The 72,089-nt window shown below is 42.3% G+C and overlaps 1 protein-coding gene across 2 annotated transcripts; it reads right to left on the bottom strand.

Moving 5' to 3' along the window:
* Positions 1–19,410: 19,410 nt before the first annotated feature.
* On the bottom strand, positions 19,411–51,748 carry LOC139688409 (interferon regulatory factor 2-binding protein 2-B-like). 2 transcript variants are annotated; one of them, XM_071585974.1, is made up of 4 exons: positions 50,107–51,748; positions 31,230–31,559; positions 24,825–25,234; positions 19,411–24,038 (listed from the first exon to the last, which is right to left on the bottom strand). In XM_071585974.1, the coding sequence occupies exons 1-4, from the start codon at positions 51,179–51,181 to the stop codon at positions 23,913–23,915; spliced, it is 1,941 nt and encodes a 646-aa protein (XP_071442075.1). In that variant the 5' UTR covers positions 51,182–51,748; the 3' UTR covers positions 19,411–23,912. The 2 variants fall into 2 exon arrangements, with proteins under 2 accessions (XP_071442075.1, XP_071442076.1); XM_071585975.1 differs by lacking the exon at positions 31,230–31,559.
* Positions 51,749–72,089: the final 20,341 nt, after the last annotated feature.

Consider the following 72,089-nt stretch of genomic DNA (forward strand, 5'->3'; position numbering starts at 1 on the left):
AGAAGAAAATCCCAAAGCGTTCACACAATTTGTGAGAGAGGTTCAAGATGCTTTCAGTACGATTACTAAACGGCAGTAAAGGACAGAAAAAACATCCAGCTTAGAAAAATCTAATTTAATGTACTCCCTCTTAAAATATGTATTTAATTCATGAAAGGAAAAAATTACCAAAATACTACCCAGTCAATACCAGCGCGCGATGAATGAAATAGATATATCGTGTTATGGAACACTGCGTCAGTTGGAAATGCTCAAACCCAACAAATCTCCTGGTCCTGATGAAATTTCTGTCTGTGTTTTCAAGACCTTGGCAGCCAAGGGCCACATGCGTTCCGCAGGTTGTCCACCGCTACCTTAGCTTGAATAAAAAATTACCGAGACTGGTAGTATGCGGAGTGTATTAAATATTTTCCTCTAAGCTGATCCAAAAATATACTTCATTTTATCTCTTTCCTCCCTTCAGCAGTATTGAGGAGATGTTACATATCTCCGTTCCTAATACACCCTTATTTTCGCCGTTCGATAGCTGCGACTTGAGGTGTCCCAAGCCCGAAGTAATTTATTCAGCCCTTATTCATCATGCGTTTTCAATTCGAAGCTTGTTTTGTAAGTCCTCCCCAGGTTTTAAAGCCCGTAAAAATAATACCTGCTTAATATATTCCCTCAACCATCACCCTCCCGCGTATAGAGGTCGTTGAGCAACTGATTTTGTGTTACAATCAAACAGTTACCACTTTAAATTTTGGCGTCCAAGCCAATGGCGATGATTCCAACCCTCGCATATTGGCGCCACGTATGTCTGCTCCCTTCGTCCATGCCGCCGACCACGCTCGACGCTGAAAGTACACACACGAGCATTGAGGATTCTGGTTACGACCTGTATCACTGCAGCCAGTACTACCGCGTTCTTCACGTAATTAACTAACCCACGTAGGCTCCGCTATCAAATCCCAGCGCAAGGCATACCGCATGTTCAGGACTGTTGAGCCGAACCGTAAGTTATTCTATTCCAACGGAATGCAAAAATCTACTCACGTATTTACGAGCACAAGTGATACCAGCGCCCGGATTGTAAACACAATTACCGCGAGTGTCACGAATCTTATAATTAGTATGGGAATCCAATCAAATGTGGTGTGTCGGAGTATTGCAAAAGACACATTCACAGTAAAGACTGTATAATTTTTCTCTACTTTCCAGGCTTAGACAAAGAGTTCACACTCAATAAAAATACCTCACAAACCTTTCGATCACTATCTAGATCAAATATAAATTATTATAAAAAGCAACAACTTTATGTATCATATCACTGGCCAATTTTTATTTTTCGCACATATCACTAATTCCACCTCGTTATCATTAATTCCACCACCAGATAAGTAGGCAACATTTACTGCATTGTCTGGACACGAAAAACGTATCACCGCTTTATCTACAGCAAAGGAGAGCCTAGATAACTGAATAATGATGTTTTTATCAGTTTGGATTTGCCCATCGCAGTAGAAATCAGTTATTTCAATCTTTGCAAAAAAAATTTCATTAGATTGATAGAACGAAATATGGAGACTTCCAGTAATGTAGCTATTAATTTATAGAATTAAAGCATCTCTTTTCACTTCGCTTTTAAGATAAATTAAATACTCAGCAAAAATAAAAAGGTGGTTACTTCTCACAATTTATTAATTTAACATCAGTTGGACAATTCTATAATTCGGTACAGTTTTCCTCATTTCAGTCATATTTCAAGTCGCGTAACACACCAATTTCTTGCGTTCTCGATCACTTTTATAATTTGAGTCATAATTATCCAGTAATTTTCTTTAATACTATTTCCTATGAGACAACGGTATCAATATGGTGAGATCATAATGATCCACCCCTCCAAGATTCCATTTAATTGTGCGCAGATGCTTCTTTATTTATTCATCAGTAGTTATCTAGAGGCTTCGTGTAGGTTTTTGATGGACCCTGCGACTACCATAATAATTAAGTCCTCATCAAGATAACAAAATACATTCTTAGAGCACATACTGCCCAATTCAGCATTTAGTTCATTAACTATTCTAGTTTATTATGATCAACACATTCTTCAGCTCTGCATACAAGTACTTTCTAACTCTCTCAATTACATTCAGAATACCTATTCTCTTCCTTACGCAACCTAACGTTCCCATCATTCGACTCTTTTTACTATCTTCAACATCCCACTAAATCTCTTTCCCTCCTACATCCTCTTGTCCCATCTCATTCAAATTGCTCAAAAACAATATTCTCCTTCCATCACTAGAACGTAATCCCACCAACTTTGCTTGTATATTGAAGAGGCGCATATCTGTAGATGTCATAAAATTTCCAAAGTTCTCATTACTTTCTTGATTTTTAAGAGACTCTAACAAAAGGTATTTATTTCAGAATACCGTATTCCCTTGATTTTCGATATTTCTGGAGAAAATCAAGCATTGAATTCCTTACAGTAAGTGTGATTAAGTTATATAACATCAATAAATATATTTGTATGATTGGCAAATAACGATGCTCGGCGGTCCCAGCCAAGTATTGGTCAAAAAAATTCGAGTAAAGAAATGTACCAGGTTAAATGCGAAGGACATACAATTACTAAACGAAAAATTGAATTGAAGGAAAGGTAAAATAAGAATATGAAGAGGTCATTACATGAAGAGTACCAAAATAGTTTAGATCACAGCAAATGAACTTCAACCCGTGGTCGATTTCCCGTGAATTAAACATCAAAGCTTACGGGAAAGATGAAAGATTTGGTGTTTTCCCGGCGTATCAGCTGCGTAAATTCCTCTCGGGTCCTCCACCGGGTTATTTCGTCCATATTGGCGGACGTTTCGATGTCCGACTCGGTCATCATCTTCGGGGCTTCTGAATGCCGTTTGCCTCTTTTTTCCCGTATATATATGGTTTTCCCCATATATATATATATATATATATATATATATATAAACCATAAACCATAAACACGGTAATCGACCCGAAGGTCGGTTTAGTAGGTGATGGTAGAGATCACCCAGTACTAAGCCCTATACGGCGTGTGAAAATTCACACATCAGGGTAGGGGGGCCAGTTCCTTTCCCTGTGCCGGTTATGGTTTCCCAGGAAGACCTGGTACCCGAAAAATCACTTTAGCTTGGGTGGAGCTGCAGGTGCCCAGAGTGCCTCCCGGGACCCTCCGATCAGCAGTCCAACGCTCTACCCACTGGACTACCGCGACCCATTATTATACGTATATAAAAGTTTTTCCTTGACTAATTTCTTGCCTAAGATTTCACTGCAGCGGTTAACTGTTTGATGGAAATAAGATACACCTGTGAAGAATGAATCTTGAATCACCCTAGTTGTACACCGTCAATGGGAGAATCAGTGGTTTTTCAGGCCTAAGTCTAAAAAGCTCATTACCTGAGATACATTGATACACTAAATAAGTTGTGGACAGATATGAAAAATGTGCTAACCCAGGAAATAAAAAAAAGATTAATTTAGATTAAACATAAATTCAAATTCTCTTGTGTGCAATACAGGAAATAAATATAACTTTTCAGCAGTGCTATTCACACAGCTTCAAATCATCATGTGATTCCAAATGTGATACATATCACTCCAAATACATGAAAATGGAAAAATAATTTGGCATCATAAAAATTAAAATTAACATACGGCATGTCATACTTATTACATACAATTTTGACATGGCAACTTTTACTTACTTATTCACTCACCAATTAAGTAATTTGAGCGGCGGGAAAGGATACATCGAATCCCGCCCTCCCCGCACGGAAATAGGATCTTTACGATCTCTGCGTCCTTGCTAATTCGAGTCTAGAAACCCGAAATTCATGGGGAATTAGAATTACAGATATATTCAGAAGGACTTTTGAATTCCGTCAGCAACAATCCCTTGAGCCAGGTTCTCAACCTCCAGAAATAGACAGTTGAAATGCTTGAAAAGTGTTAAATATTTGGCACATAACAACCGACACCGTAAATACGTTACCAGCATCTTAATATCCCAGTTGAAAGCCGATCTTGGCCACGAAGGCATAGTGGATAGTGGGTCAACAGCAGAAATATTTACGAAGCTTTTCTCACGTACACCAAACGGTTAGCGCTGAAAGTTGGGCGGGCCAATAGGAGGGAAGAGGTTGGGTTTGGCGAGAGATGAGGGAAGAAGGAGGGGAGTCCTGATGATGGCAAGGTGGAAAGTGCGAAAAAGGAGGGTGAAGGAAATGGAGGAGGGGGTGAGAAAGATTTGGAGAGAGAGAGAGGAAGAAGTGAGCTCAGGACTTAAGGTGGTGAGCGGCGCTAAAAATACTCGGCCATTTGCCTTGTTGTCCCGAGAACTGGACAGTCTCCTTTTTGACCGCGAGCTTAAAAAAGCACCGAAGTGGAGTGACCCGCAGGAGAGAAGGAAGGGCCAATAGAGAGGTGAGGAGGAGGGTGGAGGTTTAGCTCGAAGTAAGGAAGGGAGTTGGATGGCTAACGAAGTAAGGGCAGGGGATCTGGGGCATGAAGGGAAGTACGAGGTATGCCCTCGGAGGGCGGAAGATCACCATACACATTACACAGCCACTGCCCCTGCGCCCAAAAGGTAATTCTCATTCGTCTTTTTTGTGCTTACTACGGACCCCGTCGTCTTCGTCGAGCAGTGCTCGTGGACTATGGAAGACTCGAATATATAAAAAAATACGTCAGCACATTATTTTGTAAGCCAAGATCTTCGGCCTCATTTACGAAACTAGCATTTGAATGCAAAGTACGACAAAATTAAGGCTTAATTAACGAGAAGTATCTCACCGAATTTTTTGCACCCTCAGTGGGCATGAATGTGTCTGTTTACATGAAATATTAATCTATATGAAAATGTGTCTTTGTCAGCATTCTAGTACATTCCCTTTGCTGTTATAGAAATGACTAATGATTTAGAAAAAAATACAGTTATTTCAGCAAAGTTACACATTAGCGTACGTATCATGAGGTGCATATTTGCTTCCGTACAGCATTAAACTGGATTAAGCTTAATGGCGTAGAGTAGGTTCTGAAATCAAGAGTAAATATAAAATACGTGGTTTTTCAAAGAGTACCGGAGTAATACACGACATAAGAACACGTTGAGATACAGAAAAACTAACCATGCTTACTTTAGAAATAATAGTATTTTTAGGACAATTGTTTGATGATAATATTTGCAGCCGACTGGTTGGGAATTTATGTTGCTGATTTTCAGAAACAGAGCCAAAATATTCATTACTATTATTTATTTTACCCTGCTGGAGAGTTCTTAGTAATCTCTTGTAACTTTGATGCTTTCCGGGGCAATACAGAACCAGTGGCAATCCTACTTCACAGTGGCAATATATTGGCAAGTGGAGTATCCCATGTTTCTTACTAGTAAGAAATAGTAGTGATATCTGGTGACGATAGTAAGGTGACGGCTATTGAGAGATCTTTTGTACATCAGATGAGCGAAAATTAATAAAAAGAGGCATTGAGGCATATAAACCATAAACACAGTAATCAACCCAAAGGTCGGTTACTAGGTGATGGTAGAGATCAATCAGTACTAAGCCCTATACGGCGTGTGAAAATTCACACATCAGGGTAGGGGGGCCAGTTCCTTTCCCTGTGCCGGTTATGGTTTCCCAGGAAGACCTGGTACCCGAAAAATCATTTTAACTTGGGTGGAGCTGCAGGTGCCCAGAGTGCCTTGCCCGGGAATCGAACCTGGGATCTTCTGGTTAGCAGTCCAACGCTCTACCCACTGGACTACCGCGACCCACAATGATACATATAAATTAAGCTTCGAAATAAATGAAGACTTGAATTGGCCCAAATATTTTGGAGATGAGGCTAAAAAATTATGTCCATACAATGATGTAGGGGATTTTAATGAGGAGTAATCAAATCAGAGATTTAGTTTCGAGCTTAGAGAAGTAAATAAATCGATTTCTTCTTATTGGGCTTATTATAATGGGTGCCAAAGAATATTTCGATAGCTTAATGCGGTATTAAGTGAAAAACAAGGTGTGTCCCAAAAGTAGTAGGACTGAGTCATAATATTTATTGTCATAAATGATACATTCACTCAAAAGTCTTCCAAGTAGCACCCTTGCGCGTCCACAGCCCGCTGCCAGCGGGTTCCCCACGCCTCGTACGCCCTCTGGAAGGCAGGGCTCAGATTGCTTCTAAGCTCCATCGTCACAGCATATTGTAACGTTTCCACCTAGCCGTGGTGACTTCCTTTCAGCACGGGTTTGAGGTGGGGGAAGAGAAATGCCCTGGTGGAGTATTCTCTAAAAAATTTCGATCCTGACTCACGTGGTCAAGAAGCTCTTGGCAGATCCACGTGCGAGTTTCCTTCTGTTCGTCCGAGAGCACTTGCGGCACCGACTTCTCACACACCTTTCTCGTGCCCATGTTTTCGGCCACAAGTCGATGCGCATCACTTTTGGGGATGCCAAGTTCATCACACCCCATGAAAACACTCGATCAGAAATCCCTGCTCAACAAAGCCTTCACTCTTGCAAGATTTTCGTCACTTTTTAAGGTCGAAGGGCGCCCTGAACGTTCGGCATCTTCAACATCTTCTCTACTACCCCGACACAATTTGCGCCACCCTAAAACACCCGCCTACCCATGGCGTTATCACCATCGGCTGCCCAAATACTTACGGCATATTTCAAATGAGACCTAACTAGAGTGGAATAACAGCTCTCTTTTACTATCTCATTACATTTCCCCACCACCCGTTTAATGAAACCGAGTTTTCTTGAAGCAGATCCGTATATTGTCTTGACATTTGTTCCCCATGAAAGGCCGGTTCATGACGGAAAGTTACGAGAACACGTTAAAGAGGTTTCGCAAACAAACCAACCGTACTCCGCAAAGCCAACTGCCACCACCTGCCTCCGGCCTTTCCTGAGACTCCCCTCCATCGCACCCAGCCAAAGAAATCGCCGCCCGTCCGTCCACCTGGGAAAAAATAAGTCATACTACTTTTGGGATAGACTTTGTAGAACTCCAGTCCAAAGTTAATAATTTGACAACTGAAAGTTGAACAATTAGAGCTAGTGTTAGAGCTCACACATGGTATACTGTAGCGATTGAAAGTGTTCCGAGAAGTGACAACAAACAAGAACGCTGATCGAACTAGGATTCGAATGATTAAATAACTGAAATATGCTGTGGATATTACTGACACTGGATTAAGGCAAACAATGGCTACTTTCCTCTCACTGAATTCCGTGTTTAGAGGCAGTCTACTGCCTTCTTCCCCCAACCTCAACTGTAAACATTCAAGTTCGTAATACCTGTGATATCCTTCCGGTATATTTCCAGCATCGTCCACTGATATGGGGTCTCCCTGTTTTCTTATGTATTTAGCTCTCCTCTTTTCCGGAGATCTCGCACTAAGAGATGAAATTATTTGCTCAGGTTCATTTATTCTAATGTCTCGCATCAATTTTGTGCCTGTTATGATATGATAGCCATATCGCAAACAGCAACGATGGGTAGATCATATCATAATGACACAGCACACAGTGACGCGTCCACACCCACTCGGGGTAATCCTCCCCATGGATCACAAACTTCAAAAAGAGATAGGGGTTTCGAGGATCCTTTGAAAATTACTGAAGGGAGAAATGCTGAATGATTGATCCTGAGTAGGAACCAAAGCAACGTGATATAGGTACATGGCTAAAATCAAGACGGAAGGTTCAATTCCACGAGGCCATTGTCCTTCAGCGTAGAGGCTTAAATTGGTCCGAACCCACTGAGAAGCCCACTTTATACAGTTATAGCGTCACGTTGAAAATATTTCAAAAAATTTCTAATGAATTTTTTTTTTGGTTACTGCGTAGTAGTAGTCCCATGTGAAATGATTAGCTCAGGCTTATTTATTCTAATATATCTCATCAATTTTTGTATGTTATAATAAGCGTTTATGCTTAACAAACTTCATTGTCTTTAATGATATCATTATTAAATTTTAAGGTTAATTCTGGTGATGCGATATTATCTGAAATTTAAGGTAAATATTACCTTGATTTTCCCTTCTTTTTTGTATTATCTTCTATTTTTGATCCACTAAATACCACGCATAAATGGTGGCGGTTGAATGTATACTCCCATAATATTATGACGAAATAAGTACAGAATTCCCGGCAACTAAGAAGCTCAGCCCATTGGAATGGCTGTCCTGCCAGGCAGTAGGGGAGGCTAAAACTCTGGGCATCACGCGAATCCCTTCCGAGAGAGATTATTTTTTTCAATTCAGTGGCGGATCGTGCGGATAAAATAATGAAATTTTGCATGAGAAATGTATTATAATAGCTGATACCCGGATGAAAAAGATATTCAAGGAAGATGGATGCATGGAAAATTCCCGAAGATACAATGAGATACCAATTAGATAGAATTAAGGTGAGACAGTTTGCTATTGATCTTACAATTCGAAGTTTCCTGGACGTAATAGATATTGAATCATGTACCCATGAAATATCAATACGATGTAATTTCAATTATAACGGGTTTTTAAGGTAAAGTTGTGCCGAAAAAAATGTAGTATCTTTGCGTATGAGTAAAAGGAAAATTCGGCGAAAAACAAAGAAGGTGAAAGAGCAGTTATATCCTTGGATGAAAGGTTGTAACTGAAGGTTTGGGAGCCATTAATGAGCCATAATCAAAGTGAGGTATGTTTGATAGAGATAAACAGTAAAAAGGAAATTAGGTCTACTTTCCAAAACTCTAAATTGGGCATACCGAAAGAAATATCATAAAGAACTACACTATCATAAAATAATATTTTCAAAAGAGGAGTGAGAACTTGTTAGAGAAATATTGCCTCGACATTTACACCCTAAGCAATTCAAACCGAGAAATATTCACTTTGAAAATAAAGGAAGGTGGTTAGATTAGAATTGCCTGTATTTTCTCTGAAGTGCATTTGCTTCACCACAGTCTGTGAGAGGAATAACCACTAGCTTTAGGACCTATTTGAATACCAACCAATACACAATATGCTACGTAAACATTCATTGTAGTTGAAATTTCCTCATCATGCGTGTGTCCATTAATGTAGGGCTTTCTCGGCGAACAAAATAACCGTCAATCGAGGTGAATTCAGCAAAATGCTTCGTAACCGGAAAAATAAAAAAATTAATGATAGAATGGAAACAATATTATACACATGCTATAATGTTATATTTTAAACGTAAAGACATTAAACTTTTGTAATCTTCGATTGTATTTATGAATATTTGTTGCAATATTGCAATGTTTACGGTTGAAGCAAATTCAGGACAGTTAAGCAGACATTAAAAGTAGTACTAAAAAGCATATTGCGAAATAGCTGGAAATCTTAAGTAAACCATTTAGAAAGAATGTATTCATTCAGACAGTTAAAGTACTCGCTTTTCCTCGCAAGACTCGAAATCAAAACAAAATCAAACCAAAGAGCACGCAAAACGCCCTACCCCTGGACTACCACGATCGCAACATGTACAAGAGTTGTGTCTCGCAGGATCTACCTATTCGAAAACCGTGCTGATATTTCATCAATGACTTCTGATCATCGAGGTGTTTGCGTCCGAACTATCAACTATATGCTCCATAACCTTGCACAAAAAGGATGTGAGGGAAATAGGTCTGTAATTACTCGGTTCCTCCTTGACTCCGTTTTTAAATATTGGTGTCACATTACCCGTTTTCCAATCTCATGGAACCTTGTGATCTATTAGCGATTTTTTAAATAATATTTCTAGATACGGCGCAATTTCCGAAGTTGGATCCTTAAATATACTTACGAGCGGGTACATCGGGCCCGGAGGATTTATTAGAATTGATATTTTTCAGCAAACGTTCTATTCCATTATGTGAGATTTCAATTTTGGGTACTAGTTCATCGGCACGATTTGGTAAGCTATCGGAGATATTCTGTGAGATATTAATGAAGACACTTCGAAAGAAGGACTTTCATAAGTAAGCCTTTTCCAAACTGCTGGTTACCCTTGCGCCTTTATCATTTTCGAATGAATTAATAGTTGACTTATTTCGACGAACTTCTCTGACGTTTAACCAAAATGCTTTTGGATTCTCTTTCCAATTTTCCGCTAACCTTTTCCTTTTGAATTCGCTTTACACTTCCTGAAATTCATTCCTGGCATTCGCTTTGGATATCTTATATTCATAAGTGATCTCATTCTTTTTGTCGTTAGACTATTCATCCCTAATATTTTTTTTAGATTTAGTTGAATGTAAATTGCAACTATTTTATTACATTAAAATCAAAACTGCAGGCGGTTTTTCCCTATAATCTTGAAAAATAAACTAAATGGCGGAAAATGAGATTTTAAACTCGTTTGAAGACGTGTCCTTTTTTAAAATTCCCAACTAGTCATTATTCTCTCCATCTAATGTGAATCTGTAAAGCCGATTCTCGGGTTTAAAAATAGTTTCAGCAAGTATTTCTCGCTCAGAAGTCATGTTAGCTTTGTGTACGGCTCTCTCATTGAACAAAAATATTCAAGCGAGAACGTGCCAGCGATGGAAATATCATTCCTTGAAACTGAATGAACTAAGAAACAGTAATTTCCAGAAGGGATAAATGGTATCTGAAGCATACGAGCATGTATTTCTCCTTGAGAAATGTGTGGACTATTTGATGGCAGGCCAGTTTTTAGTAACTGGAGGAGGGGAAACACAGCATCTGCATTCCTTTGCTCTTTCGAAATAGATTAAGGGATTCACAGTGTAGCGTCCCCTTCGGAAAAGGAATTAAGCGCTCCTCAACTGCCATCCAAATTTAGCGTTCCGATTCCTACTTTGGTGCAAATTACGCCGACGAAAGGACTAATGTAAAAATATTCAAGGGTCGAAGTTACTATTTTCCCGTACTTCCTCATGAATTAACATTTCCCGACTGAGCAATGCCCGTGATCCACGTGATAAATGAAAATAACGGGGGAGCACCAGTTCGTCATAGCTCTCAACTTCTGACATGTGGACGAGAACCAAAAATTAAGTTGGACACTGCGACGAAATGAGGAACTCATACCAATCTTTTACTTTGTCGCTTTCGGCTGACGCCTGTCAATGTCGAACGAAACGTCCGCATGATAAGATGAGGAAGGATGAGGGTATCCGGGACAGACAATATCTTTATTCACACTTGCACACACCCTACAAGCCTCCGCGAGGGTACAGTAGCCGTTTGGACATCAACCATGAAAATGAAGAGGAAGAAATATTTTTAATATATTATTTAATACTAGCCTGCAATCCACTGTAAGGTGTGTAGTAGGAGGTGATCACACACTAGACTACTTTTGATTCATAAATGTTTTCTAACCAAGCGCGGTCGGACAACGTTCTTCTGATCCTGCGTAACTAGGTTGCATTGGGAAAGCATACCTGTAGGTGTTAGGGGAGAAAAATCGGTATCCCGTTCTTCCTTGAAAAGAAAATATAAACAATGCTATCTAAATAGGATATGATATTGTACTAGCTCGTCAGATGTGTATTTATTGTGATGCGGTTGATTGTCCTTAACGACGGGTTGCGATGAATTAAAAATTTAGCCTAAGATTTCTTCGATACGATGCGTGATGTTATTGTTTATTGCGCTATATTTAGTAGCAGGGAACGATATAATGTTTGATAAACAGTAAGCAACAATGCTCATCAAATTACGAGTGCTATCTTGTTAAGCTGGGTAAAACCCCTGGGCGATTTTGTCTCCTGATACGCAAATAATATTTAGGTAAGTGTAAACCACGTTGTGCGAAATGAAACAAGTCGATCATTTTAGGTGCGATTTATTTAGATTTCAGTGATCCCGCGAAATACAACGGATCAGAGCTGCGACGACTGCAATAAGAAGAAAGAGAATTTTCAAAATTCTAAAAAGCCTACTATGCTGTCATTATTTTAACTATCCGTTATTTTGTTTTTGTCACTAAAAGGTCGTCCCGTATATCGAGAGAGGCATTTTACACCCATTAATTGTAGTGCATAGGACTGTTTTTTTTAATTATTGCATTTTTATATAATTTTTATTACTGCTAAACAATTAAGCAACATATGGCTTTGATTCATGCTTGTTGTGGAATCACCCGTCCCCCCCCGCCACAAATCCTAGTGGTGGCTTACAGGGTATCATGTAAATGTAAAAATGTATCCTTCGCTAGTTAGACCCAATTTAAAATATGCTTCTAGTATATGGGATCTTCATGAAGTTGGATTGATTTCCAAATTAGATCGCGTGCAGCGTAGAATAGCTAGATTTGTAAAACGCCGTGATAAACTGAGAAGGGTGTCAAGATTATTAGAGGAACAAAGATGGGAATCACTCAAGGATAAAGATTATCCTACAGAATTATCTCTTGCATAAATAAGAAGGATGTCTCTTCAGCGATGATGCTGAAAATGTATTATTAACCATACCACATGCCTAAGTTGCCGTGGTCTTTTTTTGGATTCGTCGTTTCTGAACCTTCGGTCATCTCCGACGTATTTCATGCACCCGTGGTTTATGATATTAATGACGTTAATGTAAGTAAAAATGTAAGTCGAGTGGCCTTGGTAGGGAAGGGTTTTAAGCATGAGAGAATGTAGGAGGGAAGAAGTACAATTTGGAGCCTTATGCTCACTACGTTCGGCAATGCCATAGGTCTATATATTTTCAATACCATCGTACTAAGATAGGAGGAGATTATGTCAAAAATATTAGAGAGAAATTATGTGTAGCACAGATAGGTTTAAGATGCCATTTTTTCCCACGAATGATAAAGGAGAAGAAAAAATGCATCCGACCGCGCGAGTGTTTGTTTTTTCATTTTACGTGGCTAAGTACAAGTATGTTGTAATCATCCCATTTAGTTTTAGTGATTGTCCTTCTTGTTACCTTCAGTTCCTCTCGTATGAGTAGAGAAGGGTAGTTCACTGAGATACCGTAGCACACGTACATTTAGTTATCAGGATCTACCTTATCTGAATTATTTTACATAAATAGTAACTAAAAATAAGGGAAAACTTCATTTTTGATATTGCACGCATACCTAGAGTGTGCAGTCACCCCCTGCCACCATGCCCTCGCAGTGGCTTACAGCGTACCACGTGGACGAGCAGAACATTCATTGAGTTGGGAGCTTAACGTTGGGCTGATTAAATTTGAAATTTTACCACCCCCCGAGAATCGAACTCAGTTCACCGGTATGACTCAGACCTCATCGCAATCCATTTGACTGCCGTCCCGGCAATCCAATCATCACAAGGCCGAGAAATGGTGGATGTGAAGTGTAGCATGAGAATGGAGGTGGGGTTTGGGGTGTGGTGGAGGGGAGGGAGGATTTGGAGTAGGCTGTGGAGTCAGAAAGAGGGGCAAGAGGAAGAGGCACTGGAGGAGGAGGCGCTGGGGTAGTACAGACGATTTTTGGGGTCGTTTTAATCAGTCGAGGTGGGGTTGAGGTGGGTTAAGAGGGACTGTGAAATGAAGTGAGAGGAGTGGGGAGACTGGGATGGTTGCTTCGACGGGAAGGGGGCGAGGGAATGGGGAGGGGACAAGTAGGGCGGGAGGACGAGGGATATGCCGATGGGTCCCATCCCGTCGGATCGTGCGTGGACGCGCGGGGCGAAATTTAAAAAGGAAATGCCTTCCTTCGAAAGTTAAAAAGTCTCCGCCGAGATTTACACGCCGAAACAAGTTGGTTGGGTTCAGATGACCGCCAGAGTCAGAGGAGTGACACCGCTGACGTTTCAAAATAAATGTGGGTACCGACAGACTAGGCGAAGTCCATATCGATGGGGCACGTCGCTTTGAATCAGGTGGAAAATTGAATTTACGCTATCCACTCCAATTTGAAAATCTAAATAAGGAGAGTAAATTGAATAATAAACGTAAGAATTCAAGTTCTGTTTGAGACAAGGTAAATAAATCATCTTTACTAGCAGGCTCGAGTAGCAATAAAAAATGAATAAATACATCAGCATTTGAAGTTTCATGCGGATACATGTCTGAATTTAAAATCTTTGAAAGGGTAAATACAAATCAGTTATTCCTCAGTTGAGAAATTTTATATGAAGGCAAGTTTCGGAAGCCAAAAATGGATGGCAAAAACGAGTGAATAAATAGTTTTTTCAAACCGAAATAATTTCGATTCGTACTCCATTCTATAACTACTTGGGCAAAGACACGCGTCTAGATAATATCAAAAGATCTATCCGAAGATTTTGTGCGGGTAAGGTGCTAGAACTTAAAAAAAATCCTCTCTGCAGAAAGAATGTCCTCAATTTTCTGCGAAGGCAATTGCGATCATAAGATTTTAATATTTAAAAGCAACCATCGCTTTCAGCGCTAGCAATAGTCATAGAAATAACAAAGCAACTGTTGTCCAAGGAATCATGCATTAGCTTTTCCCTCGCCTAACTTGTTCTGAAAACAAGTTCAAAATACTGAACATATATCGAACAAGACACGTAATGTACAGTAAATGGGGCGCGAATTAAGTTTTAAAGTGTAAACCTGAAGAGAGCACTCGTTGGGTGAAGGTTAATATTTATTAAAAATGTAGGCGCTGACAAAAAGGAACCGCAGATGGCACCCACGGTACATTCTACATCCCCATACAGGGTCGCACCCAAAAGTGGTAGGACTGATTTTCTCTGGCGCGAACGGAGCGGTGGAGGGGGTCTGCCTGGCAGGGTAAGGTGGAGGGGGCTCTTAGCAACAGACCAACACCAACCTCAGTTGCCTGCGGGCTGTCGTTGAGTGAGGACACCGTTTTTAGTGAAGTAAGTTTTTTGTCCGCGTCGAAAAACAAAATGAATCTGAATTTAGAGCAACGTTATTCCGTGAAGGTTTGTGCGAAACTCGGGAATAAGGCAACTGAGACCCTCGATATGATCAAGCAGGCTTATGGGGACACTGCCTTAAGCCGTTCCACAGTATTTGAGTGGCACAAGTTGTTTAAAGAGGGTAGGGAGCTCGTTGAAGACGACCATCGCTCCGGACGGCCGTCGACGGCAAGAACCGACACGAATGTGGACAGAGTGAGGACACTGCTCAACACAGACCGACGCTTAACCAGTGAAGAAATTGCAGACCAGTTGGGTCTGTCTGCATCCAATGTCCAACGCAGTATTTCACAGGATTTGGCCATGCGCAAGGTGTGCGCCAAGATGGTGCCGAAAATTCTGAGTGTCGACCAACAGGCAACGCGTGTGCGCATTTCCGAAGAAGTGTTAGCCAATTTGCACCGAGATGAAAATTGTTTGGACAATGTGATAACTGGTGATGAAACATCGGTTTTTCAATGTGACCCCGAAACTAAAAGACAATCCGCGGAATGGCACACTTCCGCGTCCCCACGTCCAAAAAAGGCTCGCATGAGGAAATCAAAAATCAAAACGATGTTGATTGTGTTTTTCGACCGTCATGGAGTGGTTCACAAGAAGTTTGTCCCACCAGGGGAGACTGTGAATGCGAACTTTTACGTGCAGGTGCTCACCCGCCTCCGAGAACGCGTGAAAAGAGTCCGACCGGCCATCGCAAACTTCTGGGTGCTTCATCATGACAACGCGCCGTGCCATGGCGCGCTCGTCGTCGGACAGCTCCTGCCCAAATACGGCGTTGCCATGTTGCCGCACCCGCCCTATTCTCCCGATCTGGCACCACCGGACTTCTTCTTCTTCCCCCTGATGAAAAGACAGCTCAAGGGACGACGTTTTGAATCGATAAAGGCCGTTCAAGAGGCTTCGACGAGGGCCATCAACGGCATCCCCAAAGAAAATTTCCAGCGGACGTACGGGGAATGGGAGCAACGTTATACTAAGTGTGTAGCAGCTCAAGCAGCATACTTTGAAGATTATCAAGTCGATGTAAGTATATCGTCAATAAAATTCTTGTAAAAAAATCAGTCCTACCACTTTTGGGTGCGACCCTGTATACGTCCCTTGTGATCATATATTTTTTTACTCACTCATTATAGCACCGTCACACATCAGGACTTGAAACGAATCAACAGGATAGATATCTACAAGATGGATAAAAACAGCGGACTCACCTGCAAACAAAGAGAAAAATATCATTAATGAAAATTATAAATTTCTTTATGCATAGAAATACGAGGCACACTAACACTAAAACACAATCGTCATGCAGTAAAAATTGATTTCGGGGATTTCGCAAAATGCTACGTTGCCCAAGAGGAAAGATCATACCCACCATCATTTCCAATGTCAGTTTTCTTCAAAATACCGAACGAGCCAACCCAAGCTACTACCATCGATCAAACTTTCCTCTCCTGGCGAATCCCGGAGTGCACTCACTTTGAGCGTTTTGTCACGGTGCCAATCAGAATTTGTCGGTTAAGGAAAGATTGCCCATCGTTGAGACATGCGATATCCTCCCTAATGAAATATGGTCTCCTATGTTGAAACTTAAACACTCCTATGATATCAGACATAATTCGGGGTTGAAAGATTTTGTTTGAGCACGTCTTAAATTTCCCTCACCAGGCAACACCGGCTCATGCCATTTGGCGCAGGAATGATTTGAATTGAAAGGAAAAATGTTTAAAATACTCGGGAGACTGAAATCAAATTTAATCGTTAAGTTTTTTAATGGATAGGATGTGCTCATACTCGTGGTCAATGGAAACAAAGACATTTCCAAAAAATTCCCGGCTAGAAGCCTACGTGCTCGGAGTCACTCTTTCCGGGAGACAAATTATGAAAGAAGTCGACTTGGGCTTGAGAATTCACGAGGCAACACTCGAGGCGGTGAGGAATATGGATAAAAGTATTTTCGACTGGTGATTGACATACAATGTTGGCATTTGCTGTGACGTGGAACTAGTTTTGTCACGAAACATGAACATGAAATCCAGCAAATTTTTCAAATCCACGTCAAATACCGCGAGGTGGTGGGACTATCGCCCAATGTTTAAAATTCGTTCTACGAAACTCACCGGTAGAAAAAGCATTTAAATTTCCTACACAATTCAATTCAATATTCATTTATGACCTATTTCCAAGAAACGTTGCCATACTATCATTCGATTTTTTTCAAGATTTTATGTCACGAACACATTAGACCAGGAGGTTTCAAACGGGCATACATTTCTAGAGACAATTTGGTTATATGACAGTTACTGGTAGTACGGGGTCGTTATATTTGAAGGCCGAAATTTTCCATCGAAATATCGCTCCGTATCTAAAACATCCATGATTTTTTTATGAAACTATGGATTCATCAGCAGTGACATTTATTACACTTAAGGTCGCAAAGAATAATATGGCATTATTAGTATGAATGCATATAATTAAATAAATGCATAATGTAAAAATTGTAATGACGCTTACTCGAGCACAAAAATGCGCGCACGCCATGCGGTTTCCCCAATGGTATCGGGTCGTTATTATTATCGATTTCATATATTCGTCAGAAAATATCGATGCTTTCTCAAGTATTCTCCACCCCTACGCGTCAACGATGGTGGGGTCTTACTGGGTTACCGAATCGGTCGAGGTAGTCTTCCTCCCCCGCACCAGCGACGCCTCCTCCACCTGTTCGCTGGTGTAAAATTGGACGGCGCGACGCTGATGGGCGTGGGGGTTGACGCTCTCCCTTCCTTGTCCAACCCTATCCCCCACCCTCTTGTCACCCGCTCATCTCCCACGCCAATCCCGAGCGACGTGCCCACCTCGAAGTCAAAGCGTGTGCCAGTGCGTCCGTCTTCCTCCCCCGCGGATTCCCCGCCCGGCGCCGCACCCACCCCGACCAACCCTTCCCGGACTCGGTAAGGCACCCCCGTATGCATGTACCTGTACGCGACCTCCAAAAAGCCATGCATAATCCTATGCTTATGGTGAAGGAATAAATTGAATTGAATATAAGAAGACCGCACAGAAACATAGTCCATTGGCTCCTATCAAACATTTTTTTATTATTTCAAGTGACTTTTATCTTGTTATTGACTTTATAAACATAATCTGGTTCATTTATTAAAAGCAGCCTGCGAAAGATATTATAAAACGTATTTTACTCATGTACAGTTAAACAGACAAAACGTATACATTTGCATTTTACGTTAAGAATATTTTTTTGGAAATTTATACCTCGAGGAAAAATAAAAACATTAAGTAATTTTTAGACACCCAACTCGTGCATTGCAATAGTTTATAATTTCAGGTTGAAAGACGTATTTGACGCTTCAATGGACATCTGACGCGTCGAACCCGAATTGAATATAGGCAAGGTCAGGTCGCCCAGCCAATTATTTATAAAATAAATTTATGCCATTCCAGTTTCCGTAGTTACCTGTAGTCTCACAATACACATTATAAATGATTTCACATGAAACAGGGAATCCGCAGTTCATAAATGTAGCCATTATTCCTCCCGATTTCTCTCTCTCCTCCCGCGCCAAAACCCAAGTTCCTGGGCGTCCCTCAGGTGGCACTCGCCCAGAGTCCGGCCACAGAGGCCGATATAAATAGTGATTAGTCGACGGAAGAGCGGAACAGACTTCGATCGCACGTACTGCTGTGTGATTATAGTGAGCGGAAAAGGTCCCTACAGCAGAAACCTTAGCAGGGTAAAGAGAAATGTGTATTAAATATCACGGTAGCGGCCAAGACCTTACACCAGAAACTCAATGAATTCATAATATTTTCAGCCAATTTCTCTGCTTTCCAAGAAACGAAAAAATACAGGATTTTTTTTTGGAATTCAGCCTTAAGTTAAGGAAATATAAGTAGCACCTTCGAAGGTGTGTAAACATCTTGGGCCTGAGGTAATATGTCATTCATACCTGTGTACATAAAATAATCATAAATACAGTAATCAACCCGAAGGTCGTTTTGGTAGGTGATGATACGAGTTCACCCAGTAGTAAGCCCGACGGCGTGTAAAATTCCCACATAAGGGTAAGGGGGCCAGTGCCGGTTATTGTTTCCCTGTGCCGGTCATGGTCTCCCAGTGCCCAGAGGGGCTTGCCTGGGAATCGAACCCGAGCTCTCCGGTCAGTACTTCCCACGCTCTACCCATATATGTATATACTATATATATATCATTTGGACGGCACAATAGAACACTAATAAAATAGATAACGCTTAAAAGGTGTGTGTGTGTCCTTTTTAAGTGTTATCTATAGTATTTTATTAGTGTTCTATCGTGCCGTCCAAATGTTATTACTGCTCTTGTGAGTGCTTCAACATCATCAATATATATATATATATATATATATATATATATATATATATATATATATATATATATATATATATATACACACACACACACACAGATGGTACATACACAAAATAATACATTTAATCACGAGAGCGCACAAATAATTACACATTGCTTCGATTATTTATATTATTTTTATTTGTCATATTTGTAGGCATATTGAGAAATATTTATACACAGAAACACAGGGACCTCAAGATTTCAAAAAACATGGCATTTTTCTTAAAAATACTGAATTACAGTTATCAATCACATTTACGAACATAACAACATACAAAGTATTTTCTAAAAAATCCACCATCTTTTAATATCACCCTAGTAATAATACTCAGAAAACATGACTGTCGATTTCACGAAATGACTGTCTCTCAAATGCCGGCTGAATGCACCTCATTAAATATTTCCATTGCAAAACAATGCATAATCATTCTTCATTTTGAATTAAAAGTCGACCGTTAGCATTTACATGAGTTGCGTGATTTTTCAAAGGGGTTATATGTAATTCATTAAAGCATTCCTCTCTCTCCTTAACTTCTTCCCCTGCTTCCATCCTTCCATCATATTATAATTTTTTTCTTTTAAATCTTCTGCGCTCATTAATAGAGAACATTACAAAGGAATTTATTTCTTCTCCTCTTTTACCATTTGTTAAAAAGGCGTTTCTTTAAAATCTAAGAATTGTCCTAGCCCTGCAAAAGTTTTAACATTCGCAAAAACTAGAACGGCTACACACAAGGGTAGTAAACACACGAGCGAGTTTTGGAGTTCCTTCAACTGTAGCAGCTTAAAGCCGCCCAGGCATGACTAGGTTTAAGGTAGATTACTCTCTCTCTCTCTCTTCTCCTTGCGCTTCTTGACACAGAATGGGGAATGGATCTATTTGAACATGGAGCCACAACATCTGGACAGAAGTGAACTATCATTCGCGAAAGGGGTGCTGGGGTCCGCTGGTTTGAGATTTTGAGCGAATAAATCCCCTCGGCTTTGGAAATTACATTCGTATATTGCTGAAGATTACCTTTCCCGTTAACACAGCTTCCAAAGTGCAGCCGACGGACCGGCGAGATCATCGCGATTGAACTTCAGCACTTTTAACCAGCAAGTTTTTATTGAAAACATGCTAACGAGTTCAAGATTTTTAACGCACCAAAAACATTGTGCAAAGCCTATAAGAGACAAACGCATCGAGCAGTCCAAGAAGTCTTCCTTCATATGCATGTACGTACAAAGGCAGAAATTAATAGTCATGAAAGCGAAATGATCCCGAATGGAGAAAAACGGAAAAGGTTGAAATGGGCTCGGTAGGATAGTGACGAAAAAAATGTCGCCGAAAACCTCAACTAGCGTGTTCAGGAATCAACTCCGTCCCCTAGAGTCAACGCGGGAACAAACTAAATCAAATTGCACAACCTCCACCGGGAGGAATGCATGAAAACTGGGAAATAAATTTAAACTAGATTGAAAATCGTTTAAAGATTTCACGTAGGGGACGGAAATCCCCGGGGTCACAACAACCCTATAATGGGATCAGTCCGAAACCATCTGTAATAAGAATGCGATAAAAGTGAGAAGCATAATGGTTCCAGGGTTCGCTCAAGGATCGCGGCAGTTTCTTGGAGCCTCTGGCTGATTCAGAAGGATAGCGAACGAGAAAGAGAGAGAGAGGGTGGGGGGTAAGGAGGGGGTGAGTAGGAGGCAGGGGGAGGGGGCAGATTCGGGAGGGGAAGGGAGTGCACTTTTCCATTTTTGGAAAAAATGAAATCCGAAACAAATGACTGAAAAAAAAGTAGACGAGAAATACGGAAGTGAATGCCCACAAGGAACTTTAATTTACACACATACATACTTATGTACATACATGCGCGAGTTTTTCTTTCCATAACTTCACCACGCGCATATATATAGACATAAATATGCGCGTGTATACACCAGAGAAATAAACACCCGATACGAGGAACAGAGCTTTTTTTTTCTTAATTCTCCTCCTCCCTCTCTGTGATAATGTAGTTATATGTTACACTATGTACATGGAAATATGTAATACATAACATAAAGGTGAGGCCTGAGCAAGCTCAGCAAATCCAAATACCTGGCTATTGCAGAAATCAAAGTAGTGGGAAAATTACTGGGTATGTATCAAGTTTTCCTCCAACTAATTCTTAAACTTCACAATGAATTCCCATTTCCATTCTCAAGCACAATTGTCTAAAAAAAATCCAACATTGCATTCAGATTCACATAAACTGTGACTCATTCCAACCTAACATACTCTCCTACCAACTGAACAGACACAACAATTTCAATACATCTGTACAAACTGCTCCTTTTCATTGAATGAAGATATTGATTAACTGAAATAATATTAGTAATCCTTATGGCACAAGAGCCATGGACGTAATGCACAAAAGGAGAAAATGAGAGTAAAGAAAATATGTCACAGAGATACAAAGATAAATTTGAACATTTTATCATTTTAGATTGAACAACAGCTGTCTTTCCTAATTAATAATCAAAACTTATTCTTCTGCAAGTTCCCTGAAACGATGCTATAATGCTTCCAGTCTATGATGGCAATGTTTTCACACGACATTTTATCTAAAAAATAAAAATAAATCTTTCAAACTTGTATACCATTTGCGTGCATACAAATTTTTTGAATAATAAAAGAGGACATTATTATTCTTGAAAAAAGAATGGAATCAAAATAAACGTGACCGCCACACATTATATTTGGCAAATGACCACCGCAATGGAAGCAGAGAAGACTAAACCCAAAGCACAGACATTTTCCATGGACATCTTTACACTAAAAGGACAATGATTATTCACTGCAATTTGTACATTAAAATTGGAGATTTGTAGAGTTTACAACTCAAAATAAAAAATGGCTCAAAAACCTCCTTCACAGCTGAAGGTCAACCAAACTTTAAAAAAATTTAAATTCACACACACACACACACGCACATATATGCATTCCGGCACACACTCTCAGGAAAAACATATCAAACATTACTTCTGTAAGAAGCATACAACCTCATGACAGGACAAAAACTTAAACACTATTTGTACCCTTATGTCAGGCAAATGTTAAACATAGCAAACGAGTACGATGCAGCATATAGGCAGATTTGAGAAAATTGTGGCAATAGATTGGGATCATTGGGAACTGGGATTGGTGTTGTGGGATTTCAATCCCATAAATGACATCTTTTTTTCTTTATATAATCTTCGACTCTTATTTACACGCCATGACTCCCTTGTAAGACTCATGCAAGGGAGATCAGATTTAGGAAAAATTTATGTACAAAAGTGACACAAGAGTAAGATAAAGCCTTCTCCCCCACCAATTCGAATCTCGTGCATTGGCCAAAATGGGGGATGGCTTCTATTTTCAGAAGTTCATCACAAACTCCCTGCATACAATGGCAAGATCTCACCAGATTAATGAAATAAATCACTTATTTTTCCCTTTTTACTGAGAGTACATTTTTATCATCGTCTGATGAAAAAAAATCGCAGGGTAATCCTGGACATGGTGGAAATATTTACAATATGTTAAAAGAGCTGCACGTTATGCCACAGTGGTATGTAATGTGGGCAAGGTTGGACGAAGAGCAGACTAATTTATGACCCACTCATTAATCCCGATGTAGAACAAGTCAGGCAGCACCATGGGACAGGAGCAAAGGTGTGAGGGGATGACAAAGAATTTTTTCAAAGGGCAATTCATGCCTCTACCCGTGAATGAGGGCCAAGTTTGTGGCCCTAGATGTACATACAATATATCTATACATATCAGATATACACATATGCAAGGAGCCATTGGTTGTCACAAGACCCTAAGCATGGAATTTCCAAGTAGCTGCCCCAAACTGAGCACCCACCAATTCAATGGATGAGGGAAAACTTTCTCTCATCCACAGCTCCTATAAAATCCACACTTTCATCTGGCACCACCAAGATTAAAAAGTTACACCTTTCTGTACATCTTCGGCAAACACAAATAAAGATTCCTTCGCCTCCTTCTTTACATCCTCTATCTTCAACCAATGGCTTCGGCTCAGGGTCCAATGAAGATAATCCAACCAACCAACTGCAGCAAGCACAACACCCAACTGCCACTTGCTCAACAACAAACTAGATGACGACTCTACCTCCTCGCTGATATCCTCCACAGTGATGTGGCACTCAAGGAGAGCAGCATGCCATGAGAGAGAACGTTTCACGAGCACCCAATCATCTTGTTGGGACTCCCTGCGACCGCAGCTCCCTCATCAAGGACAGCAGCAAAAGAGCGGCAAAGTAGATACAAACTCCCTCCGACATTGTTTCTTCCCTGTACACATTTTATAGCATCATCAGTCGCCCTAGACTTTGAAGGGCGGACTTTATTATTTTATTTTTTTACAACATCAGCAGAGAGCAGAGTTGAAGGATTGGGTGAGCCTTCTCCCTCGACTCACTAAACAATGGTCGACAATGCCCATTTCCATGATGAAAACGGGGAGATGATGGACTAGGTTGGCTCCCCCAACAATGCTGGATGAAACAACTTCATAATACTCCCTCCTGCAGCACTTGATCAAAGAGGTGCATTGCTCCTCTGTGTATTTCCTCTGGAATTGGTGCTCGGACGTGCTTAAGTTTCCCTCTCCTTCTTGACCTTGTACTCCTCACCGAGGATGGTGGCAATCTCACCCTGCATGAAGGCCCATGGCACATTTGAGTTGGCGAGTGGGCATTTCTCCCCACTTGGGCAGTACACCTTCAACGATAGGAAAGTTTCAATTACTATTAGACATTTGAGAGAAATTAATAATTAATGCCCTCACAATGATGTAACTACAACATTTTCAATGCAGAAAGTCAGATGGGAGACCATGACATAGACAAAATGATATTTTTTCGCGGAACTGACACTGATTGGAAAAGGAAAAAGAGTTTCATCCACTATCAGGATATCTTGGTTCAATTTCTTGTAATGATACCTCCTACAACCTATAATAATCATATCCACAAATCATTTTGTTCCATTAAATTTTGAAAGCATTTTGACAGTGCCATTAAATTTATAAAATCCATTTACATATTTCTTCAGAATTGTATCACCTTTCTATTTTAAATGATTACTTTATGGTCCCCAAAAATTCCAGGTTATAGTTTATCCCACATTACTTCAATGCCCTCCTACGTGGTAGCATTAGAATACAGTGAAATAAATAATCCAATCAACTTTTTTTAATCTCATTTTTATCTACTTCTGACTGAAAATATAATTTGAGGGACCTGGTCAAGGAAAATAAGATGGTGTTGTCCTCGGGAGTGCTTTAGGAGCTATACCGAAATGTAAATATCCTCATGTACCAAAATAAAAAGTAACCTTTAAGTGATAAATTGCAGCAATCATATGACAAATCCCTGCTTTGAAAAGCACAATAGCCAGAAGACTGAAAAATGTGCATTGTCAGCCTAAAATGCTCACTCTAATTCCCCAACTCCCTACCTTGCAGCAAATTACAGAAAACATCGAAAAACAAGCGAAAATCCTTACCTCGGACCCAGCACCCTGTCGCTTGATGCTGTCTCGCGAGCATGGGAAGCAAAACTTGTGGATGGGCACCGAAGGGCACTGCACAAAGTGCGTGTCCTCCAGCCTCTCCTGGCAGAGGGTGCACTTGAGGTTGGTGCACGGCACGCCGGTGTTCGCCCCCCCTTGGGAGCCCACGCCGCTGGCCCCACCACTACCGCCGTTCACACCACCCTCCGGCCCGCCTCCCGCCGCCCCACTGCCACCGCTTCCGCCGGCTGCGGTGTTAGGGGCCCCTGTGGGCCCGGAGGACGACGCGGGGGACCCGGACGCTGGGCCGTTGCTCCCGTCGACGGCCGCGGCTGCCTCGCTGGAGGTCACTGTGGTGGAGCTAACGTGACGGCTCCCGGAAGACCTCCGGCTGCCGGTTGACCCTGAGGTTAGAAAATGGCATGACGTTATGACAAGGCTCAAGGATATTTAAGGGGACAGTGAAATGGATTGAAAGCACAGTGCGCGATTAAAGACATCACGGTGGAAGAATGAATGAACCAAGTGAAAATGAACTCGCGATCATCACCAAAGATTACAATTCCCGTGCGTCATAAATGTTTCAACCTATGCTACGGGTTCATAAATAGAGATAAGTCAAGAAAAGAACCCCATGGCGATAAAGGGATTATAAATTCCGTTCGAAATTAGCGACGATTTGAAAATGCTGAAATGAAATTCAATAATAATTATCAAAGATGCTTAGCCGAGACATAAACCTGCCTTACAATGTTAACTGCAGAGTTGGAACACTGTCACGGATTATTATCACTTAAGGTATATCAATGATTATATGTACTTGTCTCCCCTACTATTGACTATTGCCCTTGTACCATAACCGAATTGCGTTAACATCCCAAATTAAGTACATGGAGCTAATTTTCTGCTAACTTATATAGTGCTTCCATAGATGAATCATTTCAACAAATTAAAATGTTTCACTGAACCTTAACATATAAATGAAACTCGGGTATGACAATAAGCTCATAATCGTGACGATTTTAACTGGCTTGGAAGTTTACCACTAACTATTTTCTCATCCATATTATATTTAACAAATTTCGTTCGACTTGGATGTGTATTACCATAAAAAAATTAACCCAACAGGACTCAGATGTGTATAACACTCGCTGATACCAAACTGTTGATCAGGACTAACGGCCGAAAATTATCAGCGCAAAAGTAAACACTTCTTTCGCCTTTGCTTTCAATGGTGCAACCCTCCAAATATGTTGGTAGATACGTTAGTTAGACGTTAGATACGCTTCACTATCTACCGCAGAAGATATCTCCCCTTGAATAACCTCTCCCATTTTCAAATATTAATATATTTACCTACTTTTCGTCACCCAATTGCAATTAAATTATGCGCCAAGGTGGCATTTCCGTGTATGGATTGTGAAAGAAAATTAGCACGGAGGAAAATCATTAATACAAGAGCAAAGCATACACGTCTCCTAGGGAGTGATTACTCTTACTACTAGAGGAAATGCATCGTTGACAAAATTACTTATTCCCGCCCTAAGTTTTCGCACTGAACCCAAATGCTCTCCCGAAGCTGTGACGGGTTTCCCGCGTGCAATTCGAATAATTGACGGGAAATAAAACAATGCGAAAAAAATAATACCTGAACTTCGCATATCAACTTGCTAAGCGTTAAGCTGTTTGGTTATCCTTCCCTTTGGGCTATCATTTAAGCTACCGCCACTGGCTTAACTATTTACAAGTCAGTTTTCGGAGTTCTTCCAACGACTGAAGGCTAAACACATGATTTTCAAACATTCTAAATTCTCGCTTTCCTAACTTCCATCCTATCGTGGTAAAAGGTTTTCCTGCCCTAAACATTCCTGGGCAATTACGCTTACCATTTGGATTCTTTCTACTTTATTTACAGAGAATCTGCCCCGTTTCCAAAACCAGTATCCTACTCCTTACGCCTATTTTTCAACTGTTTTTTTTATGGATTTGGTCAAGGACATTTCCAAATAGGGCCATACTCATACAAACGAATACGTACAAGAAAATATTTTGAGCGCATTTTTTCAATCCGTCATTTTCTGATTGTTATATTGTGCGCTGTCTGTTGGTCGCATTAGACACTTGTTTCTATACGCTCAGCGGTCCGAGAATCAGGCTTCTGATAATTCGGCTAGGCCATGAAGCCTGGCGACCTCCCAAGGAACGATATTAGAGAAAAAAGAAAAATTAATGGCACGCGAGACAAGGGTTCGGTCTCCGTCTTGTGGAAGTTCCCCGTGGATACGCAGGGGTGGCTCTGAAGTTAGGTCGCAGCCGTAAAATGTGAGAGAAAACAAACACGAAATGGCGGGGGAGACCTCCGAGGGCTCCGCACGCACGCACCCGCTTTAAAACCCCCTCCCAAATGTCTCCGTACCACCCCTCCAAGTTCCCACCCCTGGGGAGGCCCCCGGCCGGGGCATTCTCCAACAGTCACTCACTCTCGCCCCACCACCTCCGCCCTATCTCTCTCTCTCTCTCTTCTCCGGCGCCTTGAAAAATCTTTTTAAGCCGTGTCGTCACGCGTCCAAGAATAGAAAAGCTCCACGCACACCCACACGCGCCACCGACAGTTGGGAAGGAGGGCTTGGAGAGAATCCCTCTCCAACCCATCTCCATAAGGACAAGCCGGGAAGGATGGATGAGTGTGGCGAAGGAAGGAATGAAAGTCGATGGTTGTGGACAATGGATTAGGATGTTATCTGGGACGAAGTGTCTGAGCATGCGTGGATTTGGTCGGGATCTGCTAATGCCAGACCAATGCCTAGCACCCACGCCTATGTCTGCTACAGTGTTTACCATCCGCTCATCAACTTCCTAGTCTAATATTCCTTTCTTTTACATCCATGCTGAGTAATCTTATGATATTTTTTCTACGTGACTCACACTAGAGTCGATGAGAGAAGTGTAGGAAACTTATTATAATGCAAAACACATATACCAATTATACTCCTACGTATTGCGAATCATCGGTGGCCAAACCACCTTCCTCAAGGGAAAGAGAGAACAGCCAGTTCCTTCTTTCCCTAGAGGAAGGTGGTTGGGCCACCGAAAATTCGGAATACGTGATTTTCATTTGTGTTTTTATTCGCTACCGCTATCTCGCATCCGCTTTCGATTTATTATTCATATCCGTGAAAATTTCCTTCAAGATATATATAATGACTGATTTGGGTGGGGTAAAAACGAAAGAAGGTCGCCCCGTTACTCTCACGAAGGAAAAGGCTGAAATAAGTGTGTATTTCACAACGAGACAGCTCGGAAGTCTACAGATCAGCTGAAGTAATTAGTTAAGAAACGGCCCAAATTTGGTCAATTACAACCGCAGGAAACAATACGCACTCGGGATCGAAGCGCACTCACGCGGAAGAAAGTACGGCCAGAAGAGATTACGTAGTGCCAGGAGAGGGCACACATTAAAAAGAAAGTGCAGGGCGAGCTAAAAGTGCAATCCCTTAAGAGATGAGTGACCGAGCTTAGGGAATGAAAGGCATAACATGAAAGTACTTCAATTTAGTGTAAAGTTAAAAGTCCGTCGGAGAAATTAAGGAATGAGAATAATGACGACTGCAAAACGAATATGCCAAAGGTATCAGTAAGGAAAGTTGGTAGGGTAACCAGGAGAAATGACACGTTCAATTATTTAGTGCCTATTCTTATTTTTAACTTTTCCTTGGCGCATTTACTATTCAATTTGACGTTAATGACATATTAAATGGGTTTTTACCGACCTCACTCGTTTCACCAAGTCGACTATTACCATGACTAGGCATACTTTTCAGTGCTCCATGATAGCAAAAAATTGAGCGTAATTAATTCGACCGGCGCTTGAAAATGAGTGTTGGGGCTACCAACGATTGCAAACCGTGAATTGACTTTTGGGAATTATCATTTTAGACACAGATCCTGCGTGCATTACTATGTTGAAGCAGAAAAGACAACGTTCGTCTCCCGTGATATCTTCATCGGAATCACGCAGCGGGAAGGGTTTTCCTTTATTAAACGCTCGCAGTAGCACACAATAAAATAAAAGTTTTTTGCTGCCAGTAGAATCTAGTTCGCTCAGAGAGTTAGTAAAACTGGCAAGAACTTAGGATGATAAAATGAACCTGTAGTATTATAGTTTTCAATTTTCGGAAAACAACAAAGTTTCGCCAAATGGAGAATCCCAGGAAAAAAGGCCTGGCGAGTACTTAATTTTAACTTCTGTTTAATATTTACATCTTACATCCTGAACTTAAAGACCATAAAATGGAGGTTAAAATTAATAAACCAGTTAGCTTTTTTACGCTGACACGAAATAATCCTTATAGCTATACTTAGACCTGAATTATTCAGCAGAACTTGGGGCCGTTTTTTAAAAAGAATACAATTAGGGAAAATTAGAGACAATGCGATGACAGACCCACAGGATCACAACTGAAACCATATTTTTTCCAGATTAATTCACACAATTGAATTCAAACCAAAATTCACGGAACCACCACCCTAGGAGTGAGTATTACACGCTCTTATATTGTGATAAAATATTACACTATTTTAGTCTTTACACCACATGCAATCATTTCATAATAATGTAATCGAAACGTATTCAATCTGCAGCCTCCACTCGGAAAAATTGACAGTAAAATCCATTAATCCCTTCCTTTGCTTCCATGGGCCGAAAGACTAATTGGATTGCAGCCGACAAATTTGCCTCTGCCAAAAAGAGCGAAGGAAGATTTTCGGGAACAGTTTCCCGGTTGGCAAAGAGCGCAAGCAAATTCAGAGTATTCGCGCAATTGAGAAACCCGTCCCCCCGGCAACTGGTACACTCCGAAGAGCCGCAAACTAACTTTTGGCTCGCAGCTTCCCGCGACCCTGTCGGGTAGTCCGATCCAAACACCCACGTGTGCCTTCCCCCGTCTGGCCAGCCTCCGAAAGCCACCGCCAACTCGCTACCTCCCTCCCCCCTTGGCACCAGAGATTTTTTGGCGCCCTCCTTCGACACCTCTCCGACTTCTGCCCCTCGCCCCATCTCTACTTACATCCGTCCATATCTCTCTTCCTCCTCGCCCCCAATGAAATGGAGGATAAATAAATGATTAAAGAAGAATAAATAAAACAAAATCCCTTTCACGGCGTACCGCCGAGGCAGGGGACTGGAGAGGAGGGGGGGTGAGGACGGATGGGGCGGCCAAGATTAAGGTCGACGCCACAGGCCGAAAAATAAGGCCGCCTATGCGAAAATAACTCCCGCTCTCATTCAAGAGTTTCAACTCCCTCGCACACACACTCAAAGAGGATGAGCAGAGGATTGGCAGAGGGTAGAGAAAAAGGTGAAAAGGGGGAGGGGGCAATATCAGAAAGATGGCATCTCTGCCTCCATTTTCATCACCTCACTTTGATGTTGGCCACGGGAAAAAGGGAAAGCGTGGGGTGGGACATCCTCCATCCTTCCCTCACCAGCGGGTGAAGAGACGCTTTAATCTCCTATCGTTCGATTTTTTTAGGGACGGGGTATTATTTGAGGAAACGCCAGAGATCAAGGAAGGGTATTTGAGATGAAGAGAAAAGGAATACTATAAACACAAAACCCGACGAAAGCCAACAAGGAAATTACGGAAATTAAGACTTTGCTATCTACACTCTCTGTCGTTATCAACTATCCCATCCATTTTTAATCGATGGCCTTCTTTAAAATGGATCCTCCGAATGCCAGAGACAAAAAGAAGAAGAGGAAACTCATGAAATCGAGATTAATGGCGCAGGGAGGAAGGAAATTTATCTGGGGAGAGCAGGTTGCCACGTAGAGACCTGACATCGCCCTGGCAACGCGCCCAAAATGGTTCGTTCGACCCTGTGAAATACGCAACTGACGACGTCTATTTCTTCCGCGAGTATAAAATTCTTCACGAAATTAAAATAAGTATTCGATGCGCTCCAGTCCTAACACAAAGAGGAGCAGAACTCCCGATTACATTTCTAAGGAAGAAAGCTGTTCCGACAGGGATCTTAAAGTGGTTTATGGCCTGTCACCAGAAAGGATTTTACCGAGACTCCAACGCTCACCCTGGGGTATAAACAACGTACATTCTTAAATATGAGGATATAACGGTAAACACTACGAGACTTACAAAAAGCGTCCCAAACAGGAACAAAAAAAGTCCGCGTGGGCTCCACAGTGAACCCCACGCGTTCGTATAATGGCTTCGGCAACAGCATAACTGAACCCTCCCAACTCCCGAAAACAGAGACAAAACCGCTGATATAACGGAATACATTCTCAACTCCGCAGGAAGAGGAGATAAATAAGAAAAGAAAATGGCAAGAGAAAGGTTTCTTTCATTTTTTTGCTTTGTGCGGACTCGCGAAACCCACCTGTGGAGTTCGGCGAATGCTGGGATCCCCTGGAGGCGGACCGGGGGCCGTTGCTGCTTCCCCCTGAGGGCGGGCTGCCCCCGCTCCTGGGAGAGCCCGGGGGAAGGTTGTCTGCGACGGACATGAGCGCCGCCATGGGCGACTGGCTGTTGCCCGCCGCGCCCCCGGCGCCTTGGGGTCCCGCTCCTCCGGTCGCTCCCGCCACGTGGACCTGCTGCTGCGCCTGCTGCTGGGCCTGCTGTTGCTGTTGCGACGACTCCTGCGGGGAAGCGGTCCTCGGGCCGAGGGGTGAGCCGGCGCCGCTAACGCCGAGGGGGACGCCAGGGTAACCTGCAGCGAGGGTGCGGCACCGTCATTCTACCAATCTACCTTTTCAGATCGAAAAACAGTAAAATGGACAACGGAAAAGGTCACCAAAATGGAGTTAGGCACCACAGTGGTAAAAAAATTGTAATCACAGCACAGAAAAAAGGATAAGAATAAAGTTGACAAAAAAAGGAACGGGATGGCGGTATATTCCCAAGGTTTTCTTCGTATTAAAGGAAAATAATATGATAAAAATATTTAAATGTGAGCTTGGATTCGAAATATCTAACCAAACAAAATTAAATAAACTCTTAAATATATAAAATAAGGAGAGGAGAGTGTTGAGTCTAGGCCTTAGGAATCATTGCCAAACATGAGGGATTTAAGTCTATTCTCGTCTAGTACTGTGACACTGCAGGTTGATTTAAATTTTTTACTGTAACTGGCCAAAATATTTGCTGTCTCCGATAAATTTTAAACAAAAAAGTTCGCGAAAAACTGTTCAGCCTTACGCTTACAATTAGTGATACTCCTGGCCGAGAAAGATGAATAAAAATACTTGTGAAGCTTGGTATTAAAAGCGAATGTACATAGCAACGTTCAGGCGTAGGAACGCCATCCTCTAGTGTGTATCGACGGCGCACTTCTTCATGAAAAATTTATTGTTAAATTTTTCTTACATCTTTATTCAATGTAATTGGAGCACACCAATTCCACAGCAAATATTGGTCCCGTTCGCGTATCACGAATACTAACAGCTCCATTTATGTTCAACACCCTTGATAAAAATATCGTCCACAAGTCCGCAGATAGCGATAACAAACGTAAACTTAGCGTCTTATCTATCATATAACCGAGAAAAGTTCTAAAGCCTACCATTACGTCACATCATTATCAGTTTTCTTCGACAAACAATGGTGGTGCTGTATACCAGAATTATCGGTGTTAGGTAATAACGTAACAACTTTATAAGAAGCCGTTTGGCCCTTCGGAATAAAGAGGGCTCCGTGAGGTACAACACGTGTCGACGCTTCCTCCAAGTTATTAAGCTCACCGCTGAGCCAAAGGTGGGAAAACTACGACCCGTCGAGCAATTTACTTCAAACCGTTGAGAAACTTCCGCATGCCAAACAATACTTCCACGAGCTCTCTGAGGGCACACTGTATACCAGAATTTCACATGATATCTTGCCCTGCTGCTAGGAAGCATGTGCTTCACCAGATTTTTGTCTAAGTTTTCCCACCCCAAGAGAAATTCGGTGAATGTCTGGTCCTTGCGCTTGACTCTGAACAAGACACTAAGAGCATCGATTCCCAGACCCTTAAGTAAATAGGATTAATTTACATAACGATCTGGAAAGCCCAAAGGTACCTAAGAAACCGGATAAGAGGAGATCAATGTGTACGCCATGCGTGACGAACAATCAATCACATACCCCAGATTTGGCGAACGACACAGTAATATTTTTTTAAGGAATTATAAAATGAAGGGCAAATAAAACAGCAGGTCGGATATATGACAACTGCTGGGATTCAGACGAATCACAGCCATTCGGCATTAATGGGCGTAGTGACAGAAACGGGCAAAATAAAGGAGAGAGAGGTCTGAGATACAAAGACACCAAGGCGAAGGGAATACACTGCACGCGCCATCTGCCAGGAAGTGCATCAATCGCGTGGACGCTTTACCAATTAGCTCGGGTAGGCGGGATGGGTAAGGGAGCGGGGGAGGAAAAAGGATTTTGTTCGCCATCGGCAAAAGCGAGAGGGGATGGAAGTGGGGATGAGAGGGAGGGGGGGCAAGGAGTGTAAGGAAGAAAACAGGAGGAGGCGGGGAAGGATGGCGTGAGGGGGAAAGGGTTCGTGTCGCTGCCGGAAGAAAGCCGCTATCCGTGACGTCACGGCGGCGCACAATCGGGATGAAGCGACCCGCCAAGGAGTAAAAACAAAGTATGGGGGAGAGGGCAAGGCGACGAGGGAGGATGATTATGAGGGCACGGGTGGAGGGAGGGAGACGGAGGAGCACGTAGGGCTCAAGGTTTGAGAAGACAATTGTTAATCGAGAGTGAAGAGGGGAGAGACAGGAAGAGCCATCCTTAACGGCTCAGTAACGAGAAGTCTACAGGGGGAATATACGATGCGAATGGAGAGGGAGGAGGGGGTGTATCGAAGAAAGGGTGAGAAGAAGACAAGCAAATGCACGTGACCAGACGGCGTGTGTTTGCAGCGGTGGGCTACTTTAATGAAGACATTTTGGTTCGGAGACGTGTGTTTTTGCGGTGGGGAAATAAACTGGATGACTGAGAAATTACTGGATTTACGGACAGGACATGACAAAGAGTTGCGATATAGTCTGGTGCAAATGATATTCCATGCCAACTTGATTAAAACGGTAGGAAAGGGGCGCGGAAAATCGCATTTAAAATCTTCCCAATACCTAATCTACCAATCTTGACAGCTTTCCACATTGAGTAATTTCACAAAAAATAATAGTTTAATTTTGCGATTAAAATGAACATTATTTATTAAAACTATAAGCCTCTCCTGTCAACATTTTACACCAACCACCAAAATTTTATTCGTTAACTGCAAGGAGTGCGCCTCGGGCTCCATAGTGGATACCGGACAAGAGGGATTAAAACACAACGGTTAAAATACAATACAGGGATTAAATACTAGTATAATGTTAGATTTGGAGTTTGACTCCATTAAAGTTACCCCGCTGCTCATATACGTGCACAACTGACTCAACACATGTTGTGAAGCAGGTGACGCAAAGGTGAACTGCGGGAGACGCTCAGCAGCTGAGACTACTTGTATTACGGACGAGGAGGAGAGGAGCGGGTGGGGGAAGAGGCGAATGAAGACAGGAAGGATTGGTTGAGAGGACCCCATTATCGGCGCTGGAAGGGGTTTCAAATTTTAAACTCCGAATACGAAGTCTATCCAACGGAGTGAATGACCAAATGAAAACGGATCTTTAAAAAGGAGGAAATTGATACCGAGTGTTTTCATTCTCATTGTCTCATTCGAAAAGACGCACACACAAGACCAATAAAACAGAAGGAGTTCACTAACTGCTTCTCAATATACTACTTTTATTCCATTTAAACTTAATGCCAGAGCGCCAATTAGATGGTTATGCCAGCAGTTCAACCAAATAAAACATTCAGTAAATCAACGTGATGCGGTTACACTAAGCTACCCTTTGAACACCAACAACAACCAGGAAGATGCACCATCCTCTCCCGTTAGCGACTTTTAAGGACAATTCGTACGTCTCCTAGCGCTGAGTATAACCCCGCTCGCTCTCAGATGATCGAACAGCATCACAACAACGAGTCGGTACAAAGAGAAAGGCCATTGGGTAGGATTTTACCGACGGGAGAAAGTCGGGACAAGAAGCGGGATGGGTTTACAAAAGAATGACACCGAGATAGGGCGTGGGGGGAAAGAGAGGAAGACAGAAGTGGAAGGAAGAGGAGAGGCAAATCATGTGCATTCAAAGCGGACGGTGTTGGTGTGTAGGAGAGGGAGGAGTGAAATTGTCCTTGGAAATGAGGAGTGGGGATATGTTTGATAGAGGGACCCCCTCCTTCCTTGCCTTCTATCTTCCTCTCCCTTTCTCATTCCACACGCGATGTCAAGAATGGGGGGATAGGGGGGAGTAATGGGTGGGGGAATGGTTCCGACAAGGGCGAAGCGGGAACGAATACCGCCGGTGCGCGCGCTCACTCAGAATCGGTTAGGAGGGCTCGCATAGACGGGACGGCGGCGGCGTACCAAGGAGTTGAGAAACGACTACCCACTCCAGCCACTCCCGACCGTGGGTTCTGCATCGGCGAATTAGCGAGTGGGGCGTGACGCCTTCATCTGCTCCTTATCCGCTTGCTCTTTCATACACTAACCGTGAAGTTCAGGGGCAAGCGACTTTTCATATCCGAACGTCGCCCTTGCACCAACATTTGGCTGACTACTCTTAAAGGGTGGGCGAACGACATCAACTCGCGATTGGACTTAATTAAATTTGAGCTTCGATGGTGAAAAAATAATTGAGAATAATTCGAAAATACGAGAACGTACCGAAGGTCCGGGGCAAAACTTATCATGCCAACCTGTACACATTCACAAAACCATTTTTTTAAAACAAAAAGTGAGTTCAAACATATCGAATTCACTGCTCATAGTGCGCAAGGGGAGGGGGTTCTGACAACGGAAAAGCGACTCCAGATTTTTGAATTCTTTCTCACTCCGCTTAGGGGATCTAAAATCTCATTATTCCACATTCCCTGGAGTTCTCTGAAGATACATGATAAATACTACAGAGGCGAAGATCAAATTTGAGCTTCTTGATCGAATTACTACGCTTCTGTCAAGTTCAGACACAAATATTTAATCATGCAATGTCCATGGGAACATTGTCTACTTTCAATGAGCGGTCCATGACGGAAAACAGGCTACAAAAACTTGATTAAGTACCTACAGCGTAAGAGGCTAGTAAAATAATGTGCAATTTTCATTAGAAAGCCTTGAGGGACCAAATAAATAGTTAAATACATTCCTGAAGCCAATGTTTAGGTAACCTCGCAAACGAATAACGAATGTCCTAAATGAAATATAGGCTTATTAGCACTCAGTCAAGTCGCTTTCGCGAATTCAATAAAAAGCAGCGCAAAATAACAATTGTTTACATTTACAACTAAGCAGATGTATTTTTAAATCTCAAATGTGTGTATCATTGAAGTCGGAATCATCAGTCACCAAACAATGGACGTCAATGTTTCACGGCCCTTCCTGTCAAGAACATTATTGATCTCTCAAAGCTCTCCGTCGAGCAAGACTAGAACCCTCCTCTTCACTTAAGTTTAGTTTTCAGATGGATAAGAATCACCTGAAGGCATTTACGCTTCGTTGACAGGCAGCCCGTGAGGACGAGGTGCGATACCTGGAACCGGGCATATCACACACAAGTGGCTGAAGGAGGGAAATCTTTATGTGCTTCATTTTTATCGACCAGAATTAGCTATAAGCATATTCCGCCTGCAAATGAATCAATCTTTGACGTTTGTGGACTGATAAGACAATATCATTGGGAACCTGTTGTTATTCGGGGAACTATTGAGGACAAGAAGTAGTAGCTACTACCGAAGGCGACCGACAGCTGAGGTCATTTGCGCGATTAGGTATAAGTGGACAATTTCCACTTCCTCATGAACACACGTAAACACAAAAACCTTTTTACACCAAAGTATTAACGTTATTACGAAACTATTTTTAATGAACACAGTCTCAAAATACTAGACTTTTATTTAAAGATCTCCTGGCGAGGCACCAATCCACGTGCTTAAGATAAAAAAATTGCTACTGTTTCCAAGAAAGTGATATTAATCAAGGGCACCAAAGTCAGTCTAACTGACTCTAGTGTGCAGTTATAGTTCCACCGAGATATGCGTTTATGTGACCCCCAAGACATGCCCAAATAATTATCAAAATATTTCCTGTAGCAAAAGAAAAACGAAGCGCATGATTCTATTTTTTAAGAGAGGCTAACACCACCGATGAATAGTCAACAGGAAACGCTAGCCACTAAGCTATTACAGTCAATGTTCCCCTTGGGCATTGGCATTTTTTCATTCGATGAAGGGCATTTTAAGGTATTTAAAAATAAGGTTTTAACAAGACAGGTTCCGCAAGTTCTCCTGAGTACTCGAATTGCTTCACTATCTTTAGGTCGTGCGCTTTTATTTAAGCAGAGCATTTATTGTGATTACCGGAGTTAATTTGGGCAGTTTTATCGATAACAGTGCAAGTAGTCGAAAGAGGCCAGAGAGGAATGAGCAAGGCAGCTAAGCCGACATTAGTCAAGTTTCTCCTGATAGTTTAGTTTCTCCATTTAAGAATACTTTTTTAACAGCACCGACCAACAACCTAAATTATCCCTTGACGTTGGGATTTTTTGTTTTATTTAACGTCTTTTTAGGAGTGAGATTGTGGCTTTAGAGTGACATATATAGACTTGTGAATTTTCTTCCGCCTAACCTCTGTACATTAAATTTAAGACAATTATTAACATCCAAGCCCTAGGTGGAGGAAAGCGCACCTAGGCAGGGATGGAGCCTACGACCTATGGGTTGCCAGGCGAGGACGTTACCCCATTATCACCGAGGCTGGCCGTTTTTTATATAATCTTGGATGATGAAAAGTACATACCTACTCGTACTTGAACTTTTATTTACTATCATTGCATTGCCGTGATAACGTGCCGTATCGGCAGCAGCATCGCCATGGAAAATAAAACCAATTCATGACACCACTGGCAATTGACCCTGGGTTGATGAAATCACTATTGGCGCCAAAACGCTTGAAGGACAGCCATCAAGAGACCATAACGCAACTGAGTCGACGGCATTGGCTTACTGACTCCATTTGGGCAAGGGGGACGGAGTGGAGACGAAGAGAGGGGGAGGTGATTTCAGGCATGGCCAACCAAAATACCGTCTCTGAATAACAAGCGAGTCACGGAAGCACGCGTGTCCGAATAGGCACTTCCCCGTGACCGCATCACCTTCTCCACCCCTACCCCCTCAACACCACACGCCGTCTCACGACTCTGCAAGACGTACGACACGCATCGTAGGAGACAACAAAGGCAAGAAAGCGATGTTCCCGTTCCCCTTCGCCAGCGACGGGAGGGCGGAGGAGGTACGTGGTGAGCGTGGAGGGTTGGCGAGGAAACGAGGAGACGCCGCGTCACGAGAGGCGGATGTTTGCCATTCGCACGCACATGCGGGAATGGGAGGAGGTGGAAAGGGTTGAGAGAGGGGGGAGGAAGGTATGGATGCGAGAGGGTTGGGCGAAGAAAAGAGAGAAAGGAAGAGACAACCACGAGGACGGTCTCATACCTGTCTACGACGCACGTCAAACACGCCGTCGTCGCTCCGATCGTTCAAGTCACCCACTACCGACAAAAACCATGGGCAACGGCTAGCGCGGAATGGGAAGACAAAAGTGCACATCTTATAACATCCTTAAGAACGCGCTAGGTGTCGTTACAAGAACGGCAGCGATCACTGGCAATGGCTCGGCAGCACTGTTGGCGATTCATATGACAACGGTATATCTTACAAATGCCTAAGAGAAGTCTGAGATATATAATTAAATCTTATGCAATCTTACGTGCATGCTATTCAAGTCACCACCGCGTATGGTGGTGGTGAGGATTCGGCTGCGGCCTCGGCCAAGTCCGTAGGTAAATTCGGTACGTCCACGTCACGCAATTGCTCTTACACCGAAACGTAGCTCGATAACGTGACAAACGAATGAGCACAAATTTACATCGGTTTATGTAATGACTTTTGTCATATCATATGGCACTGCACCTCAGTCTCTAACCGAGAAAACCCTCTTGGATTTTAAACCAAGCAGAAACAAAATGAGTAATCACCATCCTAATCAATAAATGCAGTAATTTTAATTACATCAAACATGACTGAGTCCTAATTTAACGCGAAGGAAGCAACCCGCGTGACCGAAGGCGCCTTAAAATCCGCGGACTCAAACATAAACAACTTGGGAAGAAACCAGAAAGAGAAGGGGAGAAATCGAAAAATGGCGAAAAACAGTCGTCCGTCACAAATATTTTCGGAGTTTCGACTCCCAAGAAGAACTAGATCAGAAAAACCCAGGCATTTGGCCCAAAGGCGACCGAAATCGTTCACGTCCAAATGCCCTTCACTTGCGCGTTAACGGACCCAGCGTATGCTATTAATAATCGACGTAAACATGGAACTTAAAGAGTATTGTGTCAAAACGGACGTGTGAAATAACCCCAGGCCCCAAACCACTCCTTCATCAACAGCCTTGAGAATGATTTCTACCCCGGGAGCTAAAATAATAAATGAAGCCACACGAAGTATGTATTAATCCACATTACAGCGAGCTAAGTTGGCTTAGGGCCAGAGTGGGCCGTTTGCGGTCTGACCACAGCGCCCAGCTCTTGAAAGCCCCAAATACTCACCAAACAATATTCCACCCCACCTCAATTCATCGAGAAAGGGAACAAATATTCTCGCAAAGGTAGATGCTTTGCGAACAGATTGTGCCACGCTGGCAGCTGAAAAGACATGCTTATAAAGGATGGTGAACCATAATAGGTTGTTAATAGTTCAAAAAATCGATGGTCAAAAATGTAAAAATAATATTATCTCCACAGTGTATATTTTATTTCAGATAAAAAGTTTGATTTGGGCACTTTGTTCTAAACACTTTAACCTTTTCACATTGACTCACGAAAAACTGACTAATGCGACCAAATGCAGAGAATTACCAATGAAATTCATAAACCGTCGTGTTTTCTGTTCGATAAAGAATATTACAATAACATCTCCTGTGGAACCCAGTCATATTTTCACTCTTCAAAGGAACCCCTCAAAACGTATGCCCGCGTGGACGTTAATTTGTAAAGGCAAGTCCATCATCCATTGCTAATTAAATTACTTGTTCGAGCTTTAATCATATTTCGCAAAAACTAGCGGATAAATGTACCCGTCATCCCACTTATCCCAGGACTAGTTTTCCGGCCAACTCCTGAATGCCACCAGAGAGAATCAGCTTACGAGTTGCATCGCGAGAATGTTTGATGTGGAACGAAAGACATGTCCTTGGAGATGAGGTGTTTCCAACGGTGAGAAAAGTCACCTCCGCGAGTGATATCAAGTCCCTGACCGAGCCCAACCTTTCCCAAACTTGAAAAGTGGGGGCGTATAAGTCGCGAGTATATGCTCTGGGGGAGTGGAAAACAAACCGTGAGCGAAGATAAGGCTAAAAAACAAATTGTACGGCGCACTAAGTCGGAAAAAAATCCTGAAAAACGACTCCTTGAGTTAAAACTTTCTTTTAAAGACTGATAAGATTGTATGTGAACGGCAAAGACCACACGTGGGAAGTCCAACACAATCCTCATCTATTATAGACTTATGCCTGAAAAGAAGAACGTTAACCCAAGTCATACGCTGGGAAATGCAAAGAATAAGTATACTCGCATTAATACATTCTCCAATTATTGAACAGACTGGTTAATGGCACTACAATCGCCGTATTAGCTTCAAGATTGTTTAAACGGTTGCAGTATTTGTATTAGGAAAAGACTGGACTAATTTTTTTCATCGTGAACAAATGGCATATAATAAGGAATCTCGCCTTCTGTCTCCTGTATTGAAGTTTTTTCAGGTTTCTTTGCATCAAAGTATAAAATAAATACAGCAAGTATGATCCCCAAAACTGAAATGACATCGAATCGCTGTGTTCATAAAAGTCATCTCCCAAGATGATAGGAATTATGGATGACGCAGGATGACTAAAATACCACACTACCGATTAAGAAAGGGACACTTTCTCTACCAATCCTTTGACCATTTGTATTTTTCATTGCTTAAAAGTTTCGTATTTATCACAATTCATCCATAAAGGTTTTCCAGCACAAACCACGATTCAAAAATCCTAAAATTCATCAGTGTTCCGCATTGAGTTTCATCTACGCCTACATAATACCCCACAAGCCGTCGCAAGGGCGAGTTACGGGGGGGTGTTAGGTCACCAACCGCGAGTTTCCGCGAAGCCACGGGATGGGGCGTTAAAATTCGCTGATTTTGAGCAATAACGTTGAACTGTCGAATTCGGTGACATGTATTCAAAATTCATCACTGCCTAACTGTCGGTGTTCATTATATTGATAATATGGTCGAGTGCAAAAATTATATACCGATAGGACAAGCTACTTAAGACTACAGCATTAAGGGGAGGAATTTCATACTTGGAAAAAAAACATCTCATTAAGTCATTCTATTAAGGAAGTGATTAATACTTCACTAGAGAAAAATATCGCGTGCCTTCACGAAAACGCGTGAATTGGTTGAATAGCCGACTGCCGCAAAATGAATCGTTAAATGAAGGCAATGTTAAGGCAAAAGCAGGATATTTCACTTGCCTCTTTTCAACTTCAAGAAATACCAAGAATTAATATCGTAAATTCCCGTATCTCTCGTAGTGAAAAGGTGGAGTATTTTTCAACTGTTTAAGTTGAAAACGAGAAAATCAAAAATAAAGTAATTTAATATTTATCTCGCTCGGAAAAAAACAGGTATTTTATGGAAAGTAATTTCCAAGCTGAGTCATGTTGGCAACTACATACGATTTAGACCACGCATTAAGATACTCAATAGAAAAGCGTTACTGAAATTATTTGATTTAAACATATAACTGTATCGAATTTACTCTCATTTTGTCTTATAGATAAAACTAATCCTCACTGGATTTAAAATATCACTTGAAGCAAATGCAAACCAGTTACACGACCAAGATTATATCAAAATTTAAATGACTAGAAAGATTAGATTTATTATTTTTTCATTAAATTTCAATGCATTATTTCAGTTACCCAAGAACAGAGAATTAAACTACTCAAACACTATTTTTAGATTTTTAATATTCTCTAAGATCGAATTTTTAAAAATAGTCGCAGCAATGCTGTCGATGACGGGCGGAGCATACGAATTGTTAAAATAATCACTGCACGCTGGCAACGGCTTCATTGGCTCTCAACGAGGTTCCTGGGGAGATCAAGAAATCGCCTTCATTGCCGTTTGAAACTAGCACACACTAGAAAGTAAAGCTATAAATGACTTGGGGCCGTAAGTACATTCGAAGCGATGAAAGTAACGAGAGACGAGAATTGGAAATGCGGTACACGGAGTCATCGATCTTTGAGCTACTTACTAAGCAGAGAGGACGCATTGACGATAGCAACTTCATATTTCTACGCTGCTGACATTCACAAGTACCATGAAGAAGAATATCATTTTCATTCGGCTTATCGCCCAAACCGTTTGGTCGTCAACAGTATCAGAACCACTACAAACTTCATGGCAAGGTATCCTTTATCAGGCCTCTTATAATCGCCTAACCACTAATTAATACGACAGTGTGCACTATTATCATTTCAAATTCAACGATATATGTTTATAGGATTTCTAAAAATTTAAATAAACAAAATATTGTTTCCCCAAGTGGATCTATAGGAGTCAACATCAGGAGAGTTGGCTGTACCACAATACTTCGGTATCAATTGAAAATCAAAATGAAAAACTTTTCCTACATAAATGTCTTCAAAAAGTATTTCTCTGTACTGAGATTAATGATTTAGTCACTAAATTCAATCCTCAGCACCATACACTATGCTATCTAAAAACTCCTGCCATATGCCTTCTGTATCTTACCAGGCGCTCGAAAGATAAGATTTAGATAAAAGCAAATCAAATCATTCTGCGAAGCTGAACAACCACTAAATCTTCAACACATTACAACAGTAAATGCTGAGCAACTCTCTACTTCTACCGCATTTTCCAACAGCATGGACTACACGCTGTGTATTTTCATCTTTCCTGACTGGCACCACTGAAAATTTAGGATAATCAGGTGGAACACGCGGCCAAGAGCATCAAATCACGCTGCATAACACGATTATTCGTTCTGAACTTCAAGCGATTTCCCTTCCTCGAGACGACATCTTTAATCAGCTGATCCGAGCGGCGTTAGGTGACGCCTTCACCGCCTTGGCAACACTGGTCGGATACGCTTGGCAACGCTGGATGACGCTGTTTCACTGCTGCCGCCTCCCCGCCCGTCTCTACGGGAACTCCCGCCTCTACTCGCCCCGCCCTCCTCCCACTCCGTCGTCGGCGGGCAGCTTTATCTCCGCCCCCCGCCGCTCCAAACCGGTCGACCAACATTCCACGGCGTCTTCCCGAAAGAAGGCCACCAACCACAATGAACGGAGCATGTGGTACCGGGAACCTGCCGAGCCGCGGCGCTGCTCTCAAAGGACCTCGAGGCGTGACGTCAGCAAAACGCAACGCATCGTGTTGCGGACAGATTACGTCGACCATGATGGATTTCATGAAAACTTTCGTTTCCTTACGTCACAGCGACGTAGAAACGCATTAGTGTAATGCAAGGTTGGCCGAATTCCTGAGAATTCGAGCACTTGTGACCGAGTCACTTCAGGCAATGCGAAATCACAACAAAATGAGCATCAAAGAGAAAGTCATCGGTAAATTATTTAAGTAAAAATTCAGGATATAAAAGCCAGAGCAGTTATGACGCACTCAAAGATATCAAAATACGTTTTTACGAGTAACTTGAGACCTAGTTAAGTTTTACATATTAAAACAAATGGCAGAGAACATAATACAACATGACACGATATTAGAGACCATTGAAGCATTGCGTACAAATCAATCGCCAATTTTGCATTGAGTGCTCATGAAAGTTCTTAACTATGACAGCCGGGTTACGTTAACCAGGCCTTCGTACCCTGTAACATTAACAGGTAGTAGGTTACGAAAGCCTGTGAAGTGCGACACAAGGGGAAGTTAAGGACTAACTGATGGGAAGTTAGCTGGAAACACTCCTATTACACCAAACACACCCCCAGGTAAAGATGCCAAGTTGAACATTGGAAACACCGAATGGAATGTGTAGACTCAATAGGCGACACCTAGGCGTTACCCTCACTCACGATCCCTCCTGGGTGAAACACATGCGGGGAATATATGGAAAAGCTAACAAAACATTAGGATTTATTAGAAGAGTACTAGTTAAATGTGATGTAAAGGTCAACAGATAAATGTTATCTGCCATTGGTTAGGCCGGCGTAGAGGAGCTAGATTTGTAGAACGTTGTAATGATAAACTTACCAGCGTATCCAAAATATTAGAGCAACTAGGCTGGGAATCGCTCACGGAGCGAAAGTTAACTTACAGAGAGAGCTCTTGCATACATGTATATAAATAATTAAATTGGAAAGGAGTCTCTTTAGTAGTGACGTTGAAAATGTATTATTACCCCCCATCTTACTACGGTAGGAGATACCATTTCAATGAAATTAAATAGATTAAGTGGAGAACAGATATATTTAAAATGTCATTTTTCGACGAACGATAAGGGATCATTATAACATTGTCCGACCACGGTTGTGTCATGTTCGGGTAAACATTAGTCTGGTGGGTATTGGCCCCCCTGCCACACACCCTAGCTATGGCTTGCAAGGTGCATGAAGGAATAAAATATGGAGAACGAGAAAAACACGAAAATCGTTGGTACAAATATATTATCGGAAGAGAGCTATGTCAACTAAATATCACCAACTAGCCTAATGCCACATCGATATATTCCGCTAGAGATGGTCAAATGTTGAAACTTACAGAATTAGAATCGATTAGTAAAACGATAATTGCCCCACTGCCTCTATCAGTGAACTCAGGATCGCAGCGGACGCCTTAGAATACGGGGAAAGAGGATAACGGCTCCTCGTTCATGAACAGGAGGGAAATTCGCCCCAAGGGGCAGAGGGGATTTAACGGGCAAAAGACTTAAACACCTCGTGCCCCCAGACTGGGCAGGTGGGAAGGGGAGAAAGGCAGAAATTTCTCCTTCAAAACCCTCTAGCAGACCATTTTCCCATTCCCTCCCCCCGACTCTTTTCCCGAGCTTGAGAAGGCGCACCATAAAGCTAGCGGGAATTTCGTCCTAAGTACAGAAGGGTGAGAGACTTGAGGTTCAGGTAAAAAAAACTGCTAAGCTAACCCCCTTCTCTTGTCTCCCTGAATTCAGCCTCAAGCGCACACAAGAGAAGAAACCAACCTGACCGGTCCACTTCGGACTCGCCGCCTTCGTCAATTTCAACCAGCCCACCTGCCCAGTCTTTTCGGCAGTGCCGCCCCTTTTATCTCCCCCACCCCTTAAACTAGCCTGAGTGGAATGAGAAGGAAAAAAACGGCCGTTTTATTTTTCAAAAAGTGTACGGGAATGACGACGCTGAGGATTTTGGGACCATGATGACATGTCGGCTGCCGAAGATGGGCGCGGCGAGAGGAAACGGGTTTCAGCTTCGAACCGAAGGGGAAAAAAAAATAACGCGACTCCGCTCCTCTACGCGACTCGCCCCCTTTCAACGATTGTCCCCCGAAGCGACAAAATCCACGTCTCGCGCGTGTGAACGAAAACCTGCGCTGAACGTGAAGTGCGCATAATCACTCTTGTCTTATTCCTCTAACTCCGTCGAGAGGGTTGACTGACAAAAAACCTGAAGTTTCTATGGAAATCATCGCGGACGACGACTAAAACTTGATCCGAGGCTTTATCTATTCTGCCCTTGATTGCTAGCCTTCATCTTTGTGTCTGGAGCAAAAAAAACAATTTCAACTTAATGTCTACCCTTTAAATGCAATTTAAAATGGTAACACCCTAGGTAGAATACGATGAGAAAAGGCCATTTAATTGACAATTCATGAAGCAATGACGTTATTTATTCCATGGGTATTTTTTCAACCGTCGAAACCAGTACTGAGGCCACTCGTTGTTAAGGAGATATCAATCCGGGTGCCGGGTCGACGTGAAACGACAACGTATTTCCTACATGTGTTTCCCCAGATTTGAGTTGCTTGCGACACGCACAGACTGAGGGCTTCGTTACCGCACAGTCACAAACTCCCACTCAGTACGCCAACGCGTCGACCTCTTCCGCGAGTAAGCAATTCGCGAGAAAATAACCGCGGAAGGCACACGGGTGCAAAATCTCACTTGGTCGACGTGGGCTCATTCCGTCTAGGTACGAGCTAAACGGTTGCGCGCGACCTGGTGCGCGAAAAACGGCCGGCGGTGCTGGCGCTGCGAAATACCATTCGATCATCACGGCTTTCATGCAAGTGGAGCGGAACCACAAGAGGCCAACGGAGGGAAATGGTGTGCAACGAATGCAAAACGCATCGGCGGCTCTATAATGAACCCTTTCTCGCGGGAATGGCATCGTGGAAAAAAACAGAGGAGATCCAGCCGAGACGGAAATGCTGCTGACTCCTTAACTCACTTCCCGTTTTGCAAAAAAAACGATAAAAAATAAGTTAAATTTTGTGCGCCATGAATTCAACTATGCCAAAAAATAAACGTTCAAATCCTTACTCTAGATAAACTCCATATTCGTTTTTTACAACCAGAAATATTGATAAGATTGCATCCGTAAATCTAAGACCAATTACTATTGCATTCAAAATTAACGAACTCTGGTGTTTGTGAGATAAATTTCACGAGCAACTTACATTTAAACATGAACTATCCATTTAAACAGTTACTATTCATTAATTACCTCCAAAACACAATAACTATTTGGTTATTGGGAGAAATGTAACTATTTAGAGTTTCTACGGGCAATTTCCATTCAACATGCCAGCATTTTAATAAACTTCATTTTTTAGCAGTACATATTTCAAAAACTTTAGCGTCAAGTTTGGTGGGGAGGATAAATTGAGCTTCTTACGGCCTCTTTTAAGACTGACTATATTAAATAATATTTCCTTAAGCCGTATAAGGTCAAGTTTAGTGCGAAATGATGAGGAGATAAAATGCTTACGAATTAATTGGAAGGAACATACATTATTACTTAACCGTGATATCACGATCATATTTACAAATATATCATCCCTTTAGAATGTTACGGGGAAAACTTTAAAAATGAAGATATGATAGAGCAGAATACATAAAATTTCCACGCGCACCACGAGAGCCGGATAAACTTTGCAGCGAAATTATAAAAATACCACGAAAACGGCTCAAAACTGTCCAACAGTAATCGCGTTAGGAAGGCAGACGAAATTTAAAAACCCTTTCAGGTGGGAGGAGAGCAGGCGTTGATGGCTTTCTAAATCACTCCGTCCCGACACAAAGGGGAAACATGAGCGCGACAATTTTAGGCGAAATACACCGGATACGTGTCTCGAATAAGAAAAGAGGAGGAAGGGAAGTTGTAAACACCTTAACTCCGCCATTAATTTTGGATTGAAAAGCGAGCAAGGATTTATTTTTATTTTTGGCCAACTCTTTCGGTGGGACATAGGGGGAGGGGGAGGTGGGGGGGGAGGAAAAAAACCGTGCCGGATGCGGGCAAGGTCTCCGACGGGATAGGGGGGGGGCCGTTCCCACACCCCTCCCGTTCTGCTTTCCCGCCTGCCCCTCCTTCTCCGCCGTCACCCCCTTCCACTTTTGTGTGGAGCTGCCTGGCTTAGTAGATCAATATCTGCTGACGGCGGCGACGCGCCACCCCAAGGCACGACAGGCATTCGGGAGAACCCCGCAAGCGAGGCGATGGGGGAGGCAAGCTGCCGCTGCATTAGCTCTGCACACGAGCAGTCGATGCAATCTATCGCACGCGTGAATGTGGAAATAGAGTATGCATATCGGTCGAGGGTGCAATAATCGCTTAACGAGTAAAACCACGGAACAGGAGTAACCAACCTCCCGACAGCGGAGCGGCTTTACATGGAGAATAGCAGACGAAGGACGGCTAACTTTACGCTGGGCGTCGGCATCATAAATTCTACGAATCGAAAAACAGCTGATGTGTGTCTTCCACGAACTGGCTGTACTTGAGGCCGTCACGTACTGCTCCGCTCAACGGCAAGCAGCCGAGTGCCAAAGGACACTGCGGTAATTGCTATTGCGTTGGCGCAACGAGTTACGCAAAACGCGATCGGAAATTATCCCACTCATAGCATAAATAGTGGATACCTATGTTGGAGTGGGGGAACGTGACAATCTCACCCAAGTTACGTCTCGTGGAGATGCAAACGAATGACTATAAATCATTCCATAGCCGCAAACGTGTCAGTTTGCATTGATGAGATTAGACTATCGTAAATTAAATAGCTCGGAGGGGCTACTTGGCTAATAAAATAAATGTAAAAAAACTGCAGCGGCGCCATTATAACTTCGCTTTTGTTGATATACTCATCTACTTCAGGCTTCATTTCGCGTAGGTTTAGAGTATGCATTGAAAAAGAGCAATGATAATATATCACACGGTATTATACAATAGTACGATATCTCCTACTGAAGGGCACTACTTTCTGGAAGTTGACACGCACGTCTACCAAGGCATTAGTGCACTATTCCGGAAACAACGACACCTTCGTATACGGTTATCCCAAATCACAAAGCCAAGGGTACCATAAAAAAGGAAGAGCACTGCTATGTTAAAGAAACCACTTCCTGGTGTAGGAAAAACAAACAATATTAAACATTAAGTAAACAATGTGTATCTGGTAATGCACAAACACTGCATTGTAATTCCAGGATGAAATACAGTGAGGTGGTGGTAAAGATGTTTACACGGTGCGCATTACTATGATCGCGCATGAATACACCAATGCCGGTTCAAACACCACAGTACGACTGACATTGGTCGTTACAGTTGATCTACTTTAAGACTGTGATGACCACAGTTAACATAAGATGCCTGAGCATAATAATACTTGGAGATCGTTCGTTCCGAAGTACTACCCCGTGGGCAAATATAAAAATTTGAAACCTTAAGTATCCTGGAAAAATGAATGAACACCAAATGAAGTATATATTAACGCCACGAAACTAAGTACCGTCAGACTCATAATTTATGAGGCATGGAAAAGCAAAATAGACACTACGATAGTTTCGAATAATTTATTTTTTCACTATTAGGTAAATGCTATGGACAATAAAATGGAAATATTTGAGGGACGAATACACTCTGAACCCTAATTCAATACAATTTAAGTAAGAGCTACGGCCAAAAAATAGACACGTGACAGAGTTGGCTGAGGCAACGCTCAGTTAAATTCCCAAAAATACTAGCCTAATAAATGATGCAATCAACTAATGTAAACAAATATTACAAATACGCCAGGTTACTTGGAGAACTATCCAATCGCAAAAAAATCACTAGTTTCCACCAAGCCACTATCAACAATAACTTAAGAGATAATACGCAAACTTTAGCACTTGGACGTGATAGCATGCGATCTTGTGTTTACCCAAATAAAAAACTAGCAAATCGTCATTTCAACGATTGTCACCACTAGTAAGATACTGGCCTTCATTGAGGAAGTCTAAACACCGATAAATTCAACGATAATCCGAAGAGACAGATCACATCTGATAAGGCAACAAAAATACCGTTTTGATTTACTTATCTACAAAATATCGCGATGCCATAAATGACTTATGATTATAAGGGAGATAATGCATTTGCCTTCTTTCAGCAAACACGAAATTAAGTATCCAAATTCTTCATTGATGCTACAATTAAGTAATCGATTTTAAGAGATAATAAGCATGAGAGTAACACCACTTCTTAACAGGATAGGTTATTTATCTAGCGCTAAATGATTCTACTTTAACGGCGGATTCTAAATCATTCCTGGTGTACACAGTAAGGCTGCAGTTGATGTGTAAAGACAATAACATGGAGACGAAATAATAATGCATAAAACTATAACCGTACGCAGAGTAGTAAGCGCGACATACTTAAACGAGAACAAATTTGGCATTTTTCAAACCCAAGGAGATAAACCATAACGACCTACAAATGGGAATCGTACTTGGCTAAGCGGTGAACGACCGACCACTTAACCCCAAAGAGCTTAGGGGATCGCTGAGTGATTTCCTGTCAAGAATAGCAATTTCAATCAATTTTATTCAAACTTACTGGACGGCTTGAAAGAGGTCGCCGTGTCGAACGAGGGCGCCCTTATCGGGAGCTTCTCCTTGTACGGTCTCTCCGAAAACGGGACGGCTAGAGACACGGCCGTGGGCAGGGAATCCCCGCGAGTTAGGGGAGGCCGCGGGCCCGGTCCTCCCCCATTGCCACCGTGACCGTCCGGGTCAGCCATCATCCTCTTCGGTGCCGAAGCACCCCCGACGTCTCCGTTGGCATGGTGGGAGTGGTGTCCGCCACCGTTGTGATGGTGGTGCGGGTGATGGTCCTCGTCCTCTGCGGAAGGGGGCCTCTTGATCCCAGCCAACGAGGCGGGAGTCATCGCAGGCCTCCCGGCATTGCCACCGTGAGACGCCGGGTGGTGCTGTTGTTGCTGGAGGTGGGCGGCGGCCGCGGCGGCCATGTGACCAGTGAGTCTCACCCTGGAGTTGATGGGAGCTGAAGTCTGCTGCTGTGACTCGTGGTGGTCGTCCGGGGGTCGGTGGGAGGCCATGCCCCTCGAGGACTGACCTTGCTGCTGCTGCTGGGGGGGAGGGGGAGGTGGAGGCGCATAGTCCGTGCCGAGGAGCCCCACGGCCGCCGCCGCGGCCCTAGACCGCGCGTCGTGGTGTAGCTGGGCGTAGGAGACGCTGTGCGGGGGCGGTGGGGGTGGCGGGGGAGGAGCCCTAGAAACACCTCCGTGAGCGGCCGGGGGCATGCCGGAGACGGCGGAGGAGGACGATGCGTCTACCATGCCACCCCCGTTCTGCGCCTCGTGGGGGTTCCTATGCATAGGGGGTTTGGAGCCGCCACCACCCTGGGGGTGCCCGACGATCCCTGCGGACATTCCTCCACCGGAGCCGCCGCCGCTCCCGCCGCGGGTCTCGTGCTGGAAGCCGTGGGCACGCTTCATCTGCCGCGCTGTCTCAAGCACGATTTCTATTCTGTCCGCGCCCTCGTAGTTGACGCATCCCCTGCACACGGCCTCGCTGAAATCGTGTAGCATGGCCCATGGCATGCGGGGCAGGTCGCACAAGTAGCAGTGCTGCCGCTTCCCCAGTTGCATCCCCACCGACATTTTGACCATGAAAGTGGCGTTGGCTTGGAAAATAAACTTTTCCACCACCGGACTCGAGTCAATATGTGCAACTATTTACTTCGCGCCAATTCCGACTGGGATTCCTCCTCCCTCTCGGGGAGTCTGGACCAATGCGAGGATGCTGCGAGTATCCTCACCACATCTCCTTCTCATTCAAAAGTTCACACTCACACTCACTAAAAACCCGACGCGGACGACAACCAAAATATTGGCTATAAAATGGTGACCCTCGCCGTTTCGAAGGGACTTAAAATAGGTTTATCCTTCCCTCCTCTCAGGGTTAGGGGGGAGGGTGGGGTGATAAAAACAGATCAACCTCCCGTCCACTGACAAACAAAAGAAACCGTCATTCGACGCACAAAACGGTAGAATACGATGGTTTAGGGGACGGATTGTTTTGGAACTTGCACGAAACGAACACCAACACAACACGCCCTTACGCTCCACGCGCCGCTATCATTTACGCTAGCAGTTATCTCTCCGTCCCGCCGCCTCCAACTGACATGAGGAATGAACGCCTCCTGCTCGCAGCGGACGACCACTTCCCCTCGTCTGCTTTTGGGCTCGGCTCGCGCCCTCCCCTTCACTCCCCTCATCTCCTAGGCCCCCTCTCGCGCTGCGCTCGCTCCCCTCCACCTCAAAACTTGCACGCTTTTCCGTCCCCCTTTCTGTTATTCACTTCCCCTGAATTTTCTCCCTCACGACTCCACCTCCATGCTTCCTCCCCCATCGTCCCTTCCTCCCTGGCTCAACGTACCGCATCAACACTCGTCCAAGCTGGTGCCGGGAATGGTGGGGAAAGAGGGCAAGGGGGATCTCCCCTCCATTTTCCCGGGTAAGGGAAAGGAGACGAGGAGCGCGCGTGTGTGTGCGTGGGTCTGTGAGTGTGTGTGTCTGCTGCGTGCTTATGTGTTTGTGTGTGTGGGCTAAGGAGGGGAGATGAGGTTTGGCGCGGTTAAGGAGGGAGGAAAGGAGAGAGGAAAAAAAGGGGGATGAAAAAAGAATGACTGCGATCAACGGAAACGGAGGAACCTCGAGGCGCATGCGCGTGTCCTTTTCGTGTTGGCTACTGCCGCCACCAACAGAGACGCCTGACGTTTTCGGTAGATCTGCATGCCTCAGCGTTCCTTTACGAGGCATTATTTTTGTATCAACAATTTTCCAACCCCCCTCCCGACTATTCTCACTTTTTTCGCTGATATTTTTTTTATTTTTACAACCTTCGCCCTTCCTTTCCTCCCAGAGCCCTGAAAATACACCCACGCTGCCCCTCCCTCCCCTCATATGTATTCTAAGCAACATGGAGCTATTTTTCTCTCCCGGCTATTTACATTCTTCCACGCTCGTCGAGTTGGAGGGGGAAGGAGTTGTGTTGGTCAGAGAGGCATAGGGTCCTCGGTTCATTTCGTAGGTACGTAATCGAAATGAAGGTTGGGCGCGCGCATCGTCATACGCAAGTTATGCATCTGCGACACTTCTGTTTACCCCGCCATTGGCGTCGACAGGGTGTGTAATTCAGTCACGAAACGCACGGAATTGTGAGGTGCTGCGTAGGAGGCCAATCCCCGTGTCATCCTCGCATGCGTGCCGTGAGTGGATATTTTCTGTATCCGGCTCTCTCGCTCTGTCACTACCCAGTGTTTACTTGAATTTTTGAATGGAATCGGATAGGTAGCGCAAATCAATGCTTGCTTTCCCGGGCAGACCGCTAGCGCCGCCAATCGGCGGGTTTATGCCGCCCTGCAGCTGCTGGCCTCGACGATCCCAGTCCTGGCTGCAGATGCTGCATACTTGCAGTTTGCACAAATTTAGTTGCCTCGGAACAGTTGTTTACAAAAGTTGTTCATGAGCCATTCAGCCCACACCTACCAACTTAAAATGATGCTTAGAGGCTTGACTAACCCATGCGATCGGCCGCGATGACTGTTGGGTAGCATTAGAGTATACTGGGTGCATACCGCATGATCACATTTTGCCTGAAATCTCTGTAAAAGGCTGCCGTTTTCAATCAAGATTAACCAGAATTGTTCTAGTTTGCGAAGCGTACAATCATGCCAAATTTTTGCTGTCAGTCGTCGAAATTTCACCGGCCCTGTGACGGCGGGGCAACTTTTTCGCCTGCTAATACAGAGGTCGCAGGTTCGATTCCTGCCTGGGGGGTTTTCCTTCACCAAGGGCTTGTGTGAATGTAATTGTTACAACTGTTATATCATCGTTCAAAATCCGATGTAAAAGCCGAATTTCTGTTTTTGGACTAATACTTAATAAATAAATAAACAATTGGTATGATACCCGGCCTGTGTACTTGTTGAAATTAATGTGAGACTCCCTTGACTTAAATACACTGCACAAATAGAGTAATTATCTCAATTCCAACATTAGGTTCTTTCGCGTATGGGCATCCTGCCATGGAGTTCTAATTGGCATTCATCTACATATACATAATACCCGCAAGTCGCCACAAGGGCGTGTGGCGGGGGGTGTTAGGTCACCACCCGTAAAAGAGACCAAACCACGTGCAAAATCAACATATTTATGCAAACCTACACCCATAGTGGCGTATACATTCATTCAAAAAACTTTATAACTTACACGGATGCCAATAAATGCATATACGGGCATCATATAAATGCATATCGTACTATTAGCTAACAAACACATGCACCTAAGAATGTACTAAATATTTATCCAATAATGTGCAAGCTAGAATTTTAAAAGTAAGAAGGCGAACATCTTTAAGGGCAAAGACATTCTATAAGGGACGAAATCCATTATTTTAAGTCGCAAGGGCAATTATTTGTCTTTCGGTGCATGGTCCACAAGTTCCTCTGATTTATCCAGTGATCAAAGAGTCATAACTCCGCATAATAGCTACAGCAAATACAAAAATACATATTTTAGCAGAAATTAAATGCCTAGCGTCAAGTGAGGGATAAATCGAGGTGTCTTAGAGCGAATCATTAATTTTAGCCACATACTATCGAATTATTAAACAACTATGTAATTGTATTTTTAATGGAAGGCGTCCAAAGGAACGACACGCCCGCAGTTCTCAGCCAAACATAAAAGAATTCGGTGTCTAAACATTAGTTTCAAGACGAATTTGCTCCCACGGCGCTTGACAAGAAAACAGGCTACAGCAATCGTAGTGCAAGAAAGCAATCGAACTTTCTTCAGCACACAATAATGGGTAACAAATTACTCTGCGGCGTCCCCTGTCACAGAATGACGACTCAGAGGGCCACCGTGCCGAATCAATATACGACAATGCACGAAACAAAGCAATCAAAATCAAGTAATTTCTTTTTTTTAGAATGATTTCCTCCGTTTTGTCGAGCATGAAAGCGACAGGAAAAGCCATAAAGAAAACTGCGTCTCCACACGCCAGGTGGAAGAAAGAAGAGGACATTACCGGGCCACCCCTCGTTTCCCAAGGGGCAGGCCACTCTTTTGCTCACGGTATCCGACTGAAAATGCTTCGTTCACCCCAAGGGGAACGGAAAAAAAATCCATCAGTGCTCAGCGATAGACCAAAAAAAAACGCCCAACATAATCCAGACGAAATGCTCTCCCAGGATTCTCTCCTCCGATGGCCAAGACGGACAAGAAGGGATTCAACATACGCTTTTTCTATTTTATGTGGAGCTCATGGTTGACACCTAACGGGATGTGTTCATGCAAGGAGACACTCGATTGCGCCATCACATTTGCGGTTGGCTGACTCCTATGAATTCATCGAGCACATTTGTTAAACAGCTATATTTCGAAATGTAAATCACAAATCATAGGTGTTTATTATACAGTATACAACAAGTTAACCGCTACAAATATATCGGCTTGTACCAGCGTATGTCATTTTTAATTAATGGATAAAATATATATTAGCTCTACTCTTAATGCATGAATATTGAGACTTTAAACATCGGAAAGCAAGAGGTTGTTCCCAAATACGAGTAATTCCGAACGCAATAACTCATTCACAAAAGTTCCCTCTCTTATTCGACCACTGTTATTACTCAAGCAGTCTGATGCGGACATAGCCAAATCATTGGCATTCCGGGACTATTTTAGATAAAAATTGCGCGACCTACTCGAAGTAATGTTTACGTAGTAAACCATTAGAAGACTGTCAATGCTAGGCTGAACTTACTAAATAAAGTCAGATCCGCTTGTTTCAGTGCCGAGGTCTTACAAATTATTCGCACTCCAACATATATCGGTCGCTTGGATGGTGTATATAAAATTCGGGAAATAGATTCCAGAGCTAGACTAAAGGACTCCCTCTCCCCACGGACAATACGGGATAGTAACTGAAGGGTTATATATAGCAAAAATTCCACTTGCCACCCTCAGCGTCCAGGGAATAATTAGTTCTACTCAATTGTATGCACTTTCACTGACATCGAGTGTTTCTCTGTCAAAACCCTTCCCACATTACCGCGTAAGAATGCAATTAAATAATGCAGTACTCGTTATAATATTGATCGCTCTGCTTTGTCTGTTTTTAAAATTACCCTTCCACCCCTCGTCTCACCTGCAACGTTGGGTCACATTGCCTGTGTTTTTGGGGAAGGAGACCATTGTATGTTTCATGTCCATGTGGTAGTGGAATTTCACATTCTTTCTTTTCAAGTTCTAACTTGCATATTATTGGATAAATTACTACTACATTCAAAGGTGCAATTGCTTGTTAGTTGATCGTATATTTATTTCCTTCTGTGTAATGCTGAGAGGGTTTTAACATGAACGTATAGGCCACTGTGAGTGTAGGTCTACATGGATATGTTGATTTTGCATATGGGTTTGTTCTCTTACACGGGTGATAACCAAACAACCCCCACCACACGCCCTTGAAGTGGCTTGTGGGGTATTATGTAGATGTAGTACTTGCAAAGAATTCATGTGCTGTGCATGCCTACTGTGGACACACCCCCTTCCAAATATATTTTCGGTGGCTTTCAGGGTAGTATGTAGATGTAGAACGCCCATTTGGCCGACCTTAGGCCCTGCCCCTCCATGATAACCAAGAATTGAGGTATTTTCGTCACATCCATTACAGGCGGAAGCGGCGAGATAGGGAATTCAAAAGATTACATTCGTGGCCCGGAAAAGTTATGAAAACGGAAATAATTCATTATTTTTTTTACGTGGCAAGTAACTGCATGCATGCTTTCTAGCATACAGGGACGCAAAAATGCTTCTGAGAATGAAAGTCAAGAATTCCAACATTTGTTAACGCAAACCCATGCCAATTTCATTTAAGAAGGCAAAACTTTCCGTTCCAAAACTACCGCAATCGAGTTCGCTTTGAAAGTCCATAATTCTAAGGTCACCCCTTAAAAGGGAGAAAATATGAATATTAAAAATGAGATGTAAACAAATGAGTTAAGTATTTCTTGCTCTTCTTGCATCTACCTACTGCTAAGCATCCATTAGAACGATTATTTTTGGGAAATCACTGGTTTCGTAACAAGAATCTTCAATCGTAGGGCATATTACATGGAAAGATGTCCTTCGTTCAGGTGGCGCCCTAAGACACACGGACATCATTGTTTCAGCAAATATGTCAATAATAGAAGCAACTAATTATATTATTACGTCCATTTCTTATGCTTATCTTAATATGCCGTTTGAACTTAACTACTCTATTCAGATGGAAAAAATATTCATATTCATTAAATCAATCTAAACGTGGGAAGTGAACGAAATAACCTTTTTTAGATGTCAAGACTGCAATCGAATTCCTTCCCCCTTTTCCCCTAATCCATTGAACATACTTCCTCTCGAATTAAGTAGCTTCAGGCGTGATGTGGTGGAAGTCGAACATTCTTCGATCAGTCATCCATCCTTCCTCTCCCTTACCCTTGCACTTTCCACCTGGTACTTGCACCCCCTGCCGCACGCCTTTTTAGGGATCGTAGCTTGTGTAGAAGTAGATGTACCCTGTTGGGGAGAAAGTCAAGCCATTTATACTAACAATTAATTTTCATCCAGCGAACACATACGTCTTTGGGGCGTTGAATGTTGTGAGGGGTTGGTTTTCGAGAGCTACTGCGTAATCAGCATTGCCGTCGGATTAGCTTTCGCAATAACTACATGGAGCATCATTAAGACCAATTACCTTTTGACCGAATAATTTTCTTGAAGATGCGACCTGCTACGGTGCGAAAAATCGGACGAAGGCTTTGACAGAAATACACCGTATCTACGGAAAACAAACTCTATAACTTCATCAATTTCCACATAAGGAGTAAAGCATCAAGGAATTGATCAGTCTAGCAAAAAAATCAGAAGATGGCAAGTATCGTGACCAATACTTGCCTATTACTTGGGTTACAAATAATGGAGCAGTTTCCACTACACTGCGAATTCTCCTAATCCATGTCTAGACGTAATTTCAGATGTAGTTGCGATGCTTCACTGTCTCTTTCAATTCCAGCTGCATCTACACAATACCCACCGCAAGAGCGACTTGGACTCGAAAGCTTCAACGTAAATCCTGAAATTGACAGGAAAAACTAACTTCCATTAGCGACTTAAGCAACTAGAAAACTCAATTTTTCCTGAATCAATAGTCACGCGATAACAGCAAATAATAATATGCTTCGTTTCCGAAGGTTTTAATTCTGGTGAACATACTAAGAGGTTAAAAACCAAACTTATACGTAAATGACCGCCGACGGCGCCTTACCCCGAATAAAAAGAGTAGATTGCACCATATTCAGAGGTTTACCAATGCGCACTTACAACACATTGTATTATTCATTTTGCTGTAAAAATATTCCGATGACAACTGAACAGGTAATCTCGAGGGTCCGGGTGTAGCTTGGCATTCAATTACTCTCGTTAAACATTGGAGCAAAAAGCTGTGAACCGCGTTGCCTAAGGAGAGGTAAAACTGGGAAGCGGGTAAAAAAGTTTAAGTTCACATTTGTTAGACTACATTTTGAGTTTGCTACCGATTAGAGAATATTTTATTTAAGGAGTTACTTACAGTTCGTAAAAGAACGTAAGTTCACAGAAGGTCAGATGGAGAGGTAAGAATTCTCACGGGAAGAGAGTATTGTTGATGGGGCGATGGGAGAAACAAGGATAGACGTTCCTTCAGACTCACATATGGAAAGTTAGACTGAGAATATTTCACAGTTTAAGGACTCAATGGAATTAATATGAGCCCACAACAAATTGGTAATGATGGCGTGGCGTGGCAGTGGCGAAAGACTCCAGCACTGGTGGCTGGAAATATCTTTTCCCTTGTCACAATCCGGAATCAAATTAACTCACTCCGTCAGATTATCAGAAAATTGTGGTAAAAACATTTGGTTTTGTTCCCTTTTACAGGCGGTGACCTAATACCCCCCGCCACACGCCCTTGCGGTGGCTTGTGGGGTGTTATGTATATGTAGATAATTAAGGTGTTGAAAAACAAGGTAAGCCCTAACATCCATGTTTACACCGCTAACAATGAGTACGAATTTTGCACATCTTCCGGCAGTGAAGAAACTCCGAACAGAATACCTCTACCTATCTAGGTATACATATAAATATTAAATCCTATGAGGTCTCGGACTTGGTAGGAAAGTTTCATGTGCAAACGAATCCTCAACAGTGGCTCCTTTCTCATCTCCTCGATTTTAACCTCAGCTCCTCTTCTCAATCCCTCCACAACTTCCCCTCCTTCAACATACTTCCCTCCCCACCTACCAACTCCTCTCCCCTTTTTTGACTCTCTCTTCCACAGAAAGACGGGGCTGGCTAGCCGGCTTGAAAAACTGTTCGCAGCAGGCACGCCATGTTGCGTGAGTGACATCACAGTGAGAGAGAGGGAGGGCACCTCCCTCACTCCCTTTCGCGAGCTACCACCCCTCCTCCGTAGCACTAACCTCTAAAAACCTTCCTCCCATCTCACTCCTTCAGCCCTTTCCCCCTTTCCCAAAACCTCATCCCTTCAGCCCCTACGCCCAGCTGCTCCGCCCCCCTTTCCCTCCCTCCCGCCACCCCCACTCCCCGCCATCAGCCCATTTCCTTCTCCCGCCACATGGATCGCTCCCGAGTCGCCTGACGCCGTCGACAGAGGACTCTGGGGGTCTACGAAACGGAGGCGTGTCGTCACAACAACACGTCACAAGTATACGTTGGCCTCTGTCGGGCTCTCTCTCTCTCTCTCTCACTCTCTCTCTCTCTCTCTCCACCGAGGGAACGGTTGGGTGAGGCCGGGGTGGGGGCGAAAGAAAAGAGGGGTGGTTAGGCATGAGAGGGGCGGTTAGCGACGGCGGTCTGCCTTGATATGGATTCGCAGCGAGAGAAAACATATCCAAGCGGGTTTTCGGTTTTTGGCCGGCCGGGCGAGCGGGCAGGCTCTCGGGGCGTCTAAAGAGTAGGTCAAGAAATGCGTCGTAGCTGGTGGGCAGGGAGGCGGAAAAAAAAGCCGTGGGAGCAGGTTTGAGCATTTTTTTTTCCAACCGCGCATTTGGAAACGCACATTCGTGTTTGCGACCTCTGGGCTTATATTCTGTTTCTTTGTAGCGTGTTAACGATACTCGTTATGCGGCTATGACGATAAGTATCGCAATTCTCGAGGGTCGAGCTCTCAAATTGATTTGCTTACGCTGCGATTATCTCACGATATAGCAGTCAAGTGATTGTCGTGTGAAGGCGATGCATTGAAGAACATATTTTTGATGAAAGTTTTCAGTGGGGTCGAGCTACGAGTTGAAGCAGCTCAAAGATCACTGCTCGGGTCTGGCGATGTGCACATCTCTTAAGTGTTGTTGTCCGTGGAAAATGACACTCGGGGAATAGTTACGATCTGGAGCCTATTAGTTCTTCTAGACTAGTTAGCAAACTAGTCTAGAAGAACTAATAGGCTCCAAATATCCGACCACGAACCATGTGGACTAGCAACAGGACTTTTTGTTTAACCGTCCACATGAACAGTCAAATGAAAACTAAAACTAGACAACAATCTAATCGACTAACGATTTCCCAAGAATTTGACCGTCCAAATCACCAACACTGTTTATTTATTTTTTCCAACCTGATATTGTTTTTGACTTCCCAAATGGGAATAAATATTTTACATTATATTCTCCATTTAGATTCGAAAAAATATGAAAACCTCAAACCATTCTTGCCGCTATATGTAACTCCCAAGCGACCCCTTGCTAAGAAGACGCAAAATCCTATCGGCTAGTCGTTTGCTGGAGGGAACTCGAGACTCGGCATTGGCTTTTATCCATGCTTTCGGAGATACGAGTGCTGTGACTGCGAAGGAAATAGTGCTGCGTCATCGCTTAATTCAACAAACTCGAAGTGCTCCTAAGTGTTAATATGATAGGTGGTATACTATTTTATTTTAGGTAAGAGGAATAAATTCACAAACATGGCTTTCACAAGGTGGAGGGAGTCGATGGCAGGGATGTTGAGTGAGGATGCTAAGAAGATGCCCATGAAAACTTTGATATGGAGCGTAGTTTGTACGGCGCGGAAACATGTTCACTGGAGCATGAGGATAGACGTAGATTGAAAGCTTTTAAACGTGGGTGTGGAGAAGGTGAAGTGAACCGAAAGGAAAACAAATGAGGAAGTGCTAGGTGTGGTAGGCGAGGAGAGGGGATTTTAGGGGAAATCACGATCTAGGAAAAATGAATGAAAATCATATTGATTGGTAGTGGGATGTTGTAGACGGTTGTAGAGAATTAGCATTGAGTACCTTGGATTTACAACTTGAGAAATTTATATTTTCAGGAAAACATTCCTCATTATGCGATACCTTAATTTGCTTAATAATATCATTAAGGAGCAGAGATTGTGAGGATCATACGTGCGGTCATTAGGTTAACAAGGTTAGGACAGTCATACGGCAGTTGATGATGGTGGCTGGAACGACAAGCTTCGTTCAGCTGATCCAAGTCCTCGGGCTCCATTGCATTCGGTGCTATCAGTCCTCTCTCTCTTTCTCTCTCCGTGTTATCCCAAGACAACTTCAGCCTGCTCTCACCAGTTACGAATCTGCTGAGGGACCTCTACCCTCCGATTGTCCTGCCGTAATCAGCTGAGACGTGGAGGTCCATGATAAGAGCTATGGACCATGATATCAGTTCGAGAAGTTTACTCTCACTCACGCGATAGATGAGAGACTGAGTCAGGGTGCAGCAGATAGTGACTCAGGGATAAGGACCTACGAAGATAGGTCAACGAGGAGACGAGCAGGGAATGTAGGGAGGCTGCCTGTCTTCAAACGGCGCGACCCGATGTATTTGACAAATATTCCATAGCTCATTCCACAGTGCAAAGGAAATTCAGTTGCAAAGATTATTCTTCTTTAGAGGTGCGTGATTTTCCTGTCGGTAATGGCTTTGGCTGATAAACGGACACCTTAAGTTCAAACTCGGATAAATGAACATCCCCACTTCACCCGGTCATTGCGATTTTACAGTTACCATATCTTCCAAGGAACCACAGGAGGCACAGAGAAAGGAGCTGCTCCCACACCCTGACGTGTGAATTTAACGCCTCTTTGGCCTTAGTACGCGGTGACCCCTACCCTTGCACGTTTACACATCATCTATACAACTACATCTCGAAATCTACACCTAACAAACAAGAAGGCTTTCGCGGTGATGCAGAGATTTCCGCCACGGCAAGGCAAATGCTACTGCTAAGCCACCAAAACCGTCGTCCAGCAAGATGGAACATCTCGGTTACAACCGAAAAATATTTTATCGTGTGTTGAATCTCGTCGTTATCAAAATTTAAAAAACAAATTGTCATCTTATTTGGCTTGAGATTTGACACACATGAGAGTATCAACTCGTACGAGTATAAGCTTTTACGAAACATAGTGCATCGGTTAGTTTCCGTCCTCACCACGGTTTTTGAAAGCGTTTTTAATAATCGTCCACAGGAACATTGTGAGTCAATACCCGATTGCTGCCATGACCCCATGAATGAAATTCTCACATCTTCTCTTGGAATCGAACGCCAACTTAAAGACATCAGTCCAAACGAATCGCTAGGCCTTGATCAAATCCCTGCATGTGTATACAAAACGATGGCCTCTGAAATAGCTCGTTTCTTGGAAATAATATTTAATAAATCTCTAAATGATTGTGCAGTACCTAAAGACTGGAAAGTAGTCGATGTCACTCCCAAATTTAAAACAGGCGACAGAGAATACATATACGAGTAATTACCGACCCATCTCTCTCACATCCATTTCATGTAAAATATCAAAGGACATACTACCTTGATCAAAAATTTCCCGGAATTTATTCAGAAAATTAAAAATACAAGTTTATTCATCTAAATCTATATTGTCCCCTTCAAAGTAATCCCCATCGACTGCAACACACTTATGCCAGCGCTTGATCCAATCCTCGAAACATTTTTTATATTCGGTTTTCGGTATGTCCATCAGTGCTTCCTGCGATTTTTCCATTACTTCCTCTCGGCTGCTAAAACGCGTTCCCCGTAATGGTTTTTTAACTCGATTGAACAGAAAGAAGTCACAGGGAGCCAAATCAGGTGAATTCGGTGGCTGTTGGATGGTATTTGTTGCATTTTTCGTCAAAAAATTACGAATAATGATAGCACTGTGCGACGGTGCGTTATCATGGTGCAAAATCCACGAGTTTTCTGCCCACATTTCTGGTCTCTTTCGGCGAATTGCTTCACGCAAACGTCTCATAACGCCCAAATAATACTCTTTGTTTACTGTCTGGCCTTCTGGCAAAAATTCATGATGCACTACACCGTTGTAATCCATGAAAACCGTCAGCATTGCCTTCTTTTTTGACTGAAAACGACGTGGTTTTTTTGGTCTCGGCTCATTTGGTGAACGCCATTCACTTGCCTGATGTCTGGATTGCGTGTCGTACTCATAAACCCACGTCTCGTCTCCAGTAATGATCCTTTTGATGAATGTGGGATCGGATTCAGCCTCGCAAATCATGTCTTTTGCGACGTCAACACGGTCTCTTTTTTGCATGAAATTGAGGTCTTTTGGTATGCTACACGACGGAAACCCAAATCATTAACCACAATGTCTTGGGCGGATCCATAGGCAATGTTCAAGTCCTCCGCTATTTCTCTGATGGTTAATTTGCGGTTATTGACCAACATTTCTTTTACTTTATCAATTTTTTCACCGACTTTCGATGTCGATGGTCTGCCACTGCGTTCATCATCTTCGATTGACTCACGACCACTTCTGAACCGCTCGTGCCACTGGTAAACGAACGTTTTTTTTAGAGAATCGTTGCCGAAACACTTTTCCAACATTTCCAACGTCCGTGCGCCACTAAATCCGTTTTTTACGCAAAATTTAATACAAGTTCGTTGTTGCAAATTTAAATCCATTTCTGCAATTGTAAAAAATCGCCAACACACACAGAGATAGATGTACTCTTGGCTACGTAACTTTTGCAAATGTCAAGTTATGACACTAAGATTTAAAGGGAATATCAACAACAGATGTACCAATTTAACAAAAAAAACAGAGCTCAAATCGGAACGATGGGAGCGCCACACGGTGGTTATTCCGGGAACTTTTTGATCAAGGTAGTAATTGTAAGTTAAATTATGAAATATCTCGATTTTCAGAGATTACTTATAAAAACACAACGCGATTTCCGAAAGGGCAGACCCTGTGAGACCCAAATGGCACTTTTCGTTCATGATATTTTGTTATCGGGAGATAGTAGTGCAGGTCGAGGCTATATTTCTAGATTTTAAAAAGCCATTCGACAAAGTCCCTCATAGAAAGTTCCTCCAAAAGTTGGGAAGCTACGTGATTGATAAATGAGTAAGACTGGATTAATCAATCCTTAACAAGCCGCGAGTAAATGGTCGTAATATACGGAGTATCATCCGACATAATTGACATCGAGCCTTCGGTTTCCAGTAAACTTCGTCAATTTGCTGACGATGCAGTGATATACGAGAAATATCCAGTCATGAAGATGGAGTATCATTAACCAACGACCTAAATGTAATTCAAAAATGGTGCGAGACATGGGAGCCAGGATTAAATTTGAATTAATGTTTCGATAAATTATTGGAGGAAGAGTATTTCACCCATACCGAGAATAAACATAACAAACGTAGAATCAGTAAAATACTTGGGTGAAATGATAACTACGGATATGTGCTGGGGAAAACACATTAGAGAAATTTGCGGAAACGCGAATAAAAATACAAGATTCACACAAAGGATACTAAGGAATTGTAATGACAGGGTCAAGGAGCTTGGCTATTGCACGTTAGAGGCCTCACCTTGAGTGTGCTGCAGGTGTACGGGACTCGCTAGAGGTAGGCTCAATTTTGTAACTAGATCGAGTGCAACAGAGAGCAGCTAGGTTTGTGAAAATTTGTAATGAACAAGGCAGCAGTGTCATGACACTATTGGAAAAATTAGGATAGGAGCCAAAAGTTGACCGTAGGTTTAAATACATGTTAAATTTACTGCTTAAATTCGAGATAGGTTACTTATCTGAGGATGTAAAGACATTATGGGCTCCGACTTACTATGGCAGATCGGATCACCAACGAAAACTCAGGGAGATAGATAGTACGATAGAACGGATAGATTTAAAATGTCGTTTTTAAAAGAGATCAAACTAGGCATGACAAAAATCGCGTAGGAGATAATAATTCCCAGGGAGTTTATATTGTGTCGATATCCTGCATTTTATTTCTTTATTTAATTGACCCATCTTGTGAACAGTTCTACCGCATGATTTGAATATAATTGTCCTACTCGGACAATGTAAGCACCTTCCTTCGTTTGATTAACTTTGTTCCACTGTATTATGAAACTTATATTTGTGTAGATGTGTCATGATTGGAATAGTGCATGCATGGCTGGTGACCTAACACCCTCCGTCACACGCCCTTTCGAGGTATAATGCAGATGCAGATGAATGCCTAGATGGGTGTTAAGAAAAACTGGGCACAATACTGGCCAAAATGTAATGAATGGTAAGAGGTGTTACTTCGCTATAGTTAGGCCACCTTCAGAGTCAAATTCCAAAGAAACTGCGGGAGATGCCGCAGCAGTAACTTTTAACGGAGTCATCCGCTAATGTGCATTTCAATGCAACAGTTTCAGAGTGTAAAAATCATTCGCCTTGACTGGGATTCGAACCCAGATCCCTCAATATCCGGTCGAGTGCTTTAGCCACTTAAGCTACCGAGGCGTCCTCTTAAACTCTGAAATTTTTGGGGCTTTTAAAGGAACAAGATGTACATCTTGTACATCTTATATTTTATTTGTAATCTTATATTTTATTTACACTCTGAAACTGTCACCTTCAGAGTATCTGGCAAATATTTGGGGTCTATTGGGAGAGCGTTAACCAGAGATTTAGATAAGGTTGAGGTAAATTCCACTAGGTTCGTTAAGAATTGCTATGAGAAGCAAGTGAGGGCCACGGGTATGCCCAGGATTTAGCCTTGAAGGCTCTTGATTGTCGAAGAGAGAAGGCAATACTTTTAAAAGGTACAGGAGACCTGATTTTATTTTTGCAAACACAGAGAAAACTATTATGGCACCAAATTATATTAGTAAATTCGTTCACCGGGATAAAAAAAGTGACAAAACGTCACATTTAGATTAAAGTAGTCGTTTTTCCCTCGCGCGATACGCAAACATGAAAAAATAGAATCCAAGAGCCCGTAAAAAATAAATTAATTAAATGCTAAAAAATTGATTGGTTGGTAATACGCAACAATCATTTCATGATGTACAGAGACATGTTTCCTAATTTTATATCAGCTGACCATCGGTTTCTAAATTCCATTTCTAAGCGCACAGGATTTTGAAAGCACTTAGCAAAAGCTTAGAATTATTTTCATTATTTTATAGACAGGTATTTTCAATAGGATTTCCACAGTGGGTGACTCAGATAAATTTACAAAGAGGCTTGGGTATTGTTAGCAAGGTTCGGGGATTCGAGGAAAAAGAAATTGGGGTCATTGATCACTGCGTAGCATTTTTCCACTGAAAATGAAAGCATGACAATTTGCTCCTTTATACACAACTTACTTTCTTATACTGCTTTCATAATCATGGCTATATAAGAGCCCGCCTTTGTCTTGGGCTCATGGAAAAGAATCCATTCACCCCAAATCGCATTAGAGCAGTCAAATTACTGTTTTGACCAACCAAGGATGGAAACGAAGACCGCATACTAGGGAAGACTAATTTAAACAAATCCTTCGCATGAAGTCTCTGAATTTCCGGAAAATTAATTTGAGTTATGTTTATATTGTATCACGAGGGCTTTATTCAGAAAAAATCTTGTAAATTTAATATAAAGAAAACAGTGTACCAAGCGAACGGTAGCTACGGCCGTATGAATATTATGGGAAGAGTCAACCAGGCATAAGAGGCATAAGAGTACGGCTAGGGTTGACTCTTCCCATAATAAAGAAAACAGTAAAATCAATAGTCTTAGAGCATGTATTTATTCCTTCTTAAGATTTCCCTCAAACTTAAACAAGTTGACAAAAACGTTCGTAAGACTACCTAAAGCCAATATATTAATTTATATATTAATCTATTATAATAATAATAGTATGTAATGATTAACAATAATTTATGCATATTAATAATCTGTGCGCGATTTTTCTACCGCTATTAAAAAGTCTTGTATTGTCTTATTCGAAAGACAACCTGGTTACTAATAGGTGAAATAATGAATCTTATGTTAATGCACTTTTCGGCAACTTTTCCATGATATCAGCAGTAATATTCCCAATGACCTCAAATCAAAGAAGTCAAAACAGACAGATCTAAAGAATAACGGGTTTTTGAAGAATATTAACTCCAACTAACAACCATAGAATTTCGAAGTTATATAATTAAGCTGAATATACTCCCGGAGTTACGCAATCAAACTGATTTCGAACTAAATCAACTGTAAAAGACTCACTTAATGTAATTATTTCGTGTAAGAAGACGTAACTTTGATATTTTCATACATTTTCCAAGTCCCGGGTTTCGGCGCGCCAGGATACCACTTCATAGCTGAATTTGCACCACTCCCTCCATTACAGAAGGATTGCAAAAAATAGTGAGTCTTCACGCGACGAAGACGAACGAATCGCAAACAATAAAACATATGTGGAATAGAAGGTTGCGTCTTCTAACATGAGTTTTTGACGCCTTTGTCCCTCGACAATGAAAACTGTAAGTATCGAAGAACTGCGGTTGACTCGTTTTTGCTTTGACTCATGCCCCTCTATCACACATTTCCTTGAAAGTAGCTTCAAGCTGGACGAAAATCGAAGTCCGGTCATACGGTCGAGCCACTTGTAATGCTTCCTGAAGTGAGCCGCTCATTTATCTGCTGCCATCACATAGTATCGCCCGTTTTGCAGGGTATAATAAAAAGTGATTACGTGCACGACGAAAAACTTGCTTTCCTCGGGAAGAAATGCGGAACTTTTACCAAATGAAGTGAATTTCTTTTTGGCCAGCGAGTACTAAGATTGGTTAGTGACTCAACACAGACGAAACAATGGTAAAAATACAGTTGAATCTTAAATAAAAATTACGGTAGAGAGCATTCACCATCTTAGATAGCGATATAAAAAAACAATCCGTGAAAAAGGGTAAAAGTAAGGGCGAGGAAAAAGAGGACATCGACGGCATTTTGGAGAAATGAGGGGGCGTTGGCACGCACCAAGGACATTGCCCCGCCGATACTCTCACCTTAAGAGTGGAGGGGCCAAAGTTTCCATTCACCTTCCCCGTCAAATTTCGTAAAATGCTCTCAATTATAAATGAATCAAAGGTAAGGGGGAATATAACCTCGAACAAATGAGTGTAATACAAAAATATGAATCTAAACCGACAGCACACAGCCATACTTTTATGCATGCATTAGGTCATTAATTATATCCAACCCTTCACCATAAATGTGTGTTGGGGATACGGCTGGCAAGTCGAAGTAACCAAAGGAAAAAAATCAAAATTGAAATATGTGACAAAGTAATACTGTAGGATGGTGAGACATAATGTGGTTTGCAATGACAGATCAAGAAGGAGCTTTCGTACGTTTCTCCATTTAAGAATTGACACTTGAGCGAGCGAAAGAACAGTATCAAAATCAGAATTCATTATTTTCTTATGAATTATTAACATTTCAAATAGATGTCCGTTGGTACTCTTGTTTTCGCTTTCACTTCACTACGTGAATCATCCCTCCTCGATGTACTTACTACCCTATCCCCGAGACGAGGCACAATATGAAAAGTGCTGATCTTCAAACAAAATACCCCTCTCTCTCTCTATAATAGAATTTGTATCAGCATATACTGTCAAGCAAAAATTAAAAGATGAAAATATATTATTTCTGTTAATATAAAGTAACCTACCTAAATTTTCCTTTGAATATTTTTAAAATGTAAACCATTTATTTCATTTCCCTTACCTTCAGTTGCCCCTAGTGTACTATTAAAATACTCTCTACCGACGAACACTAGCGCATTTAGTTCAGTACTTTGTTTCTTTTCTCTCGTTTTAATTTAACATGGTACAATTTTCAAATTTCGGTAGCGTTGTGTCCTCCGCGCGGTTAGTAAACTCTCATTGGCCACGTCATTTGTGATCGAGTGAGACGGATGAAAGGGGAATGAAGAAAAGGGAAAGAGTGAATTAAATTATCAAGAGCATCATCATCGCCGCGGTGACGGATAAAGAAAGAGAGAGAAATAGAAAGGCCACGAATGAAAGGGGAGAGACAGACGTGACGACCGCCTCGGCGTACTTCCTTTGAGTTATACAGCGGAGAGAATGCTTTAACTGCGTGCCCTCTGCTCAGATACCCTGGGTCACTTAAGGAGACTGAAAAGAGTATTGTGGTAAAACAATATTTTAATAAATGGGTGGTGGTTTAAAGAAACATTGACATATTCTCGAGCTGATGTTATCCCTCACTATGACCACGTCCTAATCACGTTAACGCAAACCCTGAGTTTTGCGAAAGGAGTAATCTTTCAATAGGCTCGGCGAACACTCATGAAAATACCTACTGTGAGCGGGGATCGACCCTTTGTTCAAACATTCCACTGGAAAATTCCCTTTTTTATTATCTCATAACCATGGGATTCGTCATTTCAGGGCTTCAAAGGCTAAATTAAAGTCAAATCTGAGATATATCTTTGTCTTGGACTTAGAGATTGATACAACAGAGACATAGATGCATGCAGATATCTTTTTTGGCATTACCGACTACTATCAAAGTTAACAGCTCCTTTCGACCACTATTCATAATCAATGTGCAGTATCTCGTATTGTAAGTAAAGCATTATTATTTTATGAAAGGGAGTCAATTCATTCGCCAGAGCATAAATCATAATTGTGAATGATTAGCATTATGACACTTATTCGCTTATGGGTAACATATAGGGGGTATTGACCGAGAAATATACCAATATCCTTTGGAGAAACCAGGTCAAATGTACTACAGCTCAAAAACTTGTTGACAAAAGGCGCACGAATTAATGAAGCTAGCTATGAAAATAGCTGTATTTTTTTTATTCGTAAAGAATAATACTATTAAATTCTAATATTATAATATATTCGTAAATTTAACGCTGAATTATTACTAAATATGTAATTAACTGCAAAATAAAAACCCAATGGAGTAAATCTGAGCGCAATAATTAGTAGCAGAAGATTTTCTTAGTCTCGTAGTTCAGGTGGAAATGATATTATTTCTACAGTAAAAAAAACCATATCATAGTTGACTCTATCTGAGCGTCTTCTAAATAGCAAGTATAGTCGTAAAGTGCTTCTACCGAACACAACAAATACTCCTTGTATCCCAAGGGTCAAAAGTGACATGCAATAAAACGGGGCAATTGCGCCGGGACACTAACTTCGGCTTGTGTTTGTTTCCAAGAAATCCGGCATAGGAGGCATATTTGAAAAACAGGCGCCCCTTTTATTTAATTTCAATAAAATTAATTGAGAAATTAGAATTAAAGTCCCCACAAAATATAATCCAAGACAAGGGTTGGATAAGAGAAAATCGTTTACAATCGCACATTCCGAAATTTTCGTGTAGCCGAAAAAGTAAAGAATGCAAAAAAGGAAAACTCAAGCAATAACGATCATCAGCCTACACAGCAGAATGACGTAACATATTTTAGCAGAAAAAAAGTAAAATCACCGTGGGGCCCCAAATAGTGACCAAAGGCACCATTATACGACACATCACAACCACTTGGCCATCACTCCGCTAATGAAATTCTGGAAAGTTAGATTCAGCGCTTCACCCTAGATTCTCTTCTAGTTTTTTATCTCAAAACTTGGCACATGTTACCGAAAGTCGTGTTTCTGACTGTGGTTCTAGTTTTACAGAATAATACTAGCATGTTTATTAACCTCATTTTCGCATAGTATTGTTCCCAATTAAAGTAATTGAATATATGAAAACTAGAAGGTCGTGAAATCAACATAATAGGAGTACATTGGAAGCTTTTGAGATGCTGTTATGGAGAAAGATGGGAAATGTAAGATGGACGGAATGGGAAACAAACGAAGAAGTAGTAGGCATAGTGGGGGAGGTGAGAGGGAAACCATAGGAGGCTGGAAATGTGGATGCAGAGCATTTTGAGTGGAGATGAAATGTTGACGACTATCATGTGGTTGTAATACGTAAATTTATATTTCTGTGGAAAAGCAGTGTTTTTCTTTCCTACATATCTAGTTTCCTATTAATTTTACTAACTTCCAGAGTATTGCATTCAGGTATAGCAAGTCCTTTAAAATATTTCTGAATATGATTATCAAAAAAATAATGCCAGATAGAAAATAAATTACTTATCAAGACGGTTGAAGCATGAAGAACTTCATTTTTTAATCACAGATTATGAGCTCATCATTCGCTTCCTGAAGCAACTTTTAAGATGGCAATGATTGGGTTCATTTCTACGCTTGAGCATGCAAACGAAGCCTGGTAATAAATATCAGCCGGGTATTTCAACATCGCGAACGTAACGAAAAATCATGAAAAAAGAACCTTTCCCAGAGGAGAACCCCTGCAGACAAACCTGTATACAGCGGCGGATTATGAACTCATAAGAATCTTTCAACCACGAGGATAAAAACAAGTTTTGTGTAGCAAGTTTCTTTCGAAATCCCAGTGGAATGCCATGGGGCGCTCGCTCATAGAAAGCGGTCCCGGTTGAAGACTGCTGAAAGATTACACTTCGGGGTGACCTGGACCCGGGACCCACCGGCTTCCTGTTCCTCGGCCCAGGGGGAGGTGAGGTCAAAGCGTGTCTCCAAGTATGTTACGGGATCACGAAATCTTACGGCGAGTCCGCCGACTTTCCCGAGTTCGTAATCAGCACTCGCCAGCTCTCCTTGATTGACGTCCTATGCGAAAGTGAAAGCTTGTAATGTCACCGTTTATATACGAACAGGTTACAAACAAAACCGGCGGCAAGAGACGTGTGAGCTTTTTGTGCAGTTTTTATACAGAACGAAACAGCTGTGCCCTACTTGATTGGTGATCGGAATTTAATTGATGCCTACTGACTGAGATGTTACATCGTATTTGCACATAAATGTACTTAATATTCGGGTTTATTGACATTAATTTCAATGTAATCGAGTTAATTCATTAAAATATATTCTACAGTAATAACTCAAATCAAAATTTCCGTCAAGCCTCTAAAAGACCAAAGTCAACATCCCATTGGTTTGTTTGACATGCGAGAGAGAGAGATAAGGGGCCACTTGAGCACTTTGCCCGGACGCCTTGGAAAATTCAAATATTAAAATACCACTACCGCGTGAAAATTCTTAGAAAGTTCTAGGACTCAGCAAATCACGCTGCTTGGGTTTAGCATAGTGTGTCCAAACGTATCACAACTTCAA

Source organism: Hetaerina americana, unplaced genomic scaffold, assembly GCF_022747635.1.
Source record: "Hetaerina americana unplaced genomic scaffold, ioHetAmer1.1.p SCAF_2, whole genome shotgun sequence".
NCBI classification, from domain to species: Eukaryota; Metazoa; Arthropoda; class Insecta; order Odonata; family Calopterygidae; genus Hetaerina; species Hetaerina americana.

Excerpts from the sequence above, each read along its gene's own strand:
- LOC139688409 (XM_071585974.1), bottom strand. The coding sequence starts at position 51,181 with ATGGTCAAAATGTCGGTGGGGATGCAACTGGGGAAGCGGCAGCACTGC. Across the intron at positions 31,560-50,106 it reads GACCTCTTTCAAGCCGTCCA|GTTACCCTGGCGTCCCCCTC; the intron begins GTAAGTTTGAAT and ends CCCTCGCTGCAG. Across the intron at positions 25,235-31,229 it reads GCATTCGCCGAACTCCACAG|GGTCAACCGGCAGCCGGAGG; the intron begins GTGGGTTTCGCG and ends TTCTAACCTCAG.